General features: G+C 40.3%; 1 protein-coding gene across 1 annotated transcript; it reads left to right on the top strand.

Annotated features, from left to right (window-relative positions):
• The first annotated feature begins 11,707 nt into the window (after window positions 1–11,707).
• Window positions 11,708–55,121, top strand: NMNAT2 (nicotinamide nucleotide adenylyltransferase 2). The gene is made up of 11 exons (XM_018575195.1): window positions 11,708–12,005; window positions 36,449–36,537; window positions 42,800–42,867; window positions 45,216–45,294; window positions 46,494–46,620; window positions 50,181–50,261; window positions 51,559–51,603; window positions 51,703–51,779; window positions 51,917–52,018; window positions 53,417–53,484; window positions 54,838–55,121. The coding sequence occupies exons 1-11, from the start codon at window positions 11,921–11,923 to the stop codon at window positions 54,938–54,940; spliced, it is 924 nt and encodes a 307-aa protein (XP_018430697.1). The 5' UTR covers window positions 11,708–11,920; the 3' UTR covers window positions 54,941–55,121.
• Window positions 55,122–60,381: the final 5,260 nt, after the last annotated feature.

Consider the following 60,381-nt stretch of genomic DNA (forward strand, 5'->3'; position numbering starts at 1 on the left):
TCGTACGTTTTTTTTAATCCCTTTACAACCATCGCAAGACTAAGGTCTTGCGATGGTTGTACAGTGTATGGCCACCTTTAAACCGAACCCGAAGCTTATCGCTATTAGCAAGTACTGTGTGAATAACTTGGTAATAGTTAGTCAGATTCTAGCTTTTTCTATTTCCAGTCTAGTATAGAATATGAAAAACGTAGAAAAATGGTGTATGTGGCTGTGTAATAATCCCTTTTGCCAGTTTCAACACCATTTGGCATTCCTGCAATTGTAACTTTAAAAATATAAAAATGAAAAAATCCTTTAAAAAAATCAGTATAGCATATACAACTGTCACAAAACCCATTTTGTAAATTATTGATATTAAAAATGAAATTTCCATTTAAAACTGTAGATGCTGTAATTTTCTAAATCTATCAAAAAAGTTCAATGCAATATGGCGACCTGGAGGTGTTCCGTACACAGTTGGTGTACAGAATGCTTAAAAAATGTCACTTCTTGCTTTTGTGATTGGCTGACTGATTTTCCCAGACGTTTGTACTCAGATACAAGTACAATTTTTGGCATCCCTTGCCATAGGAATTTCACCTTTGGTGGGAAACTCCCTGGGGGTTAATCACTACTAAAGGGATGCCAACACTGCACCCTACCCTATTACAACACAGGAAGTCCACCAGCTGGTTATAATCAACACAGACTCTGCCATTCAGAAATCAGTTTGGAAAGGACATGCTGCAACAATCAGCTTTTTCTTCAGAACAGAAACAGGTAGGAAACTGCAACAAAGTTTGTTAAAAATCCATGCAATGTGCACAAATCACCCAGGGAGGATTGATTATTTTCTCAACAAAAGTGAAATTACTCTTTAGGTTTAAAAACAAGTTTCAAGCAAAACCACAGATATATGAAAAGAAAGTTTAATCTAGAATGTACTTTTCATTTGCTTTAGTACAATGAGAAACATAACTTCCAGATATGTGTGGGAAGTATCGCTACTTAACACTTGATAATGTGCTATATATAAGAAAATAATGAGTTCTTGCTGATAAATGAGGTCAGTATGGAAAATGTCACGGACTGTAACTATTGTTTTGTGAAGCTGATGCAAAATAATTAGTTACTCACCGTTAGCTCATAACTAAAGAACACCGATTAAACAAGAGATATCTCTATATAACAGTTTTTAATGGCAAACCTGAACAGATCTCTGAATATAACCCGTTAACAATTTTGTTTTCAATATTTTTGATGTACATGGTAAAACACAAAATTTAACATGAAATACACCTGAGTGGTTGACTGAAACTGGGATATAACATAGGCTGAAACTACTAAATGCAAATAAAGCATTAGGACCTGATAATCTACATCCCAAGGCACTGAAGGAACTCAACAATAAGAGCACAAATCCTGGGAGTGTGAATGGTGTAGGGACAACCAGTGTCTATGGGATACAGGTAGAAAAGAATGAACAAAAAATGGGGACTTACTTGAGGAGCCGAGGGTCCTGGCAAGGAGGGCCCCAATGGGGCTCTAGCAATGCGAGGCATATTCGGTGTATGGTGGTCTCCAGATGATGGCTTGGAGGCCAAACCAGGCCCTAGGATTTGGCCGTGACGGCTGAAATTGGTGCCATCAGGTATGAATGTGAACCCAGGAGTGGAAGGATGAAATGAAGAACCAATTTGAACTGAGTGCTGTTTGTGCCAGAGGGCTAGTGGAGAGGCTGCCTCTGGTCTTGATCGTGGTGTTTTGGGACGTGATGGAGTGGAAGTGACTGGGGAAGGACGTGCACGGAGCAGTGGTGAAGGAGCAACGCGTTTCGACGAGATCCTCTTTCTCAAGCTTCCTTTTGAGCTGGAGAAAGAGGATCTCCTCGAAAAGATCTCCTCGTGAAGGAGCGACACGTTTTGAGGAGATCCTCTTTCTCAAGCTTCCTTTTGAGCTTGAGAAAGAGGATCTCCTGGAAAAGCGTCGCTCCTTCACCGCTGCTCCTTGCACGTCCTTCCCCAGCCTTTTTTCACTTCCACTCCATCACGTCCAAAAACACCGCGATTGAAGATTCTACCAGGGGGCGGACTGACAACACATGGGGCCCCCGGCAATATGAGATTATGGGGCCCCCTTGTGCTCCGCCAATATACAAGCCCCACCCACATATACATTCTTGTGTTACAGAAATTATTTCTCCACAATATTTGGAACACAGCAGGTCTATTCACTAAAAGGTGAATTGCAGGGGAATTGGTAGGAGAATTTCAAAATCTAGACCAATATAGCCAATTTAGAAAGTGAGCTAAATGGCAAAATGTTTCTGGTGTTGCTATTTTAGATTCTCCAATTCTGCCAATTATCGTAGGTAAATTTCAGGATAATTAGTAGGAGAATTGACAGGGGAACTCAATAATCTAAGACCGGAGTGGGGGTTTGGGCGCATACCACACATGCGGTATGCAAAACCCTGCCCCCCCCCCCCTCACTCTGGTGTGTGCGATAAGGCCCCTGAATGGTCCATCTGTCCGAATGGTCAGTCGGCCATGACCAGAACCAATGCATGCAAATCTCAGACCAGCACCAATGCCCGGCAGACTGCAGACCAGAACCAATTCATGACAGATCTCAGACCAGAACCAATACATGGCAAACCTCAGGCCAGAACCAATATATGGCAAACCTCAGACCAAAGCCAATGCATGGCAGACCTCAGACAAGAACCAATGCACAGCAGACATCAGACCAGAACCAATATATGGCAGACCTCAGACGAGAACCAAAGCACGGCAGACCTCATACCAGAACCAATACACAGCAGATCTCAGACCAGGACCAATGCATGGCAGACCTCAGACCACAGCCAATGCACAATAGACCTTAGACCAGAACCAATGCATGGCAGAACTCAGACCAGAATAAATGCATTGCAGACCTCAGACCAGAACCAATGCACGACAAACTGCAGACTAGGCAGTTAGAATGACACATACACAACAACATCTCACAATCACACACACAGTGTGATCCCCGTGGGGCATCCCCCACACACATGCGTTAATAGGCAGCTCTTTTCATGCCAGCACATGGATGAGCACTCACCTTCAGCAGGTTCAGTGGGTGGGTGAAGCAGGCCGCCCCGCAGGAGGCCAGGTCCCTGAAGTACCAGCAGGGCTGCTATTAGAATTCATGGGACCTACTTAACAGGGCCCCAGTATGCAATCTCCATTCTCAAAGAATGTGACGAAAGAACTGTGGGCTACTTCTAAATACCTAATACATGGCTTACAAAATTCCAAAGTAAATCCAAAGTAAATAAAATAGGAACTTTTTACCTTAAGAAATAGATAAAAACATTAGGTTTATAGGAACTCATTTGGAGAAAAATTGCTCTGCTTTCTATACATGTACATTATATATTTATCAGTAATAAAGAAGTTTACTTTGTTAAAGCACTGATCAAAAATAGCCTTTTTTGTAATAAAAATTACATACAAATTTGACCAATATTTTTTATTTCATGACTGATCTGCTTCGCCTGTCTAAATGCGTGCACTCTAGCAATGGCTGTATGATTTTCTTTCAGAGCATTTTCCTTATGGTGACAATAATGAACCATGTCTACGTAATACAATTTGAAATGGCCAGTAGTCTTCATTGGAAGCTTGTGTGACAACACAGGAGCACAATCTGGAGACAGGAACACGGTGTTGTCTCCCTTTTAACAGGAAGTGCCTTAACAAGAAACTTTATGGCAGTGTCACCAGATATTATTATTTTAAAAAAAAGCTGCACATTTAAAAATGTTGACAATTGCTTTTGAAATTACAGTACATCATGTTATATATTTTATGAGATTCTTGGCTGATTTTCGATTTTCTTATAAGCATTGTTCTTGTCTTCAGAAACTGTGGCAGAATTTTTAAAAGGTTATTTTTAAATATGTAATTGGTTTGCCAATAGAAACAGTAAAAAAAGGTTTTAATTATACTAGTTTTCTTTATTTAAGGAAGTGTCCAGTGGGGATGCGTATCAAGAATGAACAATGGCATAAATTTGTTAATGGGAACATTTGATACCTTCTTTTCACAATGCTGACAATTGATTTAACATTTTTTCCTAGTTGCTAACAGAAGCCCACTCTATTGTAGAAAGGGGCTGCTAATCATTGCAGTGTAAAATACTGTATGTTGGAAGGAAAAATGACATGACAGTGTTTTATAGTCCCTATGCAGCTTAGTATCAAGGGATAAAAATACGAGAAATCAATATCAGAAGGAGGAGGAAACAAAACCTGAAAAGAGTGAACCCGTGTTTTCCCCAAGTGTTCATATTCACTTTACCTTCACTTGACCTCCCATTTAGTTCAAACACTGGGAGAAAAAAAAAACTGCTCTGTGTATGCCCTGAGTTGCTCCAGATGGATCCTACACATGGCTGAGCACTCTGCCCAATCCATGTGACAGCACTGGTGTTTGGCGATTGGCCCAGTGCTGTCACATGAAGTAAGTCATATGTTCCGCCATGCTTCAAAGTATCAGGTATTTTCTTCAACTCTGGTTGCTGAATTTAGCGGTATGGAAGTGAAGGAATGCTTCATTAGTGGTTTTCTACAAGCCCTCCCCACTGAATCACATGTAGCTGATAGGTTTGTGTTTGGTGCAGTTCTGCAGTCATGGATCCCCATTTTAATAGGACCTTGATGTCCATTAAGGTTCTTGCAAGGAAAGGGTATTAACAAGCAGCCATGGGGGGTAAACCTTAAGCGGGACATACACTATGCAAATTTCAGCCATTTCTTCATTAACTGTACATACAGTTTTGGAATTTATATTTGTGCTAGTAGTCTTCTTTTTTCTGCTCTTTTCTGTCTTGGTAATTTTGCTGATGAAAGCAAATTTTTCTTTTTCATTATATTTATACTATAATATTTATTATCATTGTAATTATGTATCGTATCTTGTATGAGTTTGCAATATTTTTGCATGGCAACCAATCAGATTCTCTCTTTCAATTTTAAATCGTAACTGAAGAGACCAATGAGAGAAGCTGATTGGTTGCCCTGGGGAAGTGCTCCAGTTTTGCTAAATTCCCCTTGATGCCTTTGCTGTATCCTGTGCTGCCACTGAGTCAAGATATAGCCGCCCCAAGTCAAGATATAGCTAGGCCTCCAATAAGAATGAAAATAGATAAGTATATAAGTAAAACAAGCATGAAGAATAAATAAGTAAGAATAATAAAATCAAATCAAAGTAGGAGTCATAGAAGGCCAATTTTCAGAATCTGCAAAATCTACAAATAAACATAGAACAGCAAAATCATCATACCCTTGTTCTGTTCTTTGTTATCTGCTAACATACAGTACACAATGATAAAACACTGGCATTACATAATTACTGTGTACCAGTTCTGTGATAACCTCATGCAGAGGACCGGACACCATTTATCATCAGTGTTTGCAATATTGGCATGTGCCTGGGGCTGGATGTCTACGAGGTCACAAAGGTCATGGCAGACCAGAGGCAGCATCTAGCCGAGCTTAAAATGTTTGTTGCCCATTGCAGCTTAAAGCTCATACAGCCACCCCCCTTTTCCACCAACAAACTTTTATGTACATATGCAGCCCCCATACTTGTCACCGACCTCAAACAACTGCAATCTATCTCCAGCTACTCCTGCTCCCACCCCACTGCATACTGTGGCATAGGGCAGAGTAGACATGTAACCCCACAAACAATTTGTTTCACTTCGGATGCATTTGGAATTTTACTTCTTTCCTTTTTTCGGATTTTGGATCCGTGTGAAAAACAGCCCAAAAAACCCATCTGATCGGCTAGAGAACAGTCACATGCCCGAATTAGGTTAGTTTGGAACGACATTCGGACAGATCTGAATTTTCGTTAAACAAGCATTTTGATTCGTTCGCATTCGGACATGTTGGACTTTGGAAATTCGGATGCATCCGAATGTCCGAATTTAATGAAATTCGTATGAATATCCATTCGGAATGGAACAAAATTTACAAGTCTAGGGCAGAGTGAGTGTGCTTCTTGACAAGCACTTTATTATGTGTTCATTTGTCTTATTATTTGGGAAGTTCTATTTTATTGCAGTTAACTAATGTTTATTAGACTGAGCCAGTGATCATTGGTTATGTTTATGTGGAAAAATGCATGTGTCCTGTGTGTGCTTGTGTCGAGGGGGGTGTCACAGGTTAGCTTGCCTCGGAATGAGAAAAGCATAAATATGGCCTTGCTGGTCCCCAAATTTGTTATTACTTACTAGGGCAAAAAAGTGCTACCCTACGTTAGGTGTATGTGATAATTAAAGGCTAAGTTCACCTTTCTGACCATGTTTCATATTACACACCTATTTAGGGTGTAACATGAAACATGGTCAGATTGAAAACCTCCCCCAACCCCTTTCAGAACTGCAGGGTTCTTCTTCCCACAGGCTGCTGGTTTTTTTAAATTACGCGGCTGTGATCCACTGATCGCCGTTCCAGTGCTTTACTGGCTTTTTATGCAAAAAAATAATAGGTGAACATTTTTCTTTTATAAAGTGTGCATTTATCTTTTTTTTTTTTTAAAGTGAACTTTGCAATGAATACATTGACAACATAACCTTTTATTTAGATATGGCAGTTATTAATGCCATTGTTAAAGTGGACAATCTCATAGCTATTTCAGTGTTTTCCTGGCTTGGTTGGAAATACATCTATTGTCTGTTCCACTGAGAGGGCCAGTTTAATTAGCATGTTCTCTGCTGAGCCCTCCAGCTGAATGAGGAACATGATGGTTTACAGCTATTATTTTTCGTAATTACCTGGCCTTCACTGCAATCTCAGAGGACTAGTATTAACTCATTACTTGACCACACTGACCTGGCTGTTGCTAACTACAAAAATATATGAAAGTAACCTTGATGCACTACTGACACGTCATTGTATGAGTCACATTCAGTAGTTTACTGCTGATTGCATCAAGGAAGCTGAATATGTATTATTTACATATAATATAAAAATTATTAGCAACAAAATAATATCATACAACCACACTGGCTAGTGAGTCATAAACAGGATTACCATTGTTTTCTGTCTTTTAAAATAACGTTTATGTTAAATAATTTTAAGTTGTTGCTGGTTTATTCCTTCAAAAACAGGGCTACGGTTCACCTTTCATTAAAAAAAACAAAAAAAAACAAACACGATCCAGTGCTTCTGGATCCTTCTGCAGCCAATTTTATGAGACATTTTGAGGAGTTTGCCTTTGCTGATGGTACGTGAAGACAGAGGCATTGCATGGCTGGCTATCAATCCTACAAGATCTTGTGGCAGAATATGTGTGGCCAGTGTCACAGCATTGGTTGTATAGAGGGCCGGATTTACTCTCTCTGCTGCCCCAAGGCCAGGTTCCTCAATGCGCTCCCCTACCCGCCAAACACCCCCCAAGATCACTTGTGCAAAACAAGTGGCGGCTTCAACGCTGCACATTTAGCTCTGCTTGCCCAAAGCAGAGCTAAATGTAGAAAACAACTACCCGCACGGCGCCCAGAACTGCATGTTCTGCGCATCGGGTTATAGGAATTCCACATCCCTGCTGCCCCTCTACTCCCTGCTGCCCTGAGGCCGGGCCTTGGTTGGCCTTGTGGGAAATCCGGCCCTTGTTGTATACACATGCCATCATAAATGTGCATATATGAGTTCCAAAGTTGTTTAGCCCCCGTATGTGATAGCAATAAAGTTTAGTGGGGGGAAAAAAAAATTAAATTCCCCCCCAACATTTTTTTACAGTTACACATAAAAAAAGAATAAAAAATAAAAAAAAAATTAAAGTCCCCACCCATACATACACGCATGCAAACATGCGTCGGGGGCGCATACGTGCAAAAAAAACGATTGCGCCCATTACGCTGCACATGTTACATATCGCCGCGAACGTCCGAGTGAGAGCAATAAGTCTAGGGCCATCAATCACTGATAACACTAAACTGATGAGCGGTAAAAACTTTTAAAGTGTCGCCTATGGCCAATTTTGGGTATGGTAGTTTTCTGCGATTTCACGGGTGCGTGCAATTTTTAAGCTTGACATGTTTGGTGTCTATTTACCCGACGTGACCCGATCTTTTATATTTTACCAAAAAACTTGGTAATAATAAATGTTTCCTAACATAATGTAAAAAAAAACAAATTTTTTTTCTCAAATTTTTCTGTAATTTTTCCTAATTATAATAAAAAATAAAACCCCCCAGTGGTGTTTAAATACCGCCAAAATAAAGATCTATCTGTCCCCAAAATTTTTTATAAAATTCATTTCAGTACAGTGTTGCATGACAGAATAAACGTCAGTCAAAGTACTGCAGCGCTGAACACTGAAAAATGGCCTGGCCAGGAAGAGGGTCTAAACACCTGGTCTTGAAGTGGTTAAAGGCACAACTGACAATTGTTTACATAGCTTTAATAAAAATGTGGGGACAATAATAGTGTCTTTCTGCACGTTTTGAAGTTTATTTCCATTCTTTCAGTTAAATTTGAGAACCGGTCCCCCCTCACCCCCATGATATGTTTGTTATGTGTTCCCATTCACAAAGAATACCTAAAAATAATTCAAATGATTACATTTCACACCTTTCTAGTTGTTTCTTTGGAGCAGGATTATATATAGGACACTACAGGTAGTTTCTATTGCTTAGAATAGATGGCAATTTACTTACCTGATCCTTGTTCTCATCAGCTCCTTCAGGACGGCTAGACTAATCCCTGCAACCGCTTTTCCCCTGGGCTCCAGCAGTTGAAAAGGTACATGTTCCCCTATACCCAGAAGTAACGAGTGTTTCACGGGGATGCTGAAAGTGAACATGACAGTGATGGGATATTGTGGGAACTGTGTGTCAACACAGAAAGGTGAGGATTTTCCGCCAGCTTGTTAATTTGTCATAAACAGGGCTTGTTCACATCATCTCCAGATCAGATCCAGAACATTTTTTGTCTGGTCCAAAAACGCACATGCAAATGCATCAGAACGCACTGGAACGCACCTAAAACCCAACTGAGACTTAAAAAAAATGCACTGCTGCACCACTGATCTATAAATTTACCCATGTGAGCCGAAACTACCCACAAAAGTTTGATCGAATCTAGGTGGACTGAGTGGGGGCCAGGGGACTCACGTTGGAGGGCCAATGGGAAGATGTAACTCCCCCAGGTTTGTCTCCTGGGGGGCACATTAGGTGACAATTGATATCAGGATCTCAGGGTTTGATACGCTTGTATGCAAGCTTGCCCCCTCTTACTGTTCCTGGACCCCGAGTATGAATCCTTCTGGTTCAGGCTTTCATTTCTTTATTTTTCCCACTTTTGATTTCTTCTCCCGTCCTGTCCCCCCTCTGGACCCCCTCCCCTCCCCTTTTCTTTTTTTTTTCATGACATCGGTCATTATACGATGATATAGGAATTGAAACAAGAAGCAGTTTCTCTGCTCGCGTATTATGTTAATTGCTATTCTTCCATTTATGTATAGCGTGTCTGCAGTTAATTTTGCTCTTATCTACATGTGTATCTACATGTGTACATGAATCAAGAAACATTTTGTGTTTTCTCTATTCTTGTTGTGATTTTCTTAGTTTACATTGTTTTCCTGCTTTACCGTGTTATACCCTTTAAATACAAATACAAATATACCTGTTAAAAAACCGGAACACAGAAAAAAACACAGCAAAAATGCATAAAAAATGCATAGGACCACCTTTGCAGAAATTAGTTCAGATCTATTCTAGATATGGTGTGAACAAGCCCTAAGAACATTTGCTACCACTCGAAGGTACTTGAACACACCTTTATTTATCTTCTATTCCCAGGAGCTTTGGTCCACCCTCTCCTGTCTCCCATGTTTACATATTGTTCCTTTACTGTGAGGGGTTGCATCTGTAATCTGGAGATACTATAGCTGAGGGCAGACCGAAACCCAAACATCTGAGGTTAATATCTAAAGCTTTGAAAAGGGTAGTGAATGCTTTAATAATAGCCATAGCAGCCCACACAGTTTATATGGGACCTGGGTTAGGAGGGGACCCCATTATGGAGGATGTGGTGGATAACTAAACTGTGTAGCTTCCCATCAAAATGTTTGATGGTAAGCCCCTGGATTAATCACTCAGTTTCTCAACCAATGCAACCCACCTAATGCAGATTCTCAACCAATCTGCATTAGATGGAACTGCTAATAGAAACTAAAAGATGCTGACTTCTGTTTGTTGAGTACAAAACGTAATGAGAATAAAAAGTGCTGAAATATAGTACATTGTGGTAAAAACTTCCTATATATTTAAAAGGGCATCGGCTATAAACATACTTATGTAAAGAGGTACTTGAGAGATAAGTAGGTATTGATAAATATTTCCTTTTAAAATGGAGTATATATGTATTTTATGCAGGAAGCTGGCCTATCAATTGTGTTGTATTGTTGTGGGGCCGTTCCTGGGTAGTGCTGCTAAGTTGTCCAGCTTCCCGAGGGCTTCAAAAATATTAAGGTTTTGGTGGTAAATATAGAGTCTGTATCTGAGATCACTTTATGTACTATGTTATCTGTTCAAGATGAGGAAGTGGGGCTGCTCCCCTGAAACGCATCATTGCCTTTTATATGCATCTCCATGTGAGTAGTTTTCTATGAGAATTATCTCTATATGTAATAAACGTTTTTACACTAGGAGAGGGCGCCGTCACATTACCTTTTTCTATAGGAAAAGGGACACTTGGTCCCTATTGCCCAGAGATTTTCTAAGAAGTTGTGTGAAATCCAACTGCTTGATATTGAACACATTAGACCATTGGGAGCAATTCTTCTTGCCCCCCCTAGGAAACCTAAACAAGGTCTACTCCTTGCTTAATCATTACTGTCAATGCTAGAATCTTCTAAGGTTGCAGAATCTGGTAGCAGTGATCTGGGAAGCACTTTTAGTGTCTGTCCCCTTGTCCATAGTAGAGACATCAGGAGAGTGTATGCAAAAATGGCTTGTTCATCAACAAAACTAAACGAGTCAGTCACCAGATACAGTCCTCCATGCTATACAGTCAGTTTATTTTTCTGCCCCCTTGCTACAGCTTGAGACTTTTAGCAATTTACGATGAACCTTTTTTTAACAAATACCTTACTTACTGTTCTACACTATGAAAACATTATGTTCCAGATGAGATAGTTCACAATAAGGGGTTAATCTTCTGCTTCTAAATTTCCTTATGGTTAGGCTCATTATTTTGCTTCCTATTTCTTTCTATTGATGAAAGGGAATTCAGGCTGAATTCTTGTGAGCTGTATTGAATGTAAATGACATGGTACATATTTTAAATATTTAGGCAATACTTGCCGCAAAAAGGCTGACTGTGGAAAGACAAAATAAGGAATACATGCAAATATCTTCGAAGATTTAGGAAATCTGGTTGATTACTATAGATTACTGCACTATAGACATCATTATTCATTTTTAAACTGCTCTATAAATGTAATCTGCTAGTTGCAGAATTTAGCACAGCAGTGTCGCAATGATACTGCTTTTACATTTTCTGTTCAGGTATGTTTTGTCATTGAGGACAGATTTTGATGATTGGCATCTCTTTAATAATGATGTAGCCCTGCTGTTTGTTTAGATCCAGTGGGTAGGAGAGAGCAGGTGGATGCTGGTTGTGTAGTAGTTAAAGGGGGAGGCTGTAGAGGGAGAGCGCAGGGATGATGGGGGAGGGAGTCAGAGCTATGACGTGCTGCCTCTAGCATTCTCTCCTCTGACTGTTGAGCAACCAGTCTCATCTCCTTTCTCTGCAGTGGAAAAGGATACCCACCCATTTAGAGAAAACCCTTATCTAAACTCCCGTTGTGCCCCCACCCACAGTCTACCCCTGTTCCTCACCCACCCATATTCTGCCTTTTCCTCTGATCCCACCAGCATGGCTGAGACCACCAAAACCCATGTTATTCTGCTGGCCTGTGGCAGCTTCAATCCCATCACAAAAGGACATATCCAGATGTTTGGTGAGTCGACTCACTAACACATTTACCTATCTGTTTATTCTAATGTGTATCCTGGCAATCCCTCTCTTGATCTATGATATGATCTCCCCATCTTCATCCTCTCATTCTTTCCTCAACTAGCTCATCCCATCCTCCCTTCTTCCTATTAGATGTCCATCTCTTCTATCCATCAGTCTTGCCGTTCTGATTTTTCTCATTGCGTTTGCCTTGTTGGCATTGCTCCATAATAGAGAATGCAGCTAAGAAATCCCCCCACACAAAACTGCATGTCATAGGAGAGAGGACTGCCCTAGAAAGTAACCTGTAAGATTAAAAGAGGGTCTTTAAAAACATGTATAGCATTGCGCATTTTATCTGTCATGGCATTATTATACTTTTTACAGTTGTGTTAAAAGAATAAATTGTTTTAGTTCAATGTATTGTATACGCATTACCAGCTGCCTGTGTTTCCAAGGTAGACATGATGTAAAGGAAGCTATTCTGTGCAGAGATAAATTTATGCATAATTACCATTCACAACAAAGAGGTCTCAAAGCCAAGGGAGGGGGGACTTTGAGAGGGTGAGAATTGTTGGATTATTCACGGATTTTTTGATGGACTAATGGTATTCAATGTCTATCTGATTTTAGATTATTTCAAGAAACATGGTTTTAATGTTATGGAATTTTTTTAATATACCATAACAATGCACTTTTTACCTCATTTTATGAACTGAGATGTAATTTGGGCATAAATACACTATTTAGGTGAACAGCATCCGGAAAGCCACTTATCTTATCACTAATTTTCTTTGCAGAGTGTTTCTTTATTGAAGAGCAACACATGACATGTAAATCAGAATAACAGTTGTATAAACATAACATGCTCAGAAACAGGGCACCAAGTGCTTCTCTAACACCACCTTGGATGTTAGGTGCCTAACATAATTTTGTACCTGGAAATTATTTTAAAAATGTTGGCATTACCAATCTGTTTTGGGTTCGCAGCAGATCCAGCATGTCCAGAAGTCGCGGTCCTAGTTCATTGATGTAGAAATTCACCAGACCAAAATTGTTTGTAACCATAATGCACTGACTGGCCTTTGACCTTAGGTCAGCTGACTTATACCAGCCCTCTCACTATAAAAGGCTAGGTTCCCAGCAGCCATTTGTCAGTAAGTGTTGGAGTAGTTTAGGGTGAGCTGACAGTCAGTGTAGGGAGAGTTAGTAGCTATATGGTGCTATACTGTTCTGTTTTGTGCTAATTTACTGTGGATTACAGTGTGTGGGCTACATGTTTTTGTGTAAACCTGCCTCCCCCATGTTCACAGTTCAGAGACCCAAAGGTCCTAGTTAGGACTACCTTTTGTGTTTTAGCAACTTAGCTGTTGTTTAGCTGCTGGGCTTCCCCTTGCAGTCTTTTTTATGTTGTTATTTGATTTCTTGTTTATCCATTTTTTTTAATCTATGCTTGTTTTTAAAAATTGGGTTGAAGTTTCCGTTTTAGGGTTTTTTCTAAGGCTGTCTTTTTACACTTGTACACTTGTTGCTGACACAGGCAAACCTGCCCTTTGTTTGCAGCACATCACCGCATACTTGCAGTAAAGTAGTGTGCATCAAAGCACCACGTATTTTTTCCCCTATTGCCATAGTTTCCATTAAAAGAGAACTATAGCTCACACTTTTTTGGCCATAGTTCTCTTTAGGGTCATAAGAGGACATATACTTATGTCCGCCTGTGACCCAAAACTCAGCATATAGCAGGCCATTGCCCACTATTATGCTGACAGTGCAGAGCTGTTGTCAGGATCCACCCCTCTGCCTGATTAACAAATGCCTCTGCCTCTCTAGAGGCAGAAACAGCTGTGCACTCTCCCTCCCTGTCTGTTCCTCCAGTCAGCACTCGCTGGAGGAAGGAGAGAGGAGGGGGGAATCTCTGTGGGTAGTGGTGTCTGACAGTCACTGCTCTCTGCAGGGAGAAGATCGGGAACTCAACGATCTGCGGTATGTGATCGCCCAGTTCTCGATCAATCGAGCCGACGGGTGACAGCTTTAGTGTCACATGTCGGCTGTAATTTTGGGAATGAGTGTATTTCACTCTCCTCATAATTCTCGTTTAAATGTAGGCAATCTCCTTTATTAAAAATGTTAGACAAGTAAATCCTGTAATGTATTTCAAAGTTTGTGGCCTATTCCAGGGCCCAGGCTCTAGGTTCCACACAATGTTTCCGCAGCTAGACTTCAGCTGCCAAATGTCTAATGTTTGCTGCAGAGAAAATCATGCATTGCACCTTGAAGTTTGCGGTCTATTCCGCTGCCTTAGCACGCAAAAATATTAATAATACACTCTAATATTTATTTCAAGACAAAACCTGCCTTGTCTCTCTCTCTCTTACATTGTGGCATAACCAAGCTGCTTAAATACTGTCTAGCCACTGAACAATTTTTTGGCTATTGTCTCTAATGTTTAAAACCCGCCTTGTATCTTTGTATTTGCTGTCTTATCATGTGCTTGAGTACTGTCCTAATGCTAGCCAGTGTCTACCAAACGCATAGAAGAAGAAAACTAGAAAAGATGGTACATGCATGAATCTATAACCAGCCTTTATAGCAGGGCGCACATTGGGAAGGCTTACCTCCAGGTACACCTGCATGTAATTTATCGACTTCATTAATATGCTCACACTTGGAGACTCGGATACATAGAGTTAGGACCACACTTTGCAGAGGTGCCTTGGCGCGGCAGTGTGGCTTCTACATATTTCTGGCCAAAAGTTTGTGCAACTAAAACCTCTGATTTTAACGCATACTGTTGACAGGGCTATTTGTTTGGTTGCAGGCTGGCTGGCAGGTTGAGGCTGGGGAATTTTTGTGTTTTGTATCTACCAAACACATACCTGAAATTTGTCTTTTGAATATTTTGGGAATAGTTGGGGATATGTGATGGGGTTTAGGGAATTTGGGGTTGTGGTTTTAAAGTATATTTTGTGCACTCTGATTAGACATTTTGTTAAACTTTAAAGACAATGCAGTATGGTACTGTAAAAAAAGGAGTTCACAAACTATACTACTAAACTGTTTTTTGCAACTTGCTCATTTGTACTTGTAATTTGTTTTGTAATAGTAACCTTTTCTATAGCTTTTATATCTCTTGTAGGCTTGTAGCTGTAACTTCCACCAGTCAATTGAAAAATCAGGTGTCAAAAGTTTTGTTTCCAAATTGAAATACATCAGATTGGGATGCTGCTTGTGTATTAAAGTCAATATAAATGTAAACATAAAAAAAAATCAATTACAAACTAAGTGTAAAAGGTAAACATCAATTACACATCCCAAATGTGGCTCTACTGCTCCATAACACCGCATACAGCTTAAAGGGATCTCCCAAGTATCTATCTTAAAAAAGTGGTGATTCTTCCATGTCACCCTTGAAGTCACATTAAAAGGACCCTCTCCCCACTGTATGGTATTTTTCGTTTGCTTTTTACAATGTCCCTCCAAGGCAATGCCCAACTCCCCATGTCCTTTTCTGACAGACATATGCCTATTAACCTTCAAAATGGTCAGAATTTAGTATCAATGCTCATCCCAGACTTAAATTAGATTTGCTGTTAAGTTCTCGCTTTGCAAAATTCAAACAGAAATCAACAACCCCCCCACTACAAACTGAACTCGGGCAGATTCACCCATCCCTAGGTGGCATAGATGTTTTTGGTTACAGAGTTCTTCCTGTATTGCAATTATGTAATACAGAGGCAAAAACAGCTTGCCAACTTGTAATAAATATTATTGCTGGAAATATTGATTAAATTGAATTTCTGACTTGAAATATGACCAAATATTTTTGCACGCATAACAAATATAACAAGCTTTGAAGTTTACAAAAGAGATTCTGCCATGGATAAGTGTGCTGTGTATTAAAGGAGAACTATGGGGTCAGGGCTTTTCCCCATAGTTCTCCTTAGGGTAATGGGAGGACACAAAATAGCGTCCTCCCGTTACCCTAAAAGCTTTGGAAACTGGACGGCCTCAGCTGTGGCAGAATCTATAGAGAATCAAATGTCAGTCACTGCTGTAATTAGGAGAAAGGAAAAAGCAGAATAATTATTGACGGCAATGTGTATCAAGAGATGCTGAGACAGATGCAGGCTCTGCATTATTAGCCCAGGTGATAGCTATTGTGATGCCTAAATCCGATACATTGACTTTAGTTGGGGGAAAAGTTATTCCCTTGAAGGCTTTACTCTTTAATGTGTATGTACTATTGTAATAGGGCAGAAGAAACCCTAGTACAAGTTTTAGTCCCCTGCTCCTCTGGATTATGCTTATTGTTTTGACATTAGTCCCAAGGGTTGCTGTGCCCATTTATCATCAGGTAGCATGGTTCTTGAAAACCGCCTCAACTTTTACAAGCAACACTATGCCATGAGTGGTAATATTAGATACACAAACTGGTCATGTTCCTGATGCAAAGTTTTGTTGGCAGACTCTAGCAATGGTACTAAGGCACCTGGGATGTTCCACTGGTTAGCCAGTCAAATAAATAGTGTTTATTATGTTTCAAGTTCTTTTTTTGGCCTATGCAATCTCTCGATGTATCCACTATATCCAATGAAAATTGTTCAAAGTGTTTTTCTTTTCACAAGAGCCTGTAAAGGATTTTTTTAAAATTTTTAGTTTTGGATATGGTGGGGAAGGGTAAACCTGCTGGGGATATTTTATCTACTTTTTGCCCTGGTGACCATTTTTGCCAAGATAGAAAGTGAGTGGTAATCCTTAAAGTGACACTAAGCTCAGAAGTTAAATCTTAAAAATGTATTAAAGTACCTTAACTATTAACAAAAATGTATCTTATTTGTACATCACTCGGCTGTAGATCCTCAAATCATCTCTGAATTGGTGCTGACATTCCTTCTGGAGGGGGGCTACTTTTGTTTTCCATTGTTCCTGTGTGTGTTGTAAAGTAGTCACTGTTCCAGGCTCGCTCCTGTAATGGACTACAATCTCAATACAAAGTAGAAAACTAAATGTGAGATTGTAGTCCATCACAAGAGTGATCTTGGGGCGGTGGCTACTTTACATCACACACAGGGACCAGGGGGAACAAAAGTAGCCCCCCTCCAGAAGGAAGAACAGTGTCAGCATGAAGTCAGAGATGATTTGAGGGTCTATAGCTGAGTGATACATAAATAAGATACATTTTTGTTAATAGTTAAGGTACGTGAATGCATTTGTAAGATTCAGCTCCTGAAATAAGTGTTACTTTAATTTTAAAGTGGTTATAAAGTTGTCATGAGAACAAGAGGTGAAAGGAAATCTCCCAGTGTTATGGTGGCAGGTGTCTAAGGTTGAAATTCTCTCACTCTCCAAAGAAGATTTTCTGTTACTTCTTGTTGCACCAGTAAGACAGGAAATGAAGGGAAATCTCTGCAGCAGACAGCAAACATAACATGATAGTGTTTTTGACACTTTCTCACGCTATCAAAAACTTGAAAAAAAAGCTATGACTATACAGGTGAAACTCGAATAATTAGAATATCGTGCAAAAGTAATTGCAGTAAGTGCTGCAAAAGGGGCCCAAACCAAGTACTGAGTACATATGCATGCTTGTACTTTTCAGAGGTCCGATATTGTTCTATGTACAATCCTTGTTTTATTGATTGCATGTAATAATCTACTTTTTTGAGGTTGTGGATTTGGGGTTCTTGGGGTTTTCATGAGCTGTAAGCCATAATCATCCCAATGATGACAAATCAGGGCTTGAACTATCTTGCTTTGCATGTAATGAGTCTATCTCATATATTAGTTTCACCTTTTAAGTTGCATTAGTGAAATAAATGAACTTTACACAATATTCTAATTATTCGAGTTTCACCTGTACATACCCTTTTAAGTGATCTCATCTCACAAGTGGGCACTTCTATTCCCAAGGGTTGCAAGTTGCAAAAATGGGGCACTAGTTTTTTCCAGCAATGACACAGAAAAAAATGCATGATTTCACAGATCACAGCATATATATAAGTCAAAGACACACATAGAAATTATGAGGCCCTGTGCAGACTACCTGATAGACACTCCCACCCACCCACATACAGCCTCTGCCAGGCCCCACTGCTGATCCAATGGGGCGAGAGCCCAGTATGGGAGTACTGCACTAGCATTTTTAGAAGGAGGCCAGCAATGGCAGGCCCTCACATTTCCCTCAAAACCAGGTATATGTTAAATTTAAGTAGCCAGAGTCTATCTATGTAAAAAGAGTCACTTATATAGAGTAAGTGCAGATGTTGGAATTTATTAAAACTGGAGCAGACAGAATCTGGAGCATCTGCCCATGGCAACCAATCAGCTTCCTTCTTTCATTGGCAACTGCTCCAGATTCTGTCTGCTCCAGTTTTATTAAATTACCCCCCTCCCCCAGTGTTTTCAGACAATGCACATTTTTGATTACTATTATTATGTTTATCTGACAGACATATTTTATGATACAATGCATTTTTATGCATGCTGTTCATACTGTATGCCATATTAATATGGCATTCCGTATTAAGATTTGCAGGTGCAGGTCTCCTGCATACTGTTCAAAACCCCTTCCTTTGTTGCAGCTGTCACCAAACTACCTGGTGTGATAGGTTAGAAGGAGTGGTCACCCCTTCCATTGTGAAAGAGTACTTGGGCCTGTTGGCTGCTGTATCATGGGAGGAGATCACATGCTTCCCCATACCTAGCAGCATCTTGTATTTTGCAGTGGAGGCCACTGAGGAAGGTGTGTCGGAGGAGCACTTCTAGCTGGCGCTATGCCAGAGCACTGGCTGCATGACCTACAGTGACAGGGAAGGGCAGAACTGCTGTTTTGCTGACCCTGATTGGATGTCTACCCACCATATTCATATTATTGTTGAGCTACAGTCAAACAGAAATATAAAGCTGTCTTAATAATCTTGCTAATTTAGATAAATATAGAGTAATAGAAGGTAATAAATTCTTGCCTTTCCTAGTGAAAATGCTACTCCAGGTTACCTTCATTGCTGGCCACATGTCTGTAGATACAGACACTTGGCTATGTGAGTGCATAGAATGTAAACATCAGTCCTTCACCTGAATAAGCATGGGACAGAACATTAAAACCTCATGCATATAATGTGCCTTAATCAAAAGTTAAATTACACACAACATGAATCTGGTGTGAAGTCCACTTTCTATTTCACTGGAGGTGTAACATGGTGGAGTTGAGATTAAAGGAGAACTATGATGTGAGTGCTTTTCACTCACCTCATAGTTCTAGCCGACCTGTGACAATGAGACTGTTGTAGATCGGAAGGTGAGCGAACACAAACCGGCGTTCGCTCACCTCTCGATCCTGTCATGGCTCTCTGCCGTGACAGGGGAGGAGCTGGATTTCCCCCTCCCCGCTCCGATCCGCTAGCGCTGCCTGGTGGATCGGACGGGGGAGGGGGCGGGTACAGCTGGCTCTGCCTCTAGATAGGCAGAGCCAGCTGTCAGTCACGCAGCTGGGCAGATCCCGGCACAATTGTCGGGATCCACTTCAGCTGCGGCGTCTCAGTAGCTCGCGGTATACTGAGCCTAGGGTGACGGGAGGACGCTAGTTTGTGTCTTCCCATTACCCTAACGAGAACTATGGGGAAAAGCCTTAACCCCATAGTTCTCCTTTAATGATTTGGCTAAACCAGCACCCACAGTCGGTGGAGTGAGCTTGAAGGGACATTGGAACAGTATTGTGCTGTTCTGGCATATAGTGTCCCTGGTGGGGATCGATCTCCAGCTCCCAACACTATAAGACAGAGTCCTAACCACAATCTATGCTGCCAGGTGTGCTGATAAAAGGGAATTGTGCACCTAACTAAAACTATGGAAAACGTTTTAGGAGCAAAGTGTCCTTGAAATTCATTTTAAATTGCTTGTAGTTGTGCATTGTATAAGTGTTTTATTTGGAAAATAAAGCATAATAGGTACTGAAATATTAACATGCTTTTAGGATATGATTATAGGAAATGATTTTGCACTGGCACCACTCTCACATTGAGGGAGCAAAACTTATTCTCTGTTTGAGGCTGTATATAATCCTGTGTGAAAAATTTCAGTCCAGACTATCTTTGTTGAAGAATTGCTGAGAAAAGATGATAATACATTTTTGCTGCATTCTTATAAGACAGATGAATATTTAGCTGATATTACTACTCAGCACAAAAAAAAATAGTTTATTCCATAATAATAAAAAAATTTACCAATTTGTCCTTCCTGTTCAACAAAATGTTTGGCTGGAAAATATTCCACATGGCTTGATAATCTATTTGCATTTAGTGTGATATGCTTTGCCTCTGTATGGACAATTACCACATGGCTTGTAGTAGTAATACATATTGATCTGAAAGTAGGATGGCCTTGAGCTGCAGTTATTGTTATCTTAGAATATATGACTTCAGGATCCTTAGATATATTTACTTAGCCTGAACAGGCATTTACAGTATTTCATGTACTAATATACAGTATAACTTTGGATTTGTATAGAGCAGGAAAAAGTTAAAAGTACTTTCACCACAGCTGGAGTTAAGCTAAACAGTATGATGCACCGGAATCAGCACATTAGAGCACTTCCTTGACAAAGCAAACCATTGGCTGTGAAGTAGTGCATGTTGCTGGTATGACTGGTGTATACAGAGTTACCAGTGTATACAGAGTGTTGCAAGCTCTTTATTGCTTCCTCCCTCCTAATACAGCTCTCTAGCAATCCCTAGATAGCAGCTGTGAAAACATATTTTTCAAATGTACCACCTTTTACTGGAATATTTTGTATTGACCAAACTCCAGAGAAAGAAAAAATATGATTCCAGTCAATCAGAAAAAGACACATGGAGGGGAATTCATCAAAACTAGAGCAGACAACATCTGGAGCAGATTTGCACTCCAACCAATCAACTTCTTTGTCTCAATTTAAAATCTTACCTGTGCAAATTGAAGAGAGATGCTGATTGGTTGCCACGGGTAACTGCTCCAGATTCTCTCTGCTCCATTTTTGATGAGTTCCCCTGATGATGTAATTATATCCAGCCAGGTAGACATGTTAAGGTTAAGTGGATTTTTACTTCTGAGTTTTCACAGCTGCTAGCTAGGTATTGCTAGAGCATTGTGACTGAAGCGGAGAAGCATTAAAGATCTACTGAACTGTAGAGCAGAAGCTCAGGAAAATGTTGCTCTCCTTTCTAGTGATGACCACCCTTGACTTCCTTTTATTGCATTAAAATAGAATTAAAATGATAATCAACCAAATACCTTTAGTGTAGCTGGGAACAAAGCAGCTATGTATTTTTGAGACTCCTACTCCTGCTGCCACTCCTAGGTAACCATTGATTTGTCGCTCCCATATTTACAAAGAGAAAAAAAACAACTTATTGGATTGTGCTCTCTTGGCTAATTGTAATTTATTGAATTAGTAGTTCATTTTTAGAGGTAGTAGAATTATGTTACCCTTTTAGTAACTTTTTATCAAAATTAAAAGCGGGGAACATTCTTTATAGTTGGTTTGTTCTGTATAAACTTTGCTTCCATCAAAGTTCTTTGTTAGAGAATAACAAGGAACATATTGTCTGCTGATGTGAGAAAGTTAGAGCCTTCTGAAAGCATTCATCACAGGAATTAAAAGCATGAAACCCCCATGGCCAGCTTGCATGGGAGATTGTATAGAATTGGATGCACGTCTTTCTGAAATATGTCCTGCTTGCCGATGGCTTCTGTCTTGTGTACACTAATACTAAAAGGTTGGAATAATAAAGCTGTCTTTCTCCAATGTGGATACATTGGGAAAGAAAGGATCTTAATGATTGTTGCGTGTAACATAGACTTTTTCTTTCTTCTAGTTTTTACGAATTCGAGTGTTTAAAGAGACTCTGTTGCAATGCTTTTTCAGGGAAAATTAGTTCCCTTGTCACTCTGTTCCTCAGCTGCAACTGGGATTCCAGACCCTGTGTAACCTCTGTGTTGTATGGTGTCTTAGCTTACACAGGGTTAACATCCTACTCTTCCTCATCAGGTGACATCGTTCAAACCTGCAAATTGGAAGCTGAAGACTGAGCACTGCATCATGGGAGGAGGTTACATACCTACCTTAAACAAATGGAATTGGGCAAAGTGTCAGTGTCTTTAAGGCCCCATTCACACTTGCATTTAAGGACAGTCTCACAAATTTCTCTGTGAGACTTAGGGGTTGATTTACTAACCTTATAAACACACCACGAATGTGTATACACCTCTGCAGTGTGTTCCCTCCCAGCATGATCTATGGGTGGAATCTAAACACCTTTGTAATGTGTACACACCCAGCAGGTGTGTTGTGCAAAGCCCTGAATGAATTCCAAGGTGATGTTGGGTAAATTAGCTCTATGTTGTGTTGATTGCGTTGATGAATGCAAGGAATGTAAATGCATGAGCTAACCATTTTTGTCTAAACTGTGAAGCAGCATTATTATGTGTGCATGTAATCGGGCATGCAGTGATTACCTGCGGCTGATCGCCCCTAGATGCAAACAGTTTGCGTCTAGTGCTGATCATCTGCAGGTAATCACTGCATGTCTGATTACATGCAAATGGCTGCAGGTGCTGTCAGCCCCTCATTGCTTGTACTGTATTGTCTGTCACAATGTACGGCAATCCATGCCAGATTTTCATGTTGGTTCCTGGTGCTTGGCTGTCAGCCTATGGTATTCCACAGGGCTGCAGCCAATCTGCACACCTCCTCCCCTATTTAGCACTATTTTAGCAACAAGTCTTATTTCTTGTGTTGGGCCCCTTGTGTTTCCTGTGATCTCCTGTGCTTGTATTCCTTTTTTGGATCCCTGCTTTATGCTGATTCTTGTGTGATTGCGATCTCCCTGGCTATTCCCCCTTTTCTTGTGATCTCCCTGTTGTCTATTTCCCTATTGCTTGTTTCTTGTGCTTCCATTTGTTATAGTTCCTGTGTGCTGGTCTCCTAATTTGTTTGTACATTTCCCCCCTCCATCTCTGTGCTCTCTTCTGTGTGCCTGTACTTAGCTCTTTCCCCTGTGCATATATCTCTGTGCGCCCTAGTCGCTGTCCTATACATGTTCCCAATGTGTGCTGTGATTCTTTGGGCTTCCTGTGAGATCCTCCTCCTAGTGGATTGTTATCATCCCCTTCAGTAAATACCTGTGCTTACCTGTGTGTCTGTTCTCTTGTGTGGCTGCTTGTTCCATGCAACCTCACTCTTCAGTAGATCCCGGATAGCCATGTAGATGCTGACTCCTATCACACAATTTTTTGGCCTTCTACCCTTGTGTCCCTCAGTATCCAGTACCACTGTCTGTGTATAGGTGTCACCCTGCCTGCTGTTGTATCCAGCACCTCGGTGCTACAACCAGCCTTCTGAGTCTGTGCGGGTGCACTAGAGGGCCACAACCAGGAAGGTGTCCAGCAGCCAATCATCCTCACCATTAGAGGCTCTGTGGAAGACCTTGCCCTTCTTAGATCCTGCACCTCTAGTGCGTTCCTAAAAAAGCACAGACTCCTAGTACCCAAGCTTTCTGTAACCAGCATTCCAGACGTCTCCCCAGCCAGTGACCCTAACCAGATCGTGACATTGTGCTTCCTGCCTCTGTTCAAGTAAATATCACTGAGTCCCATGAAGGATTTGTGAGACTACCCCTAAACATAAGTGTGAATGGGGCCTTAGGCTTAGATCCAGCCCGACATTACAATTACCAAAGGAACTTATGTATTTTCTAATCATCAAATGTGTTTTACATAGAGTGTGCATAGGTACCTGAACCTGTGTTGATATAATCTTTCTGCAATCTCCTGCACAGAAGCACTTACATTAGGAGGAGAATCATCATTCTGAGCCTGTCATGCTGTAACACCTTGCACAGTGCTGCCAGTCTAAAGATAATGTAACACATGCATTTCTGCAAGCGAGAATTCGCCAGTGACAGGATCATTAAAAAAATGCAGGGAGAACACTCACCTGCTCAGTTTCCTTGGCAGATTCAGAAGTGAGTTGTCACTTCAAAATGTTAGTTGTAGGTGAGAGAGCGATGCCTTGCTCATCCAACGAGTGATTGATCAACACATGCTAACAAGTAAGTGTGTCGCTGCCTGCATGCGTCCTAGATCCTGCAACTGGGAATTTCTGCGCAGCAGCTAGATCACTAATCTGCAAGAGTGACATTAGCCACTGTGATGACCTCATCTATGTACTTCTGCTCCTTCATTGTTCAGTAACAGGTTTTAGTGGGTCCTGGAACAAACTTAAAATAGAACTGTGGACAGACTATAGACATTTCATTATTTAAATTTTTTAATAAGCAGTTAATAAACCCTCACGTACCTTTTATAGTTATAACCACCGTGGAGCAATACCTTTCTCAAAGCACACATAAGAAGCACTGAAGTCTTTCAAGTCCACTCTCAACACTTTTCTCTATCCCATTTTGCTATGGACCCGCTTTGTGTTTATATTAGAGATTAGAAGCTAACAAACTGCCAATTTACTGCTGGTAAAGAACAACTGAGCTACAGAGTAAAAGTAAAACTGAGAAGCTTTTACTGCAAATATTTAGAACTAATTACTCCACAGTGGTTGCAGAGGCCAATGAGGCTTTTCTGTCTGGCAGAGGTATGTGGATCACAGGATTGGCTGAGCAGAATTACGAATCCTTTAGCCTGCGAAACAATCAACAATTTTTAAAGCTATGCCCTATCCCTGACTTCCCACTGTGTAATAGGAACAACACATGACAGTGGTGTTTTTGGTTTGTGGATGGTAAGTTGGAGCTATAAGTTGTAGAAAGCGAGACATCCATTATACAATTGCTCCCAATATCTGTGGACTCCCTAATGCACTGAAAGAATGTGGATAGATGTGAAGCTACTTACAGGCATATTTTGGAAACTATTCTTAGGTAGTAAATTTACTTTTCACACTTAGCAAATTTAGCGAGTTTTTTTTAGGTAAGGATTATTCTGTGCTGTCCAACAGCCTTCAGTTTCTGTTTTTGTTCTTCATCTGTTTTTTGCAGGCATTGGTCTAATAGGTGGATTTAGGGCAACAAAAACAGTTACTATTTAAAGAAAAAAAAACTGTCAAAGTTTTAGGCAATTTCTGTTTTCATTTTTGCAATATTTATAGGATCCTTAAAAGGTCTTCTTTATTGTTTCTTCAATACTTGTATCAAATATCTATTTTACAAGTAAACACTTAAAATATGGTGCTTACTGGCCTTTCTATTAGGAAATCACAACTCCTGTTTATTTTTTGGCTGTTTCTGATTAAAAAGCAGATGTGAAATAGTATGTCTCTCCTTAAACACATTCATCTGTGTGATCAAAAAATAACTGAATAGCAGAAGACCATGTTACATCTACTCTTCACAGCACAGCAGCAAAATGACTCAGTTAAATGTTGGAGAGCAGACAACATGCTGGTTACAATTGATAAATATGAAATATGCATATGCTATGTATTACATTTCCCTAACTAAAATGAAATATAATAAAGAGATAACAGCCCATAGTGCCGAGCATAACTAATGAGTAATCCCAATATTAACAAAAGCAATATGCATTCCTTTGATTAAGTTTTGGTATATTTGATTCTAAGCATCCCATCTGTTTATACCCTTTCATTGTGCAATGTGATCCACATAACATAAAAATATTCAATGTCAGTCCTCTACATAGTCTAAATTTAATACTGCCGATTCAGTAAATCTTTCTGTGAAAGGATCAGGTTAAATAGATGGGAAAAATAAGCAATTCAAATGCAGACGCTTACAGAGCCGCTAAAAGGATTTCTGGACCACATTTGCATGTCCATGGAAAATGTTTGAAAGGCAGAACATTGGAAGACAGTTCATAGAAAATATACGCGTCTTTACACAAAATGTTGAGGCAGGTTTTACTTTACTACTACAGAGTGGAGAAAGGGGTACCATGTAAATATAATAGTGTATACAGTATACTTATACCTGGAGTTACATCTATGAAGCTCCTCATTTATCCAGGTCATGGTATAGCTAGTAGTAGTTAGTCACATTCAACTGGATCTGTTCTGTAATGTTGAAGACATTTCACAGCTTATCCAAGCTGCTTCTTTAGTTCTAATGAGTGTCAGGATCATACCCCAGTATTTATAGCCACACTGGTAACTCAGTCACCTTAAACCATTTACCATGTGATATGCCAAGGCACATGTCATTGTCCAAGAACAGTATGGGAGGTGTGAAGGTCAGACTTCCTGAAACCATGGCATGGGATATTGTAAATGAAACAGGGTAGTTCCGCAGCTTTCACACCTCAGGTCCAGGGTTGCAGACTGTGCATGCTTTTACTGTGTCCATAGCGGTGGCAATAGCAGGAAGCAGCTGAGGAGCGAGGAGATGAGGTGTAAACCTGGCTCTTGAGATTTGTCCATACCTAAGATGGAGGTTGTTTGGCTTGACAATGAGTCTGCAATGGAAATAGTGCTTTATAGCTTGTTTCTGGCTTCAAGACCTTAGTAATTGTCTTATTTAAGTGCTTATCAAGGGATTTGTGGACATTGTGGGTTAATTTAAAAAAGAAAGGGAAAAAAGGAACAAAATGAGAGATGTTTCCTAGTCAGGTTTCACCCTTTCTTGTAGGCAGATTAAACCGAAAATGTAATCTGGTCATTACATATATTCCCATTTGCTTTTTTTTCCATAAAGAGTCACAACAGTCATCAATTGGGATATAATACAGGCAAATAGGTTTGTTTTCATCTTTGCCAGGTTAACATCCATGCTATCTACACAATTTCTTTAAGCAATGGGCTGTAAATCAGATGTATGTTTTGCTACTAGAGACCCACACCATATGTTTCCAGTCTGTTTGAAATACTTCCTCTGAAGTCTCAGGGGTGTGTGGGGGATGTAAACCTCAGATAGGCAATACACCTAAAACATCAAAACATTTATGGTTGTCAGTGGGTGCTCAAGCTAATTGGCTCCTCTATGCAACTCTCTCTTTTTGCAGTGTTTACAGAAATCAGTGGCAAATATGAATTGTTGCTTACAAGCAACTCATTAGTGCACAGAGTAAAGAACGGGATGGTATGATATATAAAATGTACAGCGCACTGTACAAAAAATGGCAGTGTAAAATAGGGAATGCATAGCATGCTGCACAAAGTAAGATGGTGCAGAATATGGAATTCACAGCACAGCATATAGAATGGTGACTTGTGGAATATAGAATTTACAAGAAAGCCTACAGAATGAGCAAGATTCCCACATCATGGTGTGTAGGTCAGCCTCTTGGATATGTGCTGTGGAGCTTTATATCTGCTTGTGGTATCACCAATTTGGTTTCCTATTTGCTAATGCTAACCAATCTTTGTGGGACCCAGTAAATACCACTCATTTCAGGTCTACCTGCTACACACAGAGTGAATGGTGCCCAGGTTCACAGCAAATATCTTAAAAATCAATCAAGTGGTACACCCTCCTCATTTTCCTCTAGATGCTGTTGTCATTCCATGTGGAGGCATTATGCTCATCAAACAACTGCACACTATTACTTTGAGACACTATTGACATGCTCTCCAAACCCAACCCATATCCATCCCAGGAGCCATTTGCACAAAATGATGCCTATGAAAGATTCTCACTTGACTAGGTAGCCAAGATGAACACCTGCCAGTCATGTATACCTGTAAGTCAGGATTGCCAACCCCTCGCAACTTTTTTTATCTGACAAAATATAGAAAATATACTGACAGCACATTATTTTACTGACAACCTCAAATATGACAGAAACTCTATTGGAAATTTTAAAAAAAGTATATGTAAACAGTATAAACAATATGTAAATGTTAACAATATGCATAACAAAATGTGAATATGACTAGGATTCTGAAAAACTTGGGACACCCTGGGATACAACAGGAAATAATTTCTGCGCCCCATGCTGCAGCGAACGTAGGCCTACCCAGATTGTGCCTAACAGTGGAGAGAGATATTGAGAGAGAGGGAGAAGGGGAGAGAGGAAGGGTGATAGAGCTAGAGAGAGAGAGAGTGGGAGAGGAAGAGAGAAAAAGAGAGATGGTCCAATGAATTCTAGTTGTTGCAGGAGACCTTAACTTGGCACCCCAATAGCAATCCAATGCTACCCAAGCTACAGCAACTGGACTCTATAATTAAGTCACATACCCAAAGCCCTAGAACTGCTTGTTAAAAAGCACCTGATGGCAGATAACAGCAGTCACAGCCGGAAGACATGTCATATATATTAGAGCAGAGATCTAAACATCATTATCAGCCCCGTCATTAATGAATAATGAGCCTTATTATGAGAAACTGAGTGCAAGTTCAATTTCATTATTTATTGATATTATAAAGGATGTTAAGGTACAGTAATATTACAGGTCAAAGTCACTCATGGAGTAATTGCTCTCATTATAACTGAAGAAAAGCTAACTGAAGAAAAGCTAAACCTTTGTCAGCACAGAATGACAACAATCACAGAGCAAACTTTCCTATATGTAAGGAAGAAAATGAGCACCTGTTTGCAGACATAGTATATTTTCTAACACATATAATGATTATACAGTTGTTCACAGATTGTATATAATTTAACTTTGTGTTCATCAAACCGTTAACATGTTACTGAGTTTTATCATAATATACAGTTTATAAACTGATTTTTGCCTCTGAAAGGCAAAGGCATTGTTCCTTTTTCATGTTCTCGTATTTGTTTTTTTGATTGCACCATTGCTTGCTCTACAGCATTGATTTGTCTAAATGCATACAGTGCTTTTATCTTTTCAGTTAAAGGGAGGGTGGTATTATACCACAGAATAGGCCCATAGCATATAGATCTTTCAGCTCATTTGGAAAACATTTATGTGTAGTAACAGGTGCTTCAAATACTCATAGCGTTTGTTATTGCCAACAATCCTCCCCTGAACATTTTTTTTTGGACAACCCTTAATGGTGATGATTTATTAAACCTATAATATCATGTTGATATTTGAGCCAATCATATTCCAGATGGATTTTTTTCTACCCAGTGTAACAACATCTGTAGCACAGATGACATGGAAGGAAGTGGTAGCACGCAAATGGGCATATTTAATAGGCCTGTCCAAAGAACAGTGATAATGTGCCAAGTGCAGTAAACAATTCTTATTTTAAATGTCATTAGTGTAAATGCAGTTAAATCAAACATATATAAATATATATTAACTGTATCTAAACTCAAGAACAAAATTAGTATATTGTAGCTTACTGGTCCTTAAAAATGATGACTGCATTATTTATTTTTATTATTTTAAAATTATTTTAAAAGTATTTATTGCTAACACATTTCTTGTCCTAGATGACAGTGCTCACAGTACTCTATCTATGGAGGAGCAGCATTGTCAACCTAGGAGAGGAAGTGTATTAAGACTACAGAATGAGTCCCCCTCTCCTCGCCTTCAAAAAAAAAAGAAAGGGTGGGGGGGCTTGTATTTGACAAAAGAGAAGCGGGCAGGGCTGATAAGTGATGGGGCTTGTAAGGGCAGTAGAGCCATAGAGCACAGGAAGTAACAAGCTCATACAATTTCTGGTAGGAGCCGGTATTTTTTTAGCACTTACTGAATAGATATAACACAATGCATTTCATGGTATTTTTAACAGACCCAAAGAGAGCAAATTAGAGAAGCCCATTGTTACGTTTTAAATACCGTACACTTTAAGAAAGTTTGTTCCATGGATATGTAAGCAAGTTATATGATGTGGTTTCCATGCAACTTGTACTTAAACTGGCTAGAGAGGGCACAGATTCATGTGTGAATATATTGGAACAATATTATAGTGTCATAAGCATCCTATAAGACCAGAGCACATCCATAAAGCTCTAATAATCTATATTTGCATGGATTTTCACATATACATAGATGCAATAATATGTTTCATATCAATTCAGTTTTAGCTTTGTCTGAATTATTTGTGGTACAAACATGTGAATGGGCCCCTAGATAATAGTACTGTAGATGTTTCTGTAGTTAATATATTGTTGTAACATTGTCCTTTATCTTGTATGTAGATATAATATGCCATAAAGTGGCGTTTTTATACTTATTGAACTTTTTGTTATGTGCACATTAAAGGAGAACTATGAGGTGAGTGCTTTTCACTCACCTCATAGTTCTAGCCGACCTGTGAGAATGAGACTGTCACAGGTCGGCTCAGTAGATCGGGAAGTGAGCGAACACATACCGGCATTCGCTCACTTCTCGATCCTGTCACGGCTCTCTGCCGTGACAGGGGAGGGACTGGATTCCCCCTCCCCGCTCCGATCCGCCAGCGCTGCCGGGCAGAACGGACGGGGGAGGGGGCGGGTACAGCTGGCTCTGCCTCTAGATAGGCAGAGTCAGCTGTCACTCACGCAGCTGGGTGGATCCAGACATAATTGTCGGGATCCGCTTCAGCTGCGGCACCTCAGTATACCGCAAGTTGTAGCGGGAGGACGCTAGTTTGTGTCCTCCCGTTACCCTAAGGAGAACTATGGGGAAAAGCCCTAACCCCATCGTTCTGCTTTAAAAAGAATCTTTGGTCTATGTTCATTTATCTAAGTAAATAAAGTGAAGCGTTGCTCACTTTGAATATCCAATTACATGTGGGGGAATTAGAAACCAATAGGATTGTCTCTTTTGACTCATGATTGTGGGAAACATAGCTTTACCTTTTTCTCTAAACTAACAATTAATAAATCAGACTCTATCACTCTGATCTGACTGATTTAAAATATTATCTTTTCTGGTTGTCTTATTTCCATGACACATCAGTTAATCAGCAAATGGGCTAAATGCACAGCCTAGCATATAGATGGATACTAAATAACAATTCCAAAAATATTTAAAATTAAATACACCTGTGAGCATGACCATAGCTGGGGGTCATTGCAGGAGCTGCCTCTCTAATGGAACCAAATCCCTCTGTTTCTATTTCTTCCTCAGTTGTTCATCCTTTCATGTATTTTTAACTACCTAAAACTGGAACAACCCTATTTGAACAGGGGTGGGGGCCTCCAATACCATCTATTTTCCACCTATTAACACCTCCACATAATTTCCACATATTAACACCTACACAGCATTAACACCTCTGCAGGCTTCCTGACACCAAGAATGGGATTATGTAACTAGAACAGGGTTTTTCCATGACTTTCACACCTCCAATCCTATTCTTGAACAATCAGCATCTGTCTTGACAAATTCCATGGTGTTTTCGGTAGGTGTCTGTGCTAATTGTGTGGATGTAAATGTTGGGGCTTTTCCTGACGCTCCTCAGAACTAAGGAAGTGTCTTGGATAAGCTATGAAATCTTCAATATTACAGAAGAAGTCCAGTTGAATGTGACTAAAACCACACCTAGCTATACCATGACCTGCATAAATGAGAAACTTCAAAGACTTAACTCTAGGTACTCTTCAGTTGCCATTTTATATACATGGTACCATTTTACCCACCGTAGAACACATAAAGCTAAATAACAAAAGTAAAGCCTGCAACAAGTCCAGTTGAATGCAACTATAACTACTACTATCTATACTATGAGCTGGAACAAATAGAACTTTCACAAACACTTACCAAAAGGGGTTTTACTGTACTTAACCTTTCATCTAAATTATTCCATGGAAAAAAAAGAATTATGGGGCTTAACCAATCATTTGTGGTGTATTGATACTTCATGTTCGACATAGCTAGGGATGTGGCAGGGCTGTCTCCCTTGCCTACATACTTTGTACTAAAGGTGTCTCTCTTTCTCATCTCAGAAAATGGGGAAGTATGGGAATGTGAACTCTTATTATGGAGGCGTGGTAGTGGTTGATGATGTTAGTCTGACATTAGTAACCACATCTACCTCATTGCAGCTAGTCCACCATCTGTTATAAAAAGTGCTCCTGAGTCTCACACAGCTAATTAACACATATTTAATGCCTGTGTTGATGTGCTTTTGTTCTCTTCAAACTGCCTCTCTCCACATACACGTGTACGGGAATGCAAAAGCAGCCAAAGTAGGTCTAGTGCAGGTCAACTGCATTCACAATGAGTTCTGGATTCAATGATTTAATGATCCCTGAAGCATCTCAAACTGATGTCAAAAGCACGCTGCATTTGCCCACTGAAGCTCGTGAACAAAGGCCCTAATTTACAGATTTGGCTATTGTGTGTGCTGTGCGGGACTCATCTACACAGCAGAGAGGACCAGCAGCACAGTAAGTAACAGTCTGTCACACAGAGCTTCTGGGCAGCAGGTCTGGGAAGGCATTTCCTTCTAGTGCCTACCCATGGTGCTGGATCATTAGGTAAACTTTACTCAAGTAACTTAAAAACTGCAGTCTTGTATAGTGCACTGCAGCCAGATTGTAAGCTTCTCTGGTGTCAGTCCTGACTTGAATGGTTTCTCAAAGCATGACAAGACACACACAGATGTGTGTCTGGTTTAGAAATCCAGCAGCATATAGTGCAAGTACAACTGTGTGAACGGCAAACAATGAAAATATAAACTGATAAGATAGGATAATAGTTTTAATATGATAACCATTGTGTTTCAGTTATTGAGACTTAAAGTGGACCTTTACCCCCTTTCACGAAAAATCACATCAGCATGCAACTCTGCATGTTCATTTAAAAACATCTTATATTCATGAGTTAAACAAACATATTTTTAATTTACTTACAAATAGATTTAATCCACTTCCTGGTCCACTTCTAGTGCAACTGATGTAATGTGCCAAAGTATTGCATCCTGGGAAAGGTACATCAGCAGAGCATTACTGGGAAATATCATCTGTAATCTCATGAGATCTCAGTGAAAGGCATTTCCTACCCTGATGATGTGCATGGTCGCATGTCCTAGTCACATGTGCCAGAGTTCCAGGAAGTAAAGGGAAATATAGTAATCTGCCCTTAGTTAAAATGGCCAATGAGAGAAGACTTGGGGAAGTAAAGAAAAACCAGGTATGCAAAGAATACAAAGCCTGCAATGATCTAGAAGTATGTGTTTGTAGATTCTCATTACTGTCTTTGTTGTTATTTTAAAGATAGGGGTAAAGTTCCTCTTTAAGGAGTTGAAATTGTTCACACAATAAATTGTGCAAATGTTTACTTCAATTATCCAATCATGTGCAGATGAAACACGTAAATGGATTTTTGTTACTCATGATTGGATAATTTAAGTGCATCGTCACACTATTTACAATTTGAACATTATCAAATCCTTTGGTCAGCTAAATCAGCTGCATTCTGTCAATTTTCAGTCTTTTCTTTTTTTGTTTCAGTATTCAGAAGTACTGACAAAATTTATATTTATCCGTTTAAATATACATACTTTGGAAAGAGCCCACCTGAAAAAAACACGCCTGCCTGTCAGGAACACTTGAACACCTCTGTGTGGCTGATTCATGAAGACTCAGCAAAAAATAGGCATGGTTGGCCATGGCAAGGTTTTAGATTTCCAATAGTTTGTGTAAGAAAATCACATACTGGCTCAAAGAGTTTTCTCTTGGCTACACCTTCAGTTACCTTTCTTCTATTTCAATAATTCAGTCCCTTCTGAGCATCAAACTCATTCCAAATGCATTGTTTACTAAATTTAGATATATAATGCAGGCCCTTTCCACTGCCAGTTATATCAGAGTAGACATCAAATATGCCGCACTTAAAAGCTCAAAGCCTTAAAGCCAGCCTTTGTGTTGAACACAGCCATACCTTCCAACCAGTGGTGTATCCAGGGTATGGCACATGCCCTGGGTGCCATTTGAAGTTGTGGGTGCCACTCAGTGGGTCAGTGAAATTTTGCTGACCCATGGAGACAGCAGACTGCAGCTGTCATTATTAAATGTTTTGCTTCACTCCCCACCCCTCTCTCCCAGGTTGTTAAGAGCTGGGTAGGCCATACACATTTCCCCACCCAGCTCTCTGCAACATGAGACTCTGTGGCCGGTGTCACTGGTTGCCAGGAGCTGGGCAGACCCTGGTCAGAGTGTCCCAGGTTGGTAAGAGCCAGGCCACAGCCGCGGTGTCTTTGAATAGAGCTGTCCATGGTTGGAGTCATGGAGGATATGCGTCTATTATCATGCACTCATTTGTATTAACAAGCAAATCCTATGTGTGTAAATCCACAAACTACAGCATATATACAAGGATCATCCAGTGAATAGACTTACATCAGAGTCCCCAGAGCCGCTTACAGATACGGATGCTGTCACCCGGTCATTAATTCTGGGGATGTTAGAAGGGACTCTGGGGACTCTGATGCATGGGCGGGGGGGGCTCTTATGTAAGGAGGGACTCTGATGTAGGGGGGATCTGGGGGCTCTGATGTAAGGAGGAGCTCTGGGGACTCTGATGATAGAAGGGACTCTGGGGGCTCTGATTTAAGAGGGGACTCTGATAAAAAAAGGGGGTGATCTTGCTCTGCTGAGGTGTAGAAAGGGAAGAAACTGAAAAAATTACTTTGATCACATCATAAACCAATTAGCATCAATAAAAGCAGGAAAGGTGAAGTTATAATTTGTATGTAGTGCCATCATTTGTTAATAAAAAGTTAACAAATGTGACTTGCATTTTTGATTTTTTTATCTAAAATATAAGTGTCGGATTTTGGAAATGGGCGCCTGCCGTAGGCACTATTTTCTGTAAATATGCATTTTCTTCAAGCATACAAACCTGAAAGCTCAACTCCATTGACTGGCTTCCTAACAACTGAATAGCTGGTTTTATCATAAAGTGTAAGAAAGACGAAATAGCCTGCCTTACTGTAGACAACACAATTTCTTTCTCTCTACACTTTTTTTAAATCAAAAATGATGTTCATTAAGACACTTTTATACAGAAAGCCCTTGGTCCCTCAGAGCATGCTTTTAGATACGAATGGCATATTCCATACGTGGTTTTAGCGGCACACCATGTCACTGGAAACTTTTTAATGGGTGCTAATAGTATTCAGCTGGGAGCTGTCCAGAGTGCTGAAAGAGCCTGCGGGTTTCTCCTGTCTGACGCCAGCCTCATTATAGTATATTGCTGTTATTCCAGGCTGCCAGAATCCACAGCTGAATGCCTTCTAGCAGTGAGGATATTCACTTTAGCACATATCCTTCTCAAGGGATTGTGTCTTTGGATAGTAGTGACCAATGTTGCTGATGGAAGAATCATGACAGTTTTGTTTTATTTAAAACTTTAAATTAAATTAAACTGGCCATAGAGATGACTGAATAGTCAGACATAATCCAACCATCTTAAGATGCACTTTGGGTCAGCTTCTGCTCATAACCTGTCCAACTACTTTGTCCCCCAAGACTGTTCTCATAATGGCATGAATGTATACAAGTTGCAAGTTAAACTTGGAAAGTCCATTTCGGATATGAATGTTTTATGACAATTTAAAATGCATCTAATGCCAAAATTTTTTAGCTTTAGACAGAGTAAGGAAAAGTTAAAACCTCTGTCAGGTTATTTTTTCTTTCTGTGTCCCAATAGGTAGATTTCCCCCCATTTCCTGTCTCAGATACAACAGGAAGGAAGAGGGAATCTTTTCAAGATCCTTTTTGACAGTTATCCCCAGAAAGGGTAGGGGGCGGGCACAGCTTACTCTGTCTCTAGATAGGCAGAGCCCGCTGTCACTTACGCAGCTGGGTGGATAACAACAGTATTGTCGGGATCCGTCCCGGCTGCGGCGCTTTCAGTATATCGCGGGCAATAGCCCGCGATATACTGAGCATTGAGTCACGGGAGGAGGTTAGTATATATGTTCTCCTGTGACCCTAAAGAGAACTATGGGGAAAAACACTTACCCCATAGTTATCTTTTAAGCGTTTGTTGAATTCTCTCCTTTGTTTTATATGGGGTTATAGGATGTGTTTATTAGCACAAAATTGGAATACGCATAAGCTTACGTCATCATCAGTCATTTGCATCATAATAAAATATTTATTTATTCAATTTATTGTCTTGCTCAGTTTAGTATATTATTGATAGATTGTCAATGTGCTGTAATCTTTTTAGTATTTTTATATACAACAATATGAGCCTTTTATCATTATTGGAATCAAAAACTATCCATTTATGTTTCCTTCTCCCATATTCCATCCATTTTTACGGCTGTTAAGATTAGGTTTCCTTTCACAAACCTGACTACATAGAGTCACGGGCTGAATATCATGGCCAATTATGAGAAGTGTTCTATTTTCAGCATTCTCATACTTATCAGCCCATTCAATTTTCATCCTCAGTTCCTAATGTAGTTCACTAAGCTACAATACGTAATAACTACAGGACCCACAATTTCCCACAGCTTATATTTGAAAAGAACTTGGCATCTTTATATCATCTCTGTCAAGGACCTACTAGTCAAAAGTGTAATAAATGTGGATACCCGCCATATCTTGTTTTAGATTCTTTTTTAATAATGATCTATTTACTGTTTACAGAGAGAGCGCGAGATTACCTACACAAGACTGGAAAATATATTGTAATTGGAGGAATTATCTCTCCCGTGCATGACTCATATGGCAAGCAGGTACAGTCTACTTTTATTTCTGTTCCAAAAATATACAACTAGTGTCATCTGGAATACTTGGGATTTTAATAGTATCAATCTGTTTCCATCATTTGCACCACTTTGCTGAACTGTAAAATAATATACATTTATTATATTATTATTAAAATAATAATATAATATAAAATACTAAAAATATAAGTTATATCTGTTTTCCCCCACAGGGAATTAAAGTGATAATGTCAGAAGATGTTTAAGCTATTACAAATGCTGAATAAATCACTTACAATGGATGCTGCTCCTTGATGTTTAAAGGCTTTAGCTTCCTGCAGAATCAGCTGGTCCCCTGAGCACTGGCCCTGATATCCTGTTTTAGGGTGTGCTACTTTCCCTTGCAGGGTCCTATGGGGGCCATCCTTGTGAGTGCTAGTAAGCTATGTGTGTTCCCGCAAACACACAGACAAAGCAAAGCAAGCCTGTCCACTCCTACCTTCTCCAAGCTAGTAGATGGACATCTGCTGGAGACTGCTGTGTGTCCCTTGTGATCCTGTATTTAACAGGATGTAATGGGAAGCTAAGATGAGAGAGTTGGAGCCAGCTGTTTGTAAACATGATGACTGTAGGTGCGTGAGTAAAAATTGAAGTCCACTCCTCCCTTCTCCAAGCTAGTAGATGGACATCTGCTGGAGACTGCTGTGTGCCTTGTGATCCTGTATTTAACAGGGCGTTCAGGGAAGCTAAGATGAGAGAGTTGGAGCCAGCTGTTTGGAAACATGATGACTGTAGTTGCGTGAGTAAAAATTGAAAGGAATACTTTGCTGGGCAATGTACTGTACATTTGTTGGCTCTAGACTCATTATTGAAAAAAAAACTTGAAAGTTTAATACTACTTTAAGCATTCCTAATTTATTAACAAATGCTTTATATAACTTATAGCCGATTTATCAAAGTGTTTGCAGAAGAACAGTATGTTGCTCATTGCGACCAATCAGATAATTCTCTTAATTCTCTCACTGGAAGAATTATAATGAATACCTAGTTTGTTGGTTTGCACCACACAGACTATGCTCACATTAAGGCCAACCGACTTTAGATAATTATGTTTGTTTATCATATTTGTGTGCATAAAATGACTGAACAGCCACAATATGACATTGCATTGGATTGCCTTTATAAATAACAAGTAAACACATAGCCAATGTTACATCCTCCTTAATTTACTTTGAGAATGGACTGTGACCCTTTTCTTTGTTCACTCAGGACAAAGCAACAGGGTCATGTAAATGTCCCCCTTCCCACAGTATATACTCACCTTTTCTTCACTCCTCCGCTCTTCCATCCAGCTGCTGGAAAAGTAGAGAAATATCTGGCTATTTCAAGTATGGAGGAGCTTATGACATATTACCCTTTTTCCAGTTAACAGTGCTGGTGCCTGGTAATCGGCAAAATGCTATCACGGGGGGCTGAGAAGAGTTCTCAGCCCTGTGTAAAGCTCTAACATGCTGTCTTGGTACTAAAGCTGACCATAAATGGCTCAAATGTCGGTAGCTTCAGCAGGAATTCAAGCTCTGGGTGGCCCTGCAAGCTCTATGCGGCTCAGCAAAAGTCGATTGAAATGTCAACTGAACCAGGAGAAAAATTATTGGCTGAACATTGACTGCATCCTATCAGACCATGTGAAAAATGGCCTGGTAATGAAGCCTGACATACAGGCTCAAGTGGTTAAAACATTTTCTGATGATGTTGTCATGAAGGTTCTTCTTCAGCCACTTCCTGTTATAAGGTAACAACTGTCTCTGAGTTGTACTCAAATGCAACACTGAAGAAAACTACAAGCTGCCACGCCAAAGGGCATGCATTGTCCAAGGAAGGTATGTTAACGCACTATGCAAATGCAGGTCAATACACCTACGTTGAGTCACACCCAGCGTATACACATTGCGGTGTGAACGCACCTTTAAACAGTATTTAAAAAAGAGAAACAGACAATTGTTTATTATGATATACAGGGCTTTAGAAAACGAAATGTTGTCCAGTTAGGCTTTAAAATCTACTTGAACTATGGAAGAGGTGAAGGTTTCTAGTTGTCTGAAATGATTGTTTTTACACTCCGAGCTGTAAATTCTCTGTGTAGCCGGGCATTGATCATGGTAAAAATGACCAGCCTATGCCCAGCCTTTGAGAAAAAAGCTAAGCGTGGATTATAAAGTTGAGTTCACTAGTTTTATTTCTTTAATTTAATACTTATCTTTCTAAAAACAGAGAGGAGCCTTCCCATGGAGTTGTATACTTGTTCCAGGACTGATTCAATACAAAAAGTATTGAATTCAGAGACAGCCATGCAATTAACATTTTCATAAAACAGATACCCATATTTATCAAATGGCAGGTGTCCTTTAAAACTGTAGATTCTCCAGGTTATCAGTGGAATATATTTTTGTCTGCTAATTCATCCATCCTAATTCCAGTGTATAGATCTGGTCTCCATATATTTGTATTAAATACAGTAGTTCAGACTGCAGACTCTGTTATGTATTTTATTAAAGCAGCTTTGATCCGTAAATGAGAAATTTGCTCTCATTAACATAACAATTCTTGAGCTTTCATTTCCTCACATAAATGAAATAGAATGGGAATGGTTTGATCGATGCACACCTTGCTTTTTGCAGGTTTTTACCATACAACAATTATGCTGATGCAGTTGACCACATTAAGGAGTCCATCCCCTGAGGAATGATTCAAAGATTCTTTTGTATTGTCGTTTGTTCCTTCTTGCGCTTTTTTTGACTTTCAGACGATGCTTATCTGGCTATGTATAACTTCGCTCATTATTTGAGGCACCAGTCTATCATCCGTCTTCCTTTCACCTCTCAGCTCATTTTAATGTGCTTCCCAGTGAGATCACCCAGTTCACCTCCCTTTCTTCTTTATTATGCTTTTAGCTCTCTTTAATGTGCATCAGTCTTCCTGCTGGATATCGTCAGTGTGCAACTCCACATTGATTATCTTTCATTTCTAATGCTGCACAGTTTCTCCTCTTCAGCTCTTTCTACTCTCGTCTCCTTTTCTATTTGTGTTTAGCATTGTGCTCTGATTTAGTGCTTGCTAGTTATTTACGGATACATTTAATACCAGTGCAAAGAAAAACGTCAGTAACCACTCAAATTACAGGTGTCATCTAAACCCCCTCCTGTGTTATTTTTGTGTGGCTGTGTTGGGAAAATTGGTATTTCAGTGTCTTCAGGAAACCCTTTGGCATTTTTACATTGCAGAGTGGTGTTAGGGAAGCTATGTATATGCCTCATCAGCTGATCTTAGCTGAGATTTGGGGCCTAAAGAATTCTGGAAAGACTACATCTAGTGTTCCCCAGGCGCACTGTCATTGCTGTAACTTCCAAAATGTCTAGCCAAGTGAACGTATGGGGTGAGGCCTGTTTGACTCGAGATGTATAAAGCACTCCTAATTGCTCTTTGACTTATCTGTTACAATTGGACCTGTATTTTAAAAAAAATGAATATTTGCTATCTTATTGGGAACATCTATTGTTTATTGTTCCTAAACATTGCCCTGAAAGGTCTACATTACTGCTTGACTTTCTTCTTACAAATATGAGTACGTTTCCTGTTGCTGTCGGCACATTTAGGCCTTGAACCTCATATCTGTATATATGCAGTGTGAGATCTAAGGTACTTCTGCCTCTGACTGCTAGTCTCATGATATTTCAAGGTAGATTTGATAATGTTGCTGCTGTACTAATAAATGTTTTCCTGAGGGATTGCTGGAGAGAAATCTTCAATGCAAGGATCTCCCTGCTTCTGCCTCATTCATTTTGTGGTTTCTGCATCTGTACTGCTGCTTCTTAAATATTCTCCCACCAGTCATTAGATCTCAACTCATTAGGTGGCAGCTCTGACAGAAGAAGCCAAAGCACTACGTTTACCAAGATGGTTATCTTCCCAAAGAGACACAGTGTAGAACAAGGCATGGTATGTTAGTAAAAAGATCATCTGCAGGGAGCCTGTAGATAATTTCCCCTCGCTTACCTTTTTTTGGTCACAGCTTTCACAGTTCAATTCCTGCGTCCATGTGATTGCTTGCCCACTATTCATCAGAGAGAGAACTATCCTTCAGAGAAAAGTTAGATTACTGTCTCAGATACACCACTGGTGGCATTTGAGTGTTGAAGCATAAAGAAAACCTTTGTTTAACAGCCCTTTCAGGTAGTGTGGAATAGAAAGTGAAAGGGGGCATTGCTGTAGGCAACACAAAAATAAACTATTATATGCAAGTAGTGCCAAAATTCCAAGTGTGCATATCCAAATGCTTGTTTATACTATATCTCCAACATTTCAGATCCATTATCCCTATGAAGGGGAGATTATTTTTTTTAAATGTGAGCATTTTGGGTGGATCCATGCGGGGGTCCTAAATTTGCATTTGATCATTTGGGAGATATGCATGTACTGTATATCTTTAATGTTTGGTATAGCATGTGTTGCATTTAAAGTGCCATAAATCATAAACCAGTAATCATTAACACTCACATTAATTTGATAGAAAATGAAAAAATACTCTCTTACTTATTTGGCCCTTTTCTATTTTGTGGTTTTATGAGTTTGCAAGGGACTGCTAATTTGTTTAGACAACATTACACTAGTTGGAGTCCAGACCTTGGTTGCATTCTGCTTCTTCAATATTATTCCTTCACTTTACTGTTAGCATTCCTCACATTTTGCCTTTGTCTTGACAATCTGTCCTATGTATATTCCCAAACCATTAGAGCTGTGCCATCTCTTATATGTCTTGTAAGGAATCCACGTTGACCGGGATGGAATAATATCTAATATGTGCTTTAAAAATCTTTGTAGGGTAATATATATGTAACAGTTTGACTGGAGATGACCTTGACATTGGCTTAGTATAACCTACTGTTTTCTGCTGTCAGCTTTCCTGTTAGCATGGGAAAGGACTTTTGCTGTGTGATTTACGCAAATTCGAAATGTGCAATATTTCTGATGAGCTGTGGATGCCTGCATGGTATCTTCCTACAGTAGACTTTTCCTTTTGAGGTCTTTTGTAACCCTTTTCAATTGGACCAAAGTTGAAATGAGCAATGGATGCCTGCACGGTAACTTTCTACAACACACTTTTTCTCTGAGGGCCTTTGTAATCTCTTCTGATTGGGCCATATTATTAGGGGTGGTTAAACCCATAGTTTAATTGACTGCAACACATGCCTTTTCAAGATGCCAGACTGCATTACAGAAGAAGAGCTTTTTTTCTTTTGATTTCAACATTCTTACCTGGTGCATAAAAATAAGATGTGGCCTTGAAAAGGGATGTCTGGATAGTGAAGGATTTATTATTTTTGATTGTCTTTTTGATTGTATGTGGGGTTGTTCTGTAATACTCCTGAAGCCTGTCCATATTTGTTATTGTATGTGGAACCACTGCTAGCAGCATAGCGCTCTTGGCCAATGAGTAGTGTGGAGGTGGGAAGAGGGGGGATTAATGAAAGAGTTCAATATGTTTAATTGTTTAATTATCCTTCTGTACATGTGTCTGGCTATAAGAAGGATAGGAACCCCAAAAATAATGTGTATGGGGGCACCAACAACAATGTGTGTTTCGCAGAAAGGATTTTTTGTATTACATTGGAGTTATAATTGTATGATCAGTGTAGAATTATTGGTGGAGCTGTTCTTTTATGATTTGGATGATTATCATGGCTTATCTCTAATGTTCTCTAGGTGCTTAAAGGAGAACTATGAGGTTAGTGCTTTTCACTCACCTCATAGTTCTAGCCGACCTGTGACAATGAGACTGTCACAGGTCGGCTCAGTAGATCGGGAGGTGAGCGAACACATACCGGCATTCGCTCACCTCTCGATCCTGTCACGGCTCTCTGCCGTGACAGGGGAGGGGCTGGATTCCCCCCTCCCCGCTCCGATGCGCCAGCGCTGACTGGCGGAACGGACGGGGGAGGGGGCGGGTACAGCTGGCTCTGCCTCTAGATATGTGAAATGAGGTTGCACAGTAGAGCCCAAAGACCTACAGACATCCAATTACTTATTGGTAGTATAGCCTAACGTCGTTCCTGACCTTGTTGGTCATGTAATGGCATAGTTATGGGTGTGGGCGCTGTGTCATTCCCAGGTGGGGGGGACCTAAGAAGTGGGTTAAATCTGGCAATCTAGTAGGGTGAACATTGGAAGGGGGAAAGGTTGAAGGTTCTTCAATGTATTTTTAGCAACCTAATTTTAAATCTTGTTTTCTTTATAGGGTCTGGTGTCAAGTCGGCATCGCCTCAATATGTGTCAGATGGCTGTGCAGAGCTCAGACTGGATTCGGTGAGAGGGGTCACACCATGAGGGAATTTGGAGCTAGATACGTAGACAGTAGGATGAAGAGAGGTGGTTGTGTTTTGTAGTATATATTTACTGTTACATTTAAGTTCAGTCGCTGCCAGTTTTCTGCAGTGTTTCTTGAGGAATTCCTGGGGATGACAGGTTATCTGTAGGTGCAGCAATTCTGGTGAACATGTTATTTGTAGTGCAGGAGTTCTGGAGAAACAGGTTATTTGTAGGGCAGGGATTCTGGAGAAACAGATTTTCCTGGCTCACCTCATGTCGGCATACTAATGTGTTAACCCCGCCCAGAATCCCAGTAGGACCACCCCTAACTAGAGTATAGATCCCCCCTCTCCCACCTCATACGTGTTCTTTTTTGTCCTCGCTCAGGACACCTATCTAACAGTTTTTTTTTTTTCTTTTTGTTCTCATTTTGAGGAATTTCTTATATGCATGGCCTTCATCCCACCACGGGTTCAGCCTCTTCTCCCGGGTGGAAGATGTCCCGGTATGTGGTAAACCAACAGGATGGGACATGCCTGGTGCTGGGCATTAGGGCCTTAGGTGACCTAAAAGGTTGCAGGCTTAAGGGCGAGGTAAGTCGGACTCATGGAGGGACTGCTTACCGGAGATCTTCCCGGTCTAGCCACTGTATGGCTACCTTTACCGAGCTATGGCAGCAGCAGAGCCGTGGCCACGAGCGTGCGTTACGGCGTGGAGCGCAGTACCCGCCCCTTCTTGCTCCGGATTGGTGGGCGGTAGAGGGGGGCGGGACTGAGTGCGGTCCAGTGTGGAGCGCATGCCTTAAGGCGCTTCCTGACTACGAACAGGTGCTAAATTCAAACAGCTTGCAGCACTATAAATGCAGTGATCCCTTAGAGGGGTATGGCTGCTGCAGTTGTATAGAGATTATATATTGTTAGGATTGCGGTACTGCTGAGATTGTGAGGGTGGTATGATTGTTTTCTTTTTCCTGCTGATGTTTTCTGAGTATTCATAGGGTTTAAAATTTCCCTATTTTGCATGTATTCATTTTTTATTTTATTTTGTGGTTGGGTTTTTTCTTGCTGAAATTTTACTGGATGAGTAAAAGATTGTCTCTGCCAGGAGAGTGTTGGAGCTACAAGCTTTTTCCTGCAAGGAGCCTTATTGCCAGATCTTCACAGACCGGATAGTGTTGCGGCCTGTTCCATCATTCTTGCCAAAGGTCTCCTCGGTGTTCCATTTCAATTGGGAATCAGTCCTCCCGGCCCTGTCAAGTGCAGTCTTCTCGTCTGAGGAGGAGTATCTAGGGAGATTAGATGTGGTCAGCATACTTTCCACTTACTTGCTACGAACGGAGAGTTTTTCGTGCCACGGATCGGCTCTTTGCGATGCCCGGAGGTCCAAGGAAGGGAGCGGCCGCTTCCACGAGAATCTTCTCCACGTTGGTGGTGAGAACAGTCCAGTCTGCTTATAAGGCTTCGGGTCTTCCCCCTCCGCAGGAGATCAGGGCTCATTCAACGAGGTCGCTGGCTACGTCTTGGGCAGCCTACGCTAAGGTTCCGGTAGAGATCGTCTGCAAGGCAGCGAGTTGGTCATCCTCCAATACTTTCATTAGGCATTACAATGTCGATGTGTCTAGAGTGGTGGATTTAGCCTTTGGGGCGTCCGTACTCTCTTCTGCGGCTTCAACAGCTTATTAAAATTATTTTTGGCATGAGTCCCTCCCTGGTAGTTATTGCTAGCTATGTCCCATTAGTATGCCGACATGAGGTGAGCCAGGAATACGGAAAATTGTTATCCAATACTTACCGTAATTTTCCTTTCCTGGCTCTCCTCATTTTGGCATAGCTTCCCTCCCATGCCTTCGCCCAGCGTGCTATTAAACACGTATGAGGTGAGAGAGGGGGGATTTATACTCTAGTTAGGGGTGGTCCTACTGGGATTCTGGGCGGGGTTAACCCATTAGTATGCCGACATGAGGAGAGCCAGGAAAGGAAAATTACGGTAAGTATTGGATAACAATTTTCCGTAATCTTTAGGTCCAGCAATTTGGGAAGAAGACAGGTTATCTCTAGGTTCAGCATTTGTGGAAGAAGATAGGCTATCTGTAGGTACAGGATTCCTGGAGAAGGACTGGTTTTCTAAAGTGCAGGAATTCTGGAGGAAAACTCTTTATCTCTAGGTGCAGGAATTCTGAAGGATGACAGGTAATCTGAAGTGTTAGACTTCTGGAGGAGAACAGGATATCCCTATGTGCAAGAATTCTACACGTAAAGTGATTTACTATAATTACAGGAATTCCAGAGGACAAGAGAAAATTTGTAATTGCATGGTGGAGGCTTACATGTTATTTTGTAATGCAGGGTAGACCCTTGGGAGTGTTACCAAGATACTTGGCAAACAACATGCAGTGTGTTGGAACATCACAGAGACCTCATGAAGGTAAGACATACTCATGATTCTTCAGTACAGCAAAGGTGAGGTTAAAAAAGGCCTCATGTATCATTGTGTTCTTACTTCTCCTGAGTTACCAATCAGATCTCTCTGAAAGGTCTTAATCTGATTAAAAGAGAACTGTGAGGTCAGGGCTTTTCCCCATAGTTCTCCTAAGGGTAACGGGATGACACAAACTAGCATCCTCCCGTCACCCAAAGCTCAGTATACTGCGAGCTACAGCTCGCGGTATACTGAGAAGCTGCAGCCGGGACGGATCCCGACATTACTGTCTGGATCTACCCAGCTGCGTGAGTGACAGCTGGCTCTGCCTATCTAGAGGCAGAGCCAGCTGTACTCACCCCCTCCCCCGGGGTTCCCTGGGTTAACGCATGTTGCACATCTTAATCACTATTTAAACTGCTTTATTGAATAGTTTCACTATTTGTATACACTGAGTGGCCAGATTATTATGATCACCCCATCAGTGCCTTATTGGGCCACGAGATGACGCCACGAGATGACTTTGTTGGGCCGCCTCGTGACTCCACGACATGTTGAAAGGTGATGCGAGGAATCTGACACTACACTGTTGCCCTTCTGTTGTCTTGTACCAGTCTTGCCACTCTCCGTTCTGCCATAACATTGACTAGTCGCTGACAGCCACAGTTCGCACGTTCAGACCCAGATTTTTGGCTGACAGTCCAGTCTTTAAACACTTTAACAACAGCTGCTCACATTTAACAAATTCTGCTTTTTTGCTGATACTCGCTCCATGGCTTGAGCGCCAACAATCATCCCACATTCAAAGGCTGTTAAATCGCGTTGTTTACCCATATCTTCAGAAAAAGATCACTTCTACTGTCGTGGGAAACAACCTGCTTCCCTATTTATAATGGTCTGGCCCTCTAGTAACTTCAGCGCCAAATTATAGCTAATTATAGGTAATTTGCCTACAAACGTCAGGTGGTCATAATAATCTGGCCACTCAGTGTATACCAACTCAAGCTATCAACTCAGGCTGTGGAAGTGCTAATGGGGTTGTGTTGGAACATTAACGAAAATGATGGACGTCATTTGTTTTATAATGTGGGTTGTCTATATACAAATAGAATGTACAATACATTTCTAGTGAATTGTGTCTGTATAACATCAGACATGTCTATTAATGTACTTTATGAACATATAACCTTTATAATATTTTTCAGAGAGTAACTGGCTGTATCTTGTCTAATGTGAACACACCATCTGTCACATCTGTGATTGGACAGTCTCTGAACCAATCAACACAGCCTGTTTATCAGAACAACAATCTTGCCAACAAGCCCACTGCAGGTAAATGCAAGCTACACATTTTCATGCCGGGCCCAATGTACATACTGTAAAGCAAATTTTAAAAACCTGAAACACACAGAGAGACTCAAAAAAATACAGCCTTGCTGTCAAGCATTATGGGGAATCCAGCAACTTACATCCTTGCAGTGCATGTGATTTACTAACCTAAACACACGCACGCACTAGGTGCGTGTGATTTTTACACAGCAAAACATATTTATCAACCAAAAAGTCTCTAAAAGCATATTTCCACTAATGCCATATATGGAAAAATCATGCACATGATGCATATATAATGCTGCTTCACAGTTTAGACAAAAATGGTTAGCTCATGCATTTGCATTCCTGCATTCATCAACGCAAGCACCACAACATAGAGCTAATTTACACAACATCACCTTGTAATTCATGCAGGGCTTTGCACAACACACCTGCTGGGTGCGTACACACTACAATGGTGTTTAGATTCCACCCATAGATCATGCTGGGAGGGAACACACTACAGAGGTGTATACATGTTCGTGGCGTGTTTATAAGGTTAGTAAATCAATCCCTTTGCCTCACAGCTTCTATCTCAAGCTCCTGTTCATGTGGACAAGGTTACAGCTGGCTCAGATAACGGTTGTTGGATGATCCAGGGAAAACAGGGAATACAGTTGCAGGTTCAACTTTAGGGACCTCCAGAAAATCAGATTACGGGCAGCCATAAGGGTGTAGCTAACATGGCACCCAAATGCAGAAGATGAATACCATGATGAAACATAGAGCCAGTTGACTGGTTATGTACCATAAGGTAGATTAAAGTGAATCTATATAGAAAACCTTTTTTTGTGGTTTTGGATAAAGTGGGTAAGGGTTAGACCTTTATCTGGGGAGATTTCTTTATCAGGTTTCTTTATCTGGGGAGATTCCCCCCTCTATTTGTTCTGGTAACCACTGCTAATGAGCAGAGCCATAGCTAGCTCCTTTTGCGCCCGAGGCAAAAACAGAAAATTGTGCCCCCCAACAGACGTGTGATGTCACCCGCGCACACCTAGCATCATGTGGCGCCATGCACCCTGCCTCCAGGATGGTGGCCAAATCCAAAATAGCATAACATTTCTTTTGTTTGACTAAACTAATGAAAACATTTCTAATTTACGTTCTAGTTTTGTCCGAAATTAATTTTTAGTCTTTGCACATGTCTAACAATATGTGTGCATGAGTGTGTGTGTGTGTGTGTGTGTGTGTTATTTATTTTGTATTATTATATATATATTTTTTTACTGTTGGGTGTGCTTCAGGGAAATATTAGGGGTCTAAACAGACCCCTGACATTTCCTTTTTGCAACAGAAAAAGAAATTGAGGACACAGAGTGCTCAATCTCTTTTTCTGCAGGCTTTGTTCTAAATGAATGGAAATCACTCAGTACAGACGCTTCCCATTCATTCAGAAACTGGTGATAGTAAAATATCTATTATTCTCCAGTTATCAATGGATAAAAGCCTCTATAGTGAGTGCTTTCACCCATTGAGAAACTCATGAATGAACAGGAAGAGATGTTCATTCATAACTGGGGACACATAGTACTATGTGTCCCCAGTTATTTACAAACACTGGAGTGATCAGCTGTTCGCTCCAGTGTTTGCTCTGCACAAAGAGATTTACCGATCCTCCCCTCTGCCATCCTGAGCGCTGGGGGAGGGGGTGAGGTGGGAGCGAGAGGCTGGTGCCTGTGCTGCCCCTCTCCTCCTTGCCGAGCTGCAGGTGTGTTGCACGCCTTATGCCCCTGTTGCCATGGTGCCCTGTGTGGAAACCCAAAATGTTAGAGTTGTACCTACAACAAGGGGTAAGAGGAATTCTTTCAATGGCCACTGGCCTATCCAAGTCAACTGTCTAAGAGCGGAATTCTCCTCACTTTGGAGAGATTTGCTCTAATTTCCTATAAATAGTTGTATATACATGCACTTGGAATGCAAAATGATGTTTGACTCCAGTGCACCTTCATAAATGATACAATGCTGTAATGCAAATGAGACCATTTACAATTAATGGGGGCTGTTTATTATAACTCAATACAATTTAATGAAAAAAACATTGGAAAAAAATGAGCAGTTCAATTTATAGAAGCAATATCAGTAAATGGATGATAGCACTCCGAAGTGTTCAGCTTCTTTATTTATTAAAAAATTAGCATATGGAGATTCACCAAGAAGAGGCTTCTCTCACTTCTTCTAGAGACGTCTCTTCTTGATGTATCCTGATATCCCAAATTTTGAGTGAAAAAAGAAGCTGCACATTTACTTCAGAGTGCCATCATTCATTTAATCATATCGTGTTTATTAGAGACGAGCTGGACTGGCACCCACTAATTAAGTGGATAAAGGTGGACTGACCTAGAGCAGCACTGTTTTTGGATGAATGCTATGGATTCCTTCATGGATTGTTAGAAAACCCAGTTTGGTCCTGAACATATTTATCTAAGATGACTTATTCTTATTTGTGGGTGTTTTATCCCACGCTAAATGAGTTAAGCCCCAGTGACTGAAAATACAGCAGAAACACTCAGTATGTGGAGACAGATAAACATGGTCAGACTGGCAAACGTTTTGCGTTTTCATACAGCTACCTAAATATATCTCTTAGTAGTCTAAAAATTCAAAATTATACTCTATAGGGGGAAATGTGTAAAGCAGTGGATGGGACTTTTACCAAACATTCACTGGTGGTAAATCAATTCCAATAATTTAAAACAAATGCACCTGAAAGATTCATCTGCAGTGGATGTTTGGTGAATATCACATTCACTGCTTTGTAAATATGCCACAAATGTGTAGATGCAATTCTGCATGTAAAGGTTTTGACCTATGTCCCCCTTATGTAGCGTTTAAATATGTTAAGTAATGAGCATGCTGATGATATGATTATTATGGTATGTTTTTTTTTTTTTTTAGCACAGTGCTCTTTTTTAGCCTCAAGATGTCGCTATAGCAACAATAGTTTTTGAATAAATATTAGATTTTTTAAAACCCATTTGAGGTGTACGTGTAAGGGCTGGAGAGGTCACATCGTTTCAGCTCAGCAAACTGCAGGTCACATCAAAGACAATACTTCTTTATTTGTCTTGTTCATACCAGGCACACTGTGTTTGTGTGCATTAAAACAATAGTACATGCTGTATTCAGATGCTGCTTACAATCCAAGTCAGCTGCGGCCCTTCTAAATGCATCAAACCGGGCCTTAAAAACATTGTAAACACTAATGTTTACCCATTAGATTTATGCAGCACTGTTCCTATTAGGATATTTTTAAGGACCCTTATACTAGACTTGCTGGTTACTCATATTATCCTGTTGTGCTCTGCGCAGCACTGAGAATATGTGCTTTTTGTATTATTACCTGCCATGCGGCTTGCAAGCCTTGACTTGGTTATCTTTGTATATCTTCGTACAAAAAAACCCACAATAAAACCTTTGTGAAAAAAAACATTGTAAACACACAAGCTGAAACACAGATCAGATACAGAACATTGAATGCCAACAAAACCTTTACTAAATCATCTGTTGTTTTCCTCTCTTAGTAAGGATTCTGGGGAAAGTTGGTGAAGGACTGAGTCGCATGTGCTGTGCTCGTCCCAATCTGCAGAGAGTTACATTTGTAGGTAAGTATCTCCATTGCACGCAATCAAATATATAACTTGCATCTCTTTCCGGTCCTCCACTCTTTCCACATCTGACCCCTGCTGCCAACACTACTTCCAGGTTCCCAGACATCCCCTTTGGCTATTGGGTGGCAACTGATGATGTAACTCCTAACATACACAACCGCCCCAGCAACAGGCCCTTTCACTGCATTTCTAAGATGAGCTGTGAATGGTGTATGTGCCATACAGTGTCCACAGAAAATGTAAAAAAAATTGCTGGGGGAAAGAGGGTGACATTTTGTGGCAGAAGAGACTTGTCATGTCTCCTTTGCCATAAATCCCTATATATTTTTTTTTTTACTTTACTTATCCTTTAAAAAGAAGGGCAGGCAGATTGCAAACTAAATGTGTGCCCCCTTCAGGGGCTGGTCTACAAATCACTACTTTTAACACAGTAACAAAAATACAAAAGTCACATCAAAATTACTTTAAGCTAAAACACTGCAATAATAACTCAAAATATCTACTAACTGAAAGTACATAGAGGGGAATTTATCAAAACTGGAGCAGACAAAATCTGGAGCAGCTGTGCATGGTGATCAATCAGCTTCTCACATTCATTTTCAAATCCTAACTGAACAAACGTAAGAGAGAAGCTGATTGGTTGCCATGGGCAACTGCTCTAGATTTTGTCTGCTGCGGTTTTGATAAATTCCCCTCATGATATTTTTCCTTTACACTCTAAATAATTCTTACCTGCTCTTGAATTTATCACTTACAGAGCTGTAACATTTCCTTCAACAAAATAAACTGTTAGACACCCTCAAAAAGTTAAATTTGTCTGAAATGTAGAAAATAAATTTTGTTTTGCAAAGATGATGGGCAGTGATTTTTGAACTGGGTCCACCTATATCTTTGGTTGGTTCTGGTCTCAGAATATAATCCTGGGTAAGTGAAAGTTTAGGAGCACTGAATGCAGGAGATAAACTATTCTGAGTATGTCTTTTCATTTGATCAAATATCAGAAACATTGCACCACCTGCATTTTGAAGTTTATTATGCTCTCTTTTTTGAAGGTCCTCCACTTGAGAGACTACACCTTCTTTGTGTTCTTTGTGAGCATCCTTGATTAAAACGGTAATCACTGAAATATTAAATCTGCGAAAACTATTAGCAATCCAAATTTGACCCAGTCTGCAAACTCCTTCCGAATCTAAGCTTGAAAGCCATACATTAATGGCCCTATATGCTGCTGCAGCTTTTAAGAAATGTTGTTATCATGTAATTTTTCTAATAGTAGTATTTTTGTTTGCAGATGAGAATGCTAATTTGGGCACAGTGATGAGGTATGAAGAGATAGGTAAGTACCAATGGGAACAGTGTTGAGGTAGCACACTATCACTAATATTCTACTGAGATTTGTCATCTTGCTCATACACTTACTGTCCTTCCTACCCAGAGCTACGGATCTTGCTCCTGTGTGGTAGTGACCTGCTTGAGTCATTTTGTATCCCTGGTCTCTGGAATGAGTCCGATGTGAGTATTGTTCCTTTTGTTGTCAAGGTTCCCTTTTATTTTCATTCTTCTCCCTGGTGTGACTGGCATCCTAAGTTATGTCAAGTGTGTGCTTTGCCCTTATTGTTCCTCACGGCAATCTGTTTGTCTTCCTGTAGATGGAAGTTATCGTGGGTGATTTTGGCATTGTGGTTGTGCCACGTGATGGAACAGACACTGAGCAAATCATGAATCACTCATCTCTGCTCCGTAAATACAAGGTGTGTTCTTACTTTATCAGGTAACTGAGATGAGACACTCATTTATAATCAGACGGAGCCTTCAGTTACATAGCATTGAGTGCACAAAAATAGATTAGCTATATATGTATATATACACTATATTGCCAAAAGTATTGGGACGCCTGCCTTTACACGCACATGAACTTTAATAGCATCCCAGTCTTAGTCCGTAGGGTTCAATATTGAGTTGGCCCACCCTTTGCCGCTATAACAGCTTCAACTCTTCTGGGAAGGCTGTCCACAAGGTTTAGGAGTGTGTCTATGGGAATGTTTGACCATTCTTCCAGAAGCGCATTTGTGAGGTCAGGTACTGATGTTGGCCGAGAATGCCTGGCTCGCAGTCTCTGTTCTAATTCTTTCCAAAGGTGTTCTATTGGGCTGAGGTCAGGACTCTGTGCAGGCCAGTCAGGTTCCTCCACCCCAAACTCGCTCATCCATGTCTTTATGGACCTTGCTTTGTGTACTGGTGCGCACTCATGTTGGAACAGTAAGGGGCTATCCCCAAACTGTTCCCACAAAGTTGGGAGCATGAAATTGTCCAAAATGTCTTGGTATGCTGATGCCTTAAGAGTTCCCTTCACTGGAACTAAGGGGCCATGCCGAACCCCTGAAAAACAACCCCACACCATAATCCCCCCTCCACCAAACTTTACACTTCGCACAATGCAGTCAGGCAAGTACTGTTCTCCTGGCAACTGCCAAATCCAGACGCGTCCATCGGATTGCCAGACAGAGAAGCATGATTCGTCGCTCCAGAGAACATGTCTCCACTTCTCTAGAGTCCAGTGGCGGCGTGCTTTATACCACTGCAACCAAAGCTTTGCATTGCACTTGGTGATGGAAGGCTTGGATGCAGCTGCTCGGCAATGGAAACCCATTCCATGAAGCTCTCTATGCACCATTGTTGTGCCAATCTGAAGGCCACGCAAAGTTTGGAGATCTGTAGCTATTGCTTTTGTACCCAGTTGCTTCCACTTTGTTATAATACCACTAACATGTGACCATGGAATATTTAGTAGCAAGGAAATTTCACAGACGGACTTATTGCACAGGTGGCAACCTAACACAGTACCACACTAGAATTCACTGAGCTCCTGAGAGCGACCCATTCTTTCACAAATGTTTGTAGAAGCGTCTGCATGCCTAGGTGCTAGATTTTATACACCTGTGGCCATGGAGGTGATTGGAACACCTGAATCCAATGACTGGAGGGGTGTCCCAATACTTTTGGCAATATAGTGTATATATATTTATTTATTTTTTTTGTGCCAGAATGCTAATCTGGTCTTGACAATGTTTTAGATGAAGCAAAATTCCAGTTATATCATTTTAAATGTACAACTGTATGTGCTAACCTAGGATTCTTCCTTTCTGTAGAACAACATCATTGTGATTAAAGATGACACCAACCATCCTATGTCCAATGTGAGCTCCACGAAGAGCAGGTAATGGACAGCATTGAATTTTGATTATTTATGTGTTTTTCTGTAGCTAGGAATCCACATTTTTTAGACGATATTTGTAATAATACTTAAGCTATTTTTTTCAGTAACCTAAATCTGCTCAAACAATTAATTTGGCCCAACTGTTTCTTAAAGGGAACGTATAGGAGTTTTGTACATATTGCCTCTATTTATAATGGTGAGGAATTAAAAGGAAAAAATATAGTTTGTTTTTCCATTTCTTTTTTTAGTAAGGTAAATAGGAAGTATTCAATATGAATATTTATATTTTCACAGACAACCAACAGGCTCCTTTTCTTGTTTTTTTTCTTATCACCCAGTTGTTTACAGAGGGAAATAGCTCATGTGAAAAAGTCAGAGCAGGGATTCATCCCTTATTGGATATTTCCATCTGAGGTTTCATAAAAGGGAAGCACTTTGTGGTGCTGTCCATTTAGATAATCCATAGTGCTCTGTAGATCTTTTGTCCTTTTTGAAATGTTTATTTTAAAAATTAAAACGTAAAACACCCAAATCATTATATTTTATTTTAAATACATCACAGCTGCTATTGCTGAATGTACAAAACAGATATGCACGCAACAGCTGCATACATATCTGTTTGCTGCTTGGCTTTTAGTTTCGTATTGCACAAGCATGCTTGGTTTAGCTTTAGTTCCATGCTTGATTTAGCTTGGACACTATTGTTATCTTAGAAGAGCAATCAATGGAGTATAGGTAGTCTTTTTCTCCAAGATCACTGCATCTGAAATTAGCAGGAATGGGTGGTGATGATCTAATCCTTACAGGTGCCTTCAAGAAAACCTCAAATTTCCCTGGAAACCCCATCCTTACTCTTGGTTTACCACTTATTATTATTGCTATTTGTTTTTTTTTAATTACAAAGGCACAATCATCCACCTTTACCTGTATGCAGCTTGAAAGGAATTTGAAATATGGGAAGTGACATTGTTCGGGTGCATGTTCAGAAGCTGTCATCTCGATCCTTGCTTTACTACTTGTTGAGTTGCCAACCCATAAAAAGCATGAGCATACTAGTTGCCCCAACAGTTTACTAGCTGCACGGTTGTTTTTGATCAGTGACTCATCAAAAAGTGAAGCAAGTAACCAGGACCTTCAAAAGGAAGTAAGCAGTGACAGTTACTGTATGTTTCCCTGAGATAGCACTTGTCTAATGGTAGTTGTGTGTGACATGTCCTGTCCAGGGATGTGGACATTTGGTAGGAAGACAGTGTCAACAATTCACTTGCTCTATGTATTGTGTGGTATGCTGCTGTTAATTTTCTGTTTTCAAAATGTGAATTGAAATGACCTAAGTTTTTTGTTTTTCTTCAGACTGGCCTTGCAGCATGGAGATGGACATGTGGTGGATTATCTGACACAACCTGTCATTGACTATGTCCTGAAAAGCCAGCTTTATATCAATACTTCTGGTTGACTTTGCGTGTTCCAGCATGGGGTGTAGCTGTATGCTACCTTCATCGTCACAATAAAATGTGTTATTGCTCACTACTCACCACAATCTCTTCACGGACCATGATATCTCTGTTATCCCACTCATAACTGCCCTACTCACCTCTCTGCCTTACTCATTCACTTAAAGTGTACATGTCACCTTTTTAGTACAGAGGCATCCATTTATTACTGGGTCCAAAGTATTTAGCTTCCCAGTTAATTCATAACTTGTGACATTACTGTGACAAAAGTTACAAGATGCTACAGTGATGTCCCTAGTTCCAAGTGAACTGATACGCTGCATATTGGTTCAATCTACAGAATGGCTCCCATCAATGAATATGAGTGACAGGTATACTTTAAGATATTCTCACGTCGAAGCCCAAGGTGAGAGAGCACTTGCTGTACTAGTGAAAAGAGTGCTTGGGGCAGTGTTGTTTTCTGGCGTATTTAAACATAAAAGCTGTTGTACTCTGCTGGGGGTAGTTTTGGGGGTATCAGTTAACCCATTGGGTACCCTGCACATCATGTACACTAAGTGGGTATTTATTTATTCCCCACCTACTGGTTATTTTTTGGAATGGAGGTGTTATTTATAAATAATGTATTACATTTTAGCAATTAATAGTATCTCTTTTTCAACTGGGATAAATGACCTTATCCCTGTCCTCTCTCCATCTCAATTTGTAGTGGGCTGTGGTTATCAGAAGAAACATTGGTGCCTCACTGACATAGGCATTGTGCACACAGTTAGCATACCTTGCTGTGCTTATATCTCCATGGTGTTATCATACCCTTTAATAAACTTCAATTAAAAGGCATGTGACTATCTACAGACTGGGAAGCAGGGGTGGCTTTTAGAAAGAGCCCTACCTAAATGAACACATGAACAATATATTTTCTCAATCAAAAAGGTTTTTAAGTAGATAGACAATGCTAGATGTTTACTTATTAGTGTATACTCATTGAATCCAGTCATGTCAGCATAGGGCTCAGTAATGGGGGCAACAAATGGTCTGCAGTTCTAGGCATTTCCGAAAATATTTATTAGTTAGTTAATATTAATACATTTTTGATAGGAGGCAAAAGTTGACCAGACACAGCATAGGTCAGTTTAACTAATTGTACCAAACTGTAATAAGAAGTGGAGACCAACACAAGGAGCTAATTAGAATACGAAACCAAAGTGTGTGTGTGTGTATACTGAGTGGCCAGATTATTATGACCACCTGACGTTTGTAGGCAAATTAGCTATAATTAGCTATAATTTCGCGCTGAAGTTGCTAGAGGGCCAGACCATTATAAATAGGGAAGCAGGTTGTTTACCACGACAGTAGAAGTGATTTTTTTCTGAAGATATGGGTAAACAACGCGATTTAACAGCCTTTGAACGTGGGATGATTGTTGACGCTCGGAGCCATGGAGCGAGTATCAGAAAAACAGCAGAATTCGTTAAATGTTCAAGAGCAGCTGTTGTTAAAGTGTTTAAAGACTGGACTGTCAGCCGAAAATCTGGGTCTGAACGTGCGAATTGTGGCCGTCAGCGACTAGTCAATGTTAGGGCAGAACGGAGAGTGGCAAGACTGGTACAAGACAACAGAAGGGCAACAGTGCCGTGTCAGATTCCTCGCATCACCTTTCAACATCTCGTGGAGTCACGAGGCGGCCCAACGAAGTCATCTCATGGAGTCATCTCGTGGCCCAACAAAGTACTGATGGGGTGGTCATAATAATCTGGCCACTCAGTGTATACCTGTATCACTGACCTGCAACATATGTAGTAAAGTAAAAAGAGAAAACACCTCCAACACATAAGGCTGCTTAATTGTGAATTTATTCAGCAGCATTAGTAGATGGGTGATAGCAAGAATAACCAGTGTTCAGTTATTTTACAGGTATTTAAGCTGATATAGGTATCTAATATGTAGACTATCCTACTGCTTTAAACTACATGGGTTATTTAATATCAGAGCACCTATTACATACATGGTAAATTTGAGGCATTGTCCATTAATAATCATACATTGCATAGATAGCTTTAAGACCAGGTTAGGTTTATATTACCTTAATTAACTTTTGGTTACATCCAGTACCTCCCTGCAGCCATTGCTCACTCTTGTCTTATGCTAGAGTGTGACAGGTTAGAGCAGTAGATGCATGGGGAGGAGATCACTCTTAGAACAGAGTTTTAATGATTAGAAAACGCTGAATTAAGTCTTCGCACATACCTTTATTCCAGTATAAAATCAGTAATGATGATATTTTCTTTGATGGAATATGTCTCCATGGCCATTTTTAATTTTGTGAAGCATCTATAATACAATCTTAGTAGTCATCAGTTTCTGCTGTGATTCTAGTGATTGTTAGCCGAAGTTGATGCCACCATTGTACCAAATTTTTCTATGCTGAAAACCATGCAAGCACTGCTATAAAAAGTCAGTTGTAGCCTCAAGTACCAATATACTAGTACTAACGGTGTATTTATAATATTTATTAATGTGTCTTTACATAGAATGTGTGCAGTCCTCCATTGCACTAATGAGTCCCACTCTGTGTTTGGCCCAGACAGTTGTGGCGTTTGTCATATGATTAGGTCATGCTTGAGTTTAGTATTTCTGTATGCTTCAGGAGGTAAAATGAGGTCTTATATTCTCCTAAATGAACTTAGACTTATTCTGGAGGCTGTGATTCTCATTCTTTCAGTGCTGGCTGCCTGCCTGTTAGGCTGACCCTCTTGCTTCAATACACCGACTCATTGACACAGAGCAAGTTTGCAGATTAGGACTTCTGACGTTAATCTATTTTAGATCTGCACAATTGTTCCTTGTCAGTGATTCAAAAATATTGTATCCAGTGGGTCAGCATAGCAACCAGACAGTTAGCATTTTCACAAGGTCAGCAATAGCAGCCTCTCTCTCAGGAAAAAAAATATATTTTTTGAAATAATTACTCTAGTTAGATAAATGTTTAGCATAAAGTGACCCTGGCAATTCTCAAAAATAATCCATTCAGCTACACCCTGTACTAGAGGAGACCAAATATTTACCTTTCTAATGGTTTCCGAGTGAAATATTCATTCTCATGCACAGCTAGCAGCACTGCTAATACCCCACACTTCAGCGGATGTGCCATATTGCATGTCCTCCCTGGGCGCCATTGTTCTCCCACCTGCCACCAAATCAGTCCAGGACTGGCAGCAACTGGCAATGTACTACGAACTAGCTTACTGCCAACAATGGGTTAAATCACTACTAGCATTTAAGTAAAGCTGTCATAAGAGAAATAGGGGGTTGCCAATGCTGACCTGCTTCTGAAAATGCTTTCTTCCTTGCGGTTATACTGACTTTCCCACTTCAGCACTTTCTGGATCACTTCCCTGGCTCAAGCTTGCAAGTCAGAGAAAAGGCAGGAATCATTATCTGCACACCTGCTTTAGCTCATTGACTCTGGCTATTGAGCACAATGGCCTGGCAACTAGCATTTTTAACAGAAGAGGTTGGCAATTGCAACCTCCAAGTTTCTCTCATGATAGGTTCCTTTCAAACTGCCTTTGTAGTTTAGCCCAGCGTTAAGTGTATCGTTGTTTGCCTCCTGGTGTTCACGATATATTGCAGAGCACCACATAAACTCTACATGATTCCATAATATCCAGCCTGAAATGCAAAAATGAACTTTTGATACTTGCTCATTGATAACCGTGCTGCCATATTTCTGCTGCAAACAGTAACAACCCAGTCCATTATAACGCTTTCTGTAGAGCATTTAATACTCCTATAGCAAATGATTTATTGTATTAAAATCCATGCCCATCAGTCTGTACATAAAGTAGAGGCTTCACTACAGAAAAAACAATATTCTGACCTTTGAGGGAAAATGAGCACAGTGACACCATGCAGAAAAGGTGTAGATTGTAGCTTATGTGCCAGAAGCTGATACAAATTCAATAGTATATAGTTTGCTTGATGAATCCCCCAGTGACCAATTCAGCTATGAGGACAGGTAGTGTTATGACAGTTCAATGTGCTCCTCTACCCACTACGTAGAGATGCAGCTTTTTAAGAAAAAACAAACCACATAACTGATAATAAGTGAGGTTCATTGTACAAATGTCTATTTTTTAAGTCCTACAGATCATATGGTGGCCAGAGGACACAACAATGAAATTTGATCAAATACGGATTGTGTTATCAAAGATTTTTTTTCTTGACTGATAGCCTATGTAGACATTGTGCCACGCCTCTAATTTCTAGGAACTAATAATATCATTGGGTAATGAAAGTGCTTTTGTTCTCCATAGAAGTATCATATTACTGGTAAATTGATAGGGCTGCATTGTTATCGATCAGCATTTAGTGTACTTAGAATAAGCAGCTGATACACTTTATAGTAAACCTGTCACAAACATGGGCAATTCAAACTCATAAAGCGATATAAGCAACCTCAGTTATATGCAAATCTTGATTTTTTTTTCCCCTGTAAAAACTAATCTTGCCCCACCACCTCTCATCTATAATTTCCAATAAAGGACAGAAAGTGATGCTTGGAAGAAGCTTGCATACAAATTTAGTTGACTGCATCTGTGACTCTAATAACCATTTTAGCATGAAGTTTCACTAAAGGTAACATGGTTAAAGAAAAGCTATCATATTGCCCATTCAGTGCCTCCTGGTAGCCCATCCCCCCGAGTAGAGCATACACACCTAACTTTGCTCCCTTGCTGCCTAGTTGCTCTGTTGGAGTCCCCACTCTGTTGCTGTAATGGAGCAAGGCTCCCAGGTATGGGAGACTATGTGACCTCCTCCAAGTGCCAGTGTTTGTGAATAAGTGGCTAATCACCAGCCCCAAACACTGTCACATGGTGGGGTCACTGTTGTCATCCACCCGGGTAACCTCTGATACTGGATCTTTCTTTGGGCATTCCTGCAACAGGGAGGTGGTAAGGGTGTAAAGATCAATGAGTATACCTTCTTGGGAAGGAAGGGGCATAAGTAGGCTGAAAGGGGCGAGTTAAAGTGTCTTTTAATGCATTTTTTTCAACATATATTCAGTTGGAATTGTCTGGATTTACATGAAACCTTTAAATGATGCATCTTATTTATTTAAAGTTCACTAAATATCTGATGTATTGACCTGACTGCTTTGAACCCATATTAATACCTATTCCTAAATCTTGTTTATTAAATGTATTATTTCTGGCTTACTTACAGGAGGCAACCTTAGGACTGGCACAGTTTCTTAGCATAGAATAGAGAAGCATCTATGAAACATATCAGAAGTGAGGAACCACCTAGTGTTATCAGATAAGATTACATCAAACATGTATGAAGGGTAATGTAAAATAGTGCTGGGTATCCGCTAAATAGGAGGGTGTGAGTGAACCATCCTTAGGCTAGTGTATCGGGTTTTGTTCATTCTGTTGTTGCT

The sequence above is a fragment of the Nanorana parkeri genome, unplaced genomic scaffold, assembly GCF_000935625.1.
Source record: "Nanorana parkeri isolate BGI_ZX_2015 unplaced genomic scaffold, ASM93562v1 scaffold52, whole genome shotgun sequence".
Lineage (NCBI taxonomy): Eukaryota > Metazoa > Chordata > Amphibia > Anura > Dicroglossidae > Nanorana > Nanorana parkeri.

Excerpts from the sequence above, each read along its gene's own strand:
- NMNAT2 (XM_018575195.1), top strand. The coding sequence starts at position 11,921 with ATGGCTGAGACCACCAAAACCCATGTTATTCTGCTGGCCTGTGGCAGC. Across the intron at positions 42,868-45,215 it reads CAGAGCTCAGACTGGATTCG|GGTAGACCCTTGGGAGTGTT; the intron begins GTGAGAGGGGTC and ends TTTGTAATGCAG. Across the intron at positions 51,780-51,916 it reads GTCTCTGGAATGAGTCCGAT|ATGGAAGTTATCGTGGGTGA; the intron begins GTGAGTATTGTT and ends GTCTTCCTGTAG.